We start from the raw sequence: 72,089 nt of genomic DNA on the forward strand, positions 1-72,089 counted from the left end.
TATGATTTATCCTCCTGAATGGGAGATTACAGAAACTACTGAATCACCTTCTCCTGCTTCGTATTTAGATCTTTTTCTCCAATTTTATTTTAATGTCACCTCTCAACAAGACTCTAAGAAATGAGATTATTTCATCTTTACTAGCATCAATTTCCCTGACCGAGACAGCAATATTGCACTCTCACTAACCTATGGAGTACACATGTCTCAGTTTATTCGTTTTGCAAGGGCATGTAGTTCATACGTTAATTTTGCAAAGAGACATGGCTTCCTCTCTTGCAAACTTATATTGATCAAGGTTACATTAGACAAAGGATTCGCTCTACATTCAAACACTTTTTATGGTAGCCTAGGTGTCACTGGCTTGTTGACAAGTATGATCGGTCTCTGAAACAATTGATCACTGATCGCATCAGTGACATCAGTCTGCAGATTGTCGCCACTTCCGATTTTGACTCGCACATCGTATGGCTGGTGCACATGTCTTGCAAGATGCACTTGCCCTCTAGAAACCCCTGACATCACTTCTTGGTTGTTTTACTGGAAGTCCATATATCTTTCTTTCACGACTTTGACTGTATTATGTGTAATAGTGCTTTGTTCAGTCTGTGCTGTGCTGTGCTGTGCTGTATTTGTCATATACAATAATTATGCAATGTGACCTTTGACCTATGATTTTCAGATTATGGATGTGTACGATTGCTATTAAGTTTCGAACACTCAATATGCTGCACAATTGAAAAATAAAACAGGCAAAGTCTGTGTTACTGTTACTTTAATAGATCACTGTCCAATTTTTAATCAGTTATGATTTAATGTACAGAAGAATTTTCAACCTTGGGTCTATATGTAGACTGAAGTATTGTATGAGACTTAGAAACACACAGAGATGAACACATAGTGACAGAGAGTGAGGGAAGAAAAGATAAAAAAGCAAAATGAGGGAGAGGTGGGGGGGAGAGGAGATTCGGGCAGTGGAAATATTTGATAGAGGTGAGACAAGGGAAAAATTGTAGGAGCACATAAAAAGATGTAGACATCGCCTGACATTGAAAGTGAATTTGCATGAAGTTCAGAAATAAAAAAAATTGATTTACATTTTCAATGAGATCTCTGAGATGTAACAGACAGTTCTGAAATGCCCAGACAGGTTACTGAAGAAAATTTACAATTGATCACCAACTTACAGAATAAGTTGACTTTTGTGTTTTCTTATTGTGATGTAAAATCAATAAATATGAAAACAAAGTCGAAGATTTGCTTCAAATATCACACACATACCGAACACAACTGTTGTATCAAATCGGTCTAGTTTTGTTTATATGGTTCAATTTGCACATAAAATTACAATACCATATGATGACTTTTTTGGATGAACTACTTGTAGTTTGTCTACCACCAAATAAGCATTTTTTCACTACTTCTCCTAAAATTTGGCTAATTTAAAAAAATCTGACATAAAATGGTTTCGTTCATATTGGTCCTTGGATGACTGGCCAGCTACCAGAAAATTGAAACAAACTGTACGTACTATTGACCTACCTATCTATCATTTTGTGTAAAGTATGTTAAATTTTGTTATAAATAGGGAGAAAATCACTTTGGTCATTTATTTTCGCCAAAAAAACCCTGCTTGCATTATTTCAAGAAGGTACAACAAGGTACTGTGAAGAAAGTGATATTTCTGCATACGAACAATTTTTCATTACCTTATGTTGGGAAGTTTTCTGCTCTTTCGTGTCACTTTTTAAAATTTAAGTCAGAGACGAACATGTCAGCTCCCCTATACAAACCATAGACTACTTGAAATATGTTTACAATGAAACTCTGCTTAAGAGAGGCTAGTTTTACACATCTCTTGTGTATGTAAGTGAACAAAAACTTGAAACGTCCTTTCACAAGAAAAACCGTCAAAACCAAGCCACAACAAAACATAAAAACTGACGCCCATGTTTGTTTCTGAAAACAATTTAAACATGCTTTGGACCTGAAAACCAAGTTGTGTTTCCTAATGCATCGACAATGCCCTACTGTCTGAAGAGAAAACCCTTCTCTTGATCCATTCACCTCTACAGTACACAATAATGAAATCTTCCATAATGGAATCTGGTACACTTCACTACAATATCAGGGGATGATGAGTTACATACACTCAAGCTCTGTGGCCATAATCTCGGTAGCCTTCATACCGACAACATATGCTGGAGATTAAGATAATGTAATACAAAAATATACATTACGTGAATAATAACAACTAATCACAATACCTTTTCATAACAAAACAGGTTTGAGAATTCAAAAAAGTCACAATTGCACAGTTTCCCTGATTACTGCATTACTTGGAAAATAATATTTTTTGATCACCGTAATTTGGGCCAAAGGGCACTGATGAAAAAGAAAGTGGTTGTTCCATTGTAACTGAATCTGCCTTCATATCAGGTTGATTAAGTAACTTTGATTTTATTATTGGTGATATAGGTCATGTACCACTCCTGGACATGTTGCCCATTATTATAAAGTGCTGACCTCGTAGGGTCAGTATAACTTGCTTTGTTTTCAACAGTGCCCTCTGCAGATGATACCGACTGTCGCCGTTGGTACCAGCATTGACATCATTGCATAAATTTGCATGTTAAATGCAGGAAAAGCTTGGTAACAACAGCGATCTGATGATCAACAGGTTCAACTCAAGTTGCTTCAGATAATGACGACTGCATACTATCAAGTGAAAAACTGCCATAAGAGATTGTAAAAGCTATTTTTTGTAAAACTCCAATTTAAGAAGGAACACTGACCAGGAATCCCTCTATTGCAAAACCATATTTCAGAGAAACTTACACCATACTCGACAAAGACATTTTGGATAGGGAGAAAGAAAGTTGACTGACCCTGCTTTGTGAATATTGGGAGAAGCCCAGTGACACTGAAATCAGTCTGCAGGTCACTTCAGATCTGAAGGTGAGAAATTAGATGTACTGAAAATTTTGCTGAAACTTTCCTTGAGGAATCTTTCAACCATTCTCTTTCAAAATCAAGAATAAAAATCGGGGGTTGCCATGCAAATTTTGGTACTATGGAAACAAATAATTCAAGATTTATCAATATTTAAAGTTCAAAATGGCCGTGATCCCTGTGTTAAATCTATGGAGAAAAATAAAATTTTCGAATTTCGAAAAACTAAGCCGTTGAATATTTTTGTTACACCAAGAGTTTTAAAATGAACCCCCACGGGTGGTATATCAGAAAAGAATTGTAAAAGTTTGAGAGTCCAAATTTATGTCCCCGAGGCGTGTTCTGCCTTAAATAGTAACCTCAAGACATTTATAAGTCATTCTCTGTGTTGCCTTGAACACCATAATCCGTACATGTTTAAACTCCAAGCAGACACTCCCTGGTAAAACTACTGTTGTAAAATGTGAATGCATACAAAGAAAATACACGGGAAATGGAAAACTTACTCAAACATCACCTGCATAGTCAAAACATCAATTAAATTTTGAAATTTCGTACAGTAACTTAACAAAGGCACGAAAAAAGGAAAAGGTAGAGTTATTTCTACATGTAGTAGACAACACATGCATGATGAGCTTTTATCCTTTCACAAGAGAAAAGTGGTACAACCCCATTGTATTGTATGGGCATAGTTGGACCTCTTCAAAGGTAGATGGGGGTGAAAGGATTAAACCCCCGCATCCTCAGCTATTACACAGTTAGGGTACACTGTTACGTAAAATGAACATTTCAAATATTTCCTCCTCTCACTTACGTGATATATTCGTAGACGACACTCTATATATTTGAAAATACTACAAATAATCAGAAATTTTGGTTTCAAAAAACAGAACCTGATTTTGAGTGCTAAATGTTTGTGATCTACTCTACAATCGGTTTGGAAAATGTACAATGTAAATAAACTACTTTCTTGATAGTTGTACAGAGATGTTCAACGTCTGTATAAGTTATGACTGTGCTCAGAATACTTTAAATGATGTTGAACAAACTCGTGTGGTGGAACTGTAAACTTCCATAATGCTATGGTCCACCAAACAGAGATGAAAGTTGAAAGGTCAAGTGTCAAAAGTCATTACTAGGGAAACTTAAAAGAAATGCATTCAACTGGATGTCAATCTTCCCAGAACTGATACTTTTTACAACTTGAAAATTGCACATCAGTGAAAAATAAGTTAAACTAGTTCAAGCCTTGAAAACGTTCTCAGGTGCGTTCAAGATATTTGCCTGGCATACTTTCACAAGAACAGTCAAAATATAGTTCATGATCAAACAACCGGTAATGTTCAGAGGATCACATGATAGCTCTGTAGATATCAATCTTGACAAACAAATGCAACATTCTGGAAGGTGGTACTTGCATAATCTAGATTTACACCATAAATGGTCACCGTTTTGCTTTTCTCTTGATACGCAAATTATCTGCTGATTAACTTGCAAATTAGCCACCTCCTTATATTTTTTCAAATCCATGTAGAACCCGGAGTCACAGCATGCTCCTTGTTTTGAACTCTTTTTACCACCATACTATGGAGCATTCCAATTGTTTTTTGTGGTAAATTTGGACCGCTACACCGCAAAATGGGGGTGCAAGTGTTTGATTAATGCCAGGAGAACTTTAGAAGCTGATTATAAACTTTCTATTGTGCATAAATACAGGAAGTATTCATTGCAAATATTTCATTGTGAAGCAAAAAAACATATTTTGCAACAAAATTTCAGTGGAAAGGTTGAAAAAAACTGTTTCACTGCTGTTGTTTGGAAAAAATACTTGCTTCCCTGTTCTTGCGAGTACAAAAATCTTGTTTGGGACAAAAAACAGGCGAGAACTTTAGATATAATGGCACTAAGAAGATTAAACAGAACTTTAATCCACTGTTTAACTTACAGTTTGTAAAACGAACGTCAACTATGTTGAAAAGAAAAAGTTGAGTGCCCTGTTAACGTCATAGTCGGCCGCCAGTGAAACTCTGACAAGTTCTTCTCGGGGCACTTCGTCACCGACGATGTCCCGTAATTGCATGATACAGGTGTCCAGTTCCTCGCTGTTTTCCGTCATGGCGAGGTCAATCTCTGAGGAGTTGGAGTCTTCATCAAAGTTTCCACCTTGTGTTTCCCCTGCTGATGTCTGCGTATGTAAGGAAGTTACACAGGAGAAATTGATTACACTCACTGTACTGAATGTGAAATTTTTTGGAAAACTACGCATATTTTCCCAAAATGATACAAGTATGATGAAGACATAGATATGCCTGTACTCATCTTTTTCTTTCTGTATATAATCATTTCAGAAATAACTGGCAACTCTAATCTAAATATGCCCATATATGGTCAAAGGGACGTTCCTTGGTATTCAAAATGCCAATGTGAGGACACTGTTTTTAAAAAGCTGCCACCCGCTTAAAATCTGTGATTGGTTAGATTTTCTTTCCATGGTAACTGTGGCAAAATCGGAACACGTGACAGTATATCTTTACGCACCTCGGGGACAGATATTCAGACTCTCAAAAGTTTTACAATTCTTTTCTAATCTACCCACTTTTGTTGAGGGCTCATTTTAAAGCTCTTCAAGTAAGACAAATTTTAACCATCTCATTTTTTCAAAAATAACAAAATTTATTCTTAGTCATGGACTTAACACAGGGATGATGGCCAATTTGATTTCAAATATCTGTAAATATTAAATTGTTTTTCTAGTACCAAAATTTGCATGGTGGCCCCTGATTTTTATTCTTGATTCGGTAAGGGAATGGCTGAAAGTTACATTGAGGAAAATTTGAGCAAAAATTTTAGTCTGCCACTTTTGAGGCGCATACTACCTTAAACTGCCTGATTTCTGTCTTAGTAGCTTAGAGCAAAATAAGTGATTTTGAGCAAGGAATATGAAACCAAAAGAATTCAGTTGTGGAAATGACAGAAAATCTATGACTGTTTCTTACCTCTCTCTGAGATATTTCCAAAGCACAGGTCAGTTCTTTCAGTTCTAAATCAGTCATCTCATTACTGTTTGATAGTCTCTCATAAGTAGCGTACTTGCTGACCCGTGGCGGTGAGGTTTCATTGCTGCGGAAAGAACAAGCAATAAGATTTTTGCTTGATGACTCCCAAGCCCAAAGGATAAATCAGAACACAAATATCAGACATTAAAATGACTGCCCTTTACTACCAGATCGGTGACCTTTCATTGCTGTGTTCATAAAGTATATAAAACATGCTTTGTTGCCATGGTAGCAAAGGCAACATCACCGTTTTTGTCCCATGGTAACAAAGGCCATAGCAATGAGAGTTTGTAAGTATCAGACAGCAGTTTGGAATATCACTTTGCACATATTTTTAACAAAACTCATGAAATATTCATCATCGACATTCTGAGATTGGTCCTGGGATGTTTACAGTCATGTCTGCAGTGACCTCTCGTCTCTTAGTCAACTTTTCCTAATTAAGCACCAACTTACATTCCCCATAAACTACCCACTCAGAGAAAGTGGCTGGGAAAGTTGATGTTCACTGTTCTCATAAACATAAATTTGAGGTGGAAAAAACATCACCATAACATCTGGTTATCTGGTCTCATTGAACACATCCTTGACATAAGAGTTCAAAGGTCTCTGATAATGACCTAATCTTTGACTTAATGACCCATACACCCCTCCTGTGAATTTTTCCTGGAAATTGTCCAGCTTGGGATGGCACATATGTTAAATGGAAGGGAAGAGATAGGTCTAATTCTTCTACTTGTTTATCATACATTGGCAAAACTATACAATTGAAAATAAAAAGGTCATTAAAATGAATTTTAGCTGTCATAGACACATTGTGCGTGAAATATCACCCACCCTTTCCATGCAACTAAATCCTCCACTTCAGTTTGTAAATGATCTGGCAGATCGTCAAACACTTCCGACTGTACCAATGATGGCGTTTCCATGACGAAGTTCATGGCTGCACCCTGCAAAATGGAAAAAATAAATCTGTGCTGTCAGAGAAGACATGCAACAAACACATGATTTATAGTGACATTTATCACTGTCATGCCATTGAGATGACCGTCGCAAATTTTAATGTGATATGAGACGTTTGACTGGGGAAAACACTGTACTCCTGACAGCCAAGGACCAATTAATGATATATGTCATGCAGTCATGCAACTTTGTTGTGAAAAATGGATTTTACAGCAGGTCAGGACCATCATAAATATGAGTTATTACAATCCTTGTCAGCAAAGTATTTGACGTTTCAAGAAATAGTGTACAGTTTCTTTTGTTGATTCATTTATGTAACAATAGTCTGATTAACAAATGGTACAAAATATATCATGTCAGCCACAACCTTGACTTTCTTAATACTTAAAATATTTGGAAGTTCATGATTTCGGAGTCATCTTTTTTATGCAAACTGTCTCTTGTGTTTTAGTAACTGAACCTGTAACCATGGAGATTATGACAATAGATTATCACATATCCAAGTTATTTCTGTCAGTAGATTTTGATGTGTACTTAAAGTTTATAAGACATCAAAATTCTATCCTGAAATAAACTTGACAAATGGCATAAAGCATAAAAGTCAGAAAGTGACTTACTCGTAACGTCCTTGCATTGAACTGATCAGCTAGGGTAAGCATGTAGAAAGCTGTGTCCTCATCCAGCTGTGACTTTAGAGCGCCCTCGCACAGCTGTTTTAACGTATCCACCTGTTGTGAAGGGAAGAGGGTGTGAAAGAACAGAAAATATGTAGACAGAAAACAATGTGAATTTGCCAGATTTTGATGAAGTGTCTTGCACATTGATTATAAATTGTAGTTGTTGAAAGTGATAAACCCTACTCGATTCAAAAATAAATTGTCCCAGAAGATCTAAACACAAAGTCATAGGTTACCCTGGGGGTCAAAGTTTAAGGGTGAACAGCAGTTCAAAAAAATTGTGGCATCAAAGAATTTTGTGTTACTGTCAAGAATTTTGAATGTCAGAGGATGTGGTCATACATGGAAAGTTAGTTTACCTCATATCTGTCGCTTAGTGACATCATGTCAGCTAGCTGCTCCACTGAGAAATTGGAAGTGTCTAGATGTCCACTGTACAGAAACTGAAGGAATAACTTGAAGAGTTCCGGGTTTGTGTCGTGTACCGTGATTTTTCTGCAGAAGAGAAAACGCAAAAACTGTAAGGTTTCGCTGCAATCAACCTTGGTTGTCCAAGTGACCAGGAATGAAGTGAATGAAGAGTTGTCAAATGATTTGGGTTTTAAGCATTGGTATCAGTTTAATTCTTCAGCTTCCTCTGATAATTTTGAGATGGCTTAACTGATAATTATGCAAAATGGCACCACCCAAAATAATGATCAAGATGAGAAACAATTTCTGAACAAATGCCTTAAAGTTCTGATTTTTATTTTAACTAACCCACTGATACACAATCTTTGGCCAATGTGAAACAGAACACAGAAGGTTGTAGCTTAGTGACTTTTGCGATTATTCACTAATGTCAATGATATTCTGCCAACAAATTTGCCACTAACCCTGATCTTTCACTCAACTTGGTATGTGCCATTTTCACTGTCATTAAAATAACCTGAGCTGGTAAAATTGTTACCTTTTGATGTCATCAAGTGTCATCTTGCATATCTGAGTGAAAAGTTTCATACTCCTATTCAGTGTCTTGTATGTAATTATTTTTGCTGAATACAATTTGATTTGAAACCTTCACCTACAATATCCCTTTCCATAGAATAGTCTGGCCCAACTCCATTGTTTTCAATGGCCAGGCGACACATATTTCTAGCATAAATGGGGATCACAGGGTTGGCACAGTTACATATTCACACTGACATATAATGTCACTCACTTGTCAATTGCTTCTCTCATACCACTGTTGAGAGCCCTCCTGAACCAGTCACACCTGGCAGCCACAATCACCCTATGAGCCCTGATCTCTTTTATTTCAGTCTCAGCGGCCTCGTGCATATGTGATGCTGCCCCCAGTGGTGACAGTTGGAGAGGTGGGGGCGCTGCTGCTCCCGCCGCTGCCGCTGCTTGCACCAGAAGACCGGTGGTGTGATCGATGACCACATCAGCCTCATCAGCTGCAGTCGTAAAGATGCAAAGGATTCATTTATGAGGTAGATATTGGATGGGGAATTAAAACTCAGTCACATAAACTGTAATGGAGTGATGTTTCTTGTCTTAAAAGATCAATTAGTGGTTTTTGAAAATTGTGGATAGATAATCAATTTTCGGGGACTTTCCAAAAGGCTTAAAATTCAAGGACTTTCATGGAGTGTAATGATGCTGGTTAACTATTTATGTATTTTCATGTAATTTGGCCTTGTCCATGAAAGATAGTTTCTTGTTCTACTTACTATATCAAGTTGAATTCCTTACTTTCAATAGACCCTGTATGTATGCACTGTTAAGTGTTATAGTCAACAAATGAATGTTAGTAAATTTTGTCAACAATAAGATTGCACATATTACATGATGCTCTGTGTTTGTGATACTAACATTTTAATTGACATTTTTCTCTTTACCTTGCACTTGATGAATAATTTCAAAGGTCATGTCTGCAAGGTGACCCGATCTGAGAAATTCAGTCGCTGACTTGGCAAGTTGACTGTCGTTGGGAGGCGGCGGCACACAAAGGGATTCCACTGCATTTGTCTGGAAGCGAATGAAAGAAATTGTAGCTGAGAAACAAATCAATCTCAACAAATGTTCCTTTGAAATATACACATGTGTGGAACACTGATAGCAGAGCTGAATATTTGAACACCAAAGATTATCAGAAACCTTGACTATCAAAGCCTTAAGCCGGCTGTACATGGACTTGTGTTTTGATTGCTGATCTGATAGATTGGTAGTTCAAGCAAAGGAGGCATTTACGCAAAAAAGAAGTTTAGGAGGATAACCCTTGTTCCCTCTGCCAAATGAGAGGATTTCACTGCATGAATATTTCAATACTACACGTACTTGCACTTCATAACATTGACAGGGAAGCAATTAATATCGCTACAATATCCTACAAAAATTCAAATCATTATTGTTCAACCAGTGTTATGTTATGTTTTAACATATTACAAATAATAAGCAGTGCTACTTCCAATCTCATTCAAAAAATCTCTCTGGTGGTTCCACTGTGTACAGCCCCATCCTCATCAGGTCAAAGGTCAACAAAGTGGAAGTGCCTGGTCATGCAGTCTCACCTGATATGTTGGCTTGGCTGGTTTGCTTTGCTTGCTGCTACTGGAGCTTGGACTCGTACTCTCATCCGACTCTGCCGACCCTGCATCACACGGAGAATTCGTCGTCTTCTTCTTGGACAATGGATCCATGATGCCAAGTTGCACTATTGCTGTGGTAAATGTCTCCCTATGCACCAAGTCACAGACCGGCGTCAGCACCGGCTTCAGGGTTGCTTTGTGGGCCGTCATCTTATTCAGCACCCATGCCTGTAGGTAGAAATGCAGAGTAGAGACATACATAATTTCTACTTTATTCCTTTTGATTATGTTTTGATGAACATTAGCCAAATGGCTTGACCATGGAGCTAGAACGGATCAGGTAGCTTGATCAGAAAAGATATACCGGTACATGTATGTTAGAAAGCCCAGGTTTTGATATATAAATAGCGCCCTCATACAGCAGCTTATGACACTTTGCTTGTCACAGAAAGGATTTTGAAACTTTTACCAAACAGGTTGTACACTGTCATTCCTACAAGGTAGCCAGAAAAGTGTGGATTGAACAAAAAATGCATCCCCTTTGTGAACAACACAATTTTTCAAGTGAAATAGCCAGTCTACAACAGAGTGGCTACGCAGTAACTGTACATGTACATGTATGCTCAGTGCCAAACTAAAAATTGACAATGCGGGAGAATTCCAGATTCTATGTGGTTGAAAAATGGGCCATATGCATCAGAACTTTGATGAATGCACTTCAAACAGACTCAATCAAGCTGATCATTCCCTTTAAGATAATTATTCCATTCTCTCATTTCCTTACCACTCTTGATGAGCCAAACTTGAAGAGATACTTCCATTCTTTCCACGTCAACTTCTCATCGATCGCTGATCCAAGCTGGTCTATTCTCCTCAGGTACTGAGGAAACTGTAGGGCAGACACACATACATTATGATCATTCATCGGTGTAAAATAATCTAAAACACGGATGCTATGCACCATCTTATTAGTTACATGTAACATTTTAATGTTATAAGAATCCGAACATCTGTGACTCGGCCAATAGAGCGTTCTGTCAAATAGCAGCATTACCATTTATTAAATATAACGGTGAAACTACCATATCGGCAAACTTTCAATTGCACAATTTCTTTCGATGAGCTGAAAATATAGAATCAAGTAAATTTTCTTGATCCATATTAAAACATGAAAACCATGGCCAAATATTGTGTGATCCCATTGTTTTCAAATGCTGAGGTGGCTTGCTCTAAGATGTGAATAGAAACAACATATCTGAAGAAGCATCAGGACATCTACTCGCTAGAAGTTCAAGGCATGATTAGAGAGTGCACGTACATCAGTGTTGATGTAACTGTACACGTGTAATTCCTTGTACTTATTTCAAAAATTTTGTTTTGTTCGCAAAAACTCCCAAAAAGGAAACAAACTTATGAAAGCTTTCAATACATCTGAGCAACAAGATCAAGTGAAATCTACCGACAGCTTTTTGCCTCGACTGAATTTGAAGACCGCGCTGCATATAGAGAGATAAGGATCTGGCATGTTTTGGAAACATGTTTTGGAAAGTGCTGCCTTTAAGGCAGCTCAAGGTGGCATATGGTTGTGTACAGTAGCATGATAAAGTCACACGCATGATATTGAGAATTCAAAGGACCAACCTCTTCCATTATCTGCTCCATGTTTCGAACAACTGAAACAACTTTCTCGTTTTGTGTCATGACCTCAAAATTTTCTCTCTTGTGCAGCAGATTCATGAACTCTCTGGTCGTCCTCTCGTGGAACTTTCTGAGTTTGACCAGTTCTTTCATGTGAAGTGCCTGCGAAAAGACTAGATCTGTAAAATTATCCAGTTACGGTTTTCTGAATTTTGTTTTGCAGATGTAATCACAGCAGTGAGAGTACTTGAGTTACATTGAACATACACATACAGCTGTGTGCACCAACCACACAGTAAGTGGGTACTGTGTGTACGAGCACAGGTCAACAGGTCACAGACAGGGCAAGGTCAAGCCTGAAGATCAGGGGCAGGTCAAGCCAATAAGACACACTACTTATGAGATTTCTCACTAATTTGAGAAACCTTTGAGAAAATTTTACAAAGTATATGTAGGTCTGGTGTAGGACTGACAAAAAGAAATTTCAAGACATTCTTTAATAGACTTAAAAAGATTTCAAAATTTTCATAGTTACACGGCACACTGGTAGACAACGTAATGATTGTGTATTCATTATTGGTAATCTGACACAAATGTGACTGAAGCAGCAAATATCACAGTGTAATGTACAAATATTGGCAAGACTGCAGAATACTGGGTCCATAAAAGCTAAGTTACAATTAAGCATTATTCTAAGGTGTATGTTGCTATCTCTATACAATGAAAGGGTAAGATCTTTTACCTCAACCATGTATGAGCGCATGACAAGTATTTGACACTTTTTTGACTTTTAAAAATTAGACGATAGTCCATGCAGGGTTTGTAAATGTTACCAGAAATGAAATACATGTACACCCTAGTAACACTTAAGAAACTGCTCCCTGTGCAATAACACTTGACCCTCCTAATACTCACATTTCTAATCGTTCTTCCCAGTACATCTCCTTTGTGTTTCTTCTGTTTCTCTACAGTATTGGACGCTGTAATCACTTGCTCTATGGCTGTCCTGGCATCAATGACAATCTTGGATAACATATCTAGACTTGTCTCAATCTGTTTCAAAATAATGAAATAATGGCAAGAAAAAAATTTGAATTGCTGGCAAAGTGAGATAGATTGATGATAGAAGGACTTTTTTACAATAGACAAGATAATTTTGGACGAGGAAGAAGCCATTTAAACTTACTAAACAGTTGGTTATTTTGTCTGCTGTACAGCTAAGACTAAAAATGAATACAGTGTATGGAGTGCAACAGCCTGCTGATATCTGGTTGATATTCAGATTGAGTACAGAAAATGTAATCTTTTAACCCTACGTTAAGAATATACGTACAAACTGACAGTATTCACTATCAGTTGAGGAACAGGATTTGTTTATAGACACTCACTCTGTGTGCACTCAAATAAGGACTTCTAGTACATGTGGTACGATTACGATTTTTTGTGCTCTTTCACCTTATTCACTCTTATCAAATCTTTATTTGCTATAGATTTTGTGTGATTCAATGAAACAATGTTTACATAATTAATCTTGTTAGGAATAGGCCAGCTTGAGGTAGCTTGAACCTCAACTACAGATATTCAGACTTTAAAAAATTGTTGAAATACTCTGCTAGTGTGCTGGTCGTGTGACTCATTTAGAAGCCTGAGGAAGAAATGAAGATTTCACCAACTTGTTTTTACGAAAATTGACAATTGATATATTCTGCCTGGAATGAAGAGGGATAGTGGCCATTTTGAATTTCTAAGATGGGTAAAATTTCAGTTAATTTGTTTCTCTTAGATTAAAATTGGTAAATGACCTCCTAATTTTTATTCTTGATTGTGACTAAGAATGGCTTATATCTTCCTTACAGAAACTTTGAACAAAAATTTAAATCTTTTCACTTTTTAAGGCACCTACCTACGTCCTTGAGTATGTGTAAACTCACCTCTGGTATGAGGTAAATGGCTATCTCTTGTCTCTGATTCAGAGTTAGATTCTGTGAAAACTGTTGCCTGCACACTTCTACAAATCTGCTGAGTTGACCAAGAAACACCGGCAACCTGAAAATTGAAAGGAAGTAGGATGTTGAGAAATGCAATGCAGCAAATTCATCATGAAAACTATAAATTGTGACTTTTCTCTTACCAATTTTACTTCTCCCAGATCAAAAATTTCATTTTGAATTGCAGTCAAGGCGAAGTAAAAAGTACATGTACTAAAGTGGAAAACAGCTTGATTTATCTGTTGTGGACATCTACTGTGCTCAGTTTTGTAATTTTTTTGTACAATTTGAACCAGAATTCACATATTGAGAAATAAGTTGGGATGCTATAGAAGACATTTCTATATATAAATAAATACAGTTGCTTTACACATTTTTATTGAGGGTTGTTTATCTTCCATGGTGAAACAGCCAGTTCTGAGTTCAGTAAGCATCCGTTTTGTTTATGTTTGTATAAGTGGATGTATGATTGTATGTCAGTCAAGAGATATGTTGAAACTAATGATGACTACACTAAGATTTGTTCAAATTAGATTAATTTGCATATGTAAATTTTTCAGGCTTTTCCCCTTCACTTTCCTCAACAAACTTCACGAACGTTTTCTCGAGTGCTATGGAAAAAGTGGCATGAAGCTACAAGGAGATAATAGTGACTCAAATACATGAAAGAAAGAAGTTGAAGTGAAGTGATATGCAGATCTTTTACTTACCTTGTCCTTGCGTGTTTGATAATTTCATGTCTCTCTTCTCTACTCAGCTCACCTTTCCTTCTTGAGAACAGATCACACAGAGTGAGAAATTTGGCACCAGCTGCAGACATGGAAAAGAAAATATTTAACACCATTATCACTCGTAAGTAGCCAGGTTTAGCATGTGACCACACAGTGCAACATCAAAGTCATAAATGTCATGTACAACAAAAATTAGATACTTTTCATTTTACAATCAAAGTAACCAAAGCCTGAGGTTATTTCATTGTATGGCAAATTATCAAAAGTAACATGGTAAACAACAGAAGGGCTATTACTATAGTTGCAGAAAATTTTCTTTGATGGTATCGTCATACAAAAAACAGCAGTTCCTAATCCTCACATAATTTATGCTGATTTCCATGCAAACTGTATTAGTGGAAAGAATTTTCTTGACATGATTTCTGATATAAACCACCGCATTATTATAAAACTTGTTGCATTGTGGGTTCTGTACTTTATTTTCACATAGCTGACATCAGTGATATTTTTCAAAAATAAAAGTGATAATTTATTACTGCTGTAGACCATCTTTCTGTGAAGTACTGAAAACTGCCACATGTAAAGCTGAAAAATTGTTCCAGGTGAAAATGTGAAGACACATGACCTTTGGCTTTTTTGTATTCACTTTGACTTTACATGTGCTCAGAACAGTATCACCACCACAATGTTGGCTAACTTGGTACTTACCAACAGCGCCCTCACGCAGGGCTTGTTTGAAAGAGTAACATAACTTAGCAGGGTCGGCAAATGAGTTGGTAGAACCACCACACAATGAGGTGTCATCGCTACCGCTACCCTGACCGTCAAAGATGTCTATCACACGATCTGCACACGCATGGATGTCGCTGATCAAACTGAAAATTTCTACAAACAAAGAAACATTCATGAAGTGGATTGATTATGCACCTTCACATTTTCTACATACAGCAAAGTACAATATTCCTCTCTTAATACATGAAATGCTTTGGTAATCCTTTCATCACTACATTTTGGTACTCTCCAATGTTTTCAAAGGGATGTGGTGGGTACATCTACATACATTAACATTGGGTAAAAGTATTTTAAATTTGCTTCTTAGAGAATAGAGCAGCTGGCAAATAATGATGTGTTATAAAGTGTTTTCTGGAAAGTCAAACGGCTTATCAAACTTTCAAAATATTTCTATGCAGTTTCACATGTATATTAGTCTAAATGCACAAAAATCAAGTATTCATTCTTGAAAATACCTTTCATGGGATGAACAAATCAACAGGTTTTGAGATCAGAGCCATCACCTTTGTTCAGAGAGTTTACAATTCCACTGGTCCAATGGACCAGTAAGCATAGACAGTGTTGTACAATGTCATGTAGGAATAAGAAATGCATACAAAATGTACAAAAGATTACTTTAAAAGACCTAAAGAACTATTCGCTTCAGCTTCATATCGACACTAAAGACATTCACAATAAAAGAATAGATTTTCTAATTCCAGGTTTCATTACCATGCAACTACTTCCAAAAGATTGATATACATACGTTGTTTCAAGGCTGTGTTTTTCAGGAATGTTTGGCAGAGTTCAGCAAGCCTTTCCAGGCCTGGAAGCTTGGCGGCTGTCTTGTGACACAACTTGGCTGTGTCCTCCGCCAGACCCTTTGGCAGGCACTCGGCATACAGGTAATAGAGTATGGTTTCCAGAACATCTGCCTGTAGACTGGACAGCGGTGGAGGGCTTCTCTGCCAGTCCATGCTAGGACAGCTTACTTGCAAGATGGTCTTGTGAACTTTGAACTGTTAAGATATTCAAAGGAGTAAATGGTAGACATTTGACAATAACAGGCAGTTTACATTTCTGACCTGAGTTGCATTTTTCAATTCTGTAGAATGAGACTTGGGGACAAACATTTGGACACTCAAATTTTCCAATACTTCTCTGGTCTACCATTTGTGGGGGCTTATTTCAACTAAAGCTCTCCAAGTAAACAAACTTTTCACTGTCTTAGTATTTTGAAAATCAAAAATTGTATTTTTCTCCATAGAGTTAGTTAACAGAGGGATGTTTATTTTATAAATCATATTTTATGATTGAAGCAAGACACAATTGTATTCATTCATTCATTCAAGCAAAATCAATCGTTGCAATATGCAAATCAAATGATAATAACTGATTATAACATGTGAATATTCATAGATTATGCATTGTTCTCTGTTTGGGGACCACTCAGTCAGCCATATTGGCTCAGATTGTAAAACAACACTGCATGCATCAAAAAAATGTTATGGGTGCTGTTCTGTCTGAGTAATATATTTTATTTAAATCTACACTTGATGGAATCTCATGAAAAATATGGTAGTCACTCTCTTGCACATCTGAAATGTGGACTTTGAGGAAAATTTTCAGTGACTGAGCTTTGAAATGGGGGAAATTACAAATCAAAGAAAGCACATTGGCTACTGCAATTACCTACTGATACTAACTTTTTTTAAATTTTCATTTATGATTAATCAGACTGGAATTGGAAGAGAAAAGGTTGCTGCTCTCATAACACTAAGAAAGCTGAAATAGAAAACTATGTGCACTGAGTGCAACAATCTGAAGTGCTGTTTCATATAAAACGGACAGACCAAATGGTATTCTCATCAAATTGCCTGTTAGCACTATTCCTCCTGGACCAATGTTTATCAATGAATGATGTGACAAAATTTGCATGTACCTACCTCTTTGCCATTGTCGGCTTTGATGACAAGGTCAGCAAAGTAACCATGTTCAAGTGCATTGAGGAATGAAAATGGCAGATCAGCTATCTGATCACTGGCAGAAAGCTGGCAAGAGAAAGCAGGATACAATGATAAAGAAATCGTCAATTCTCATTACTGCCAGCACACAGCACTGCCAAGCTGATCAGACATAGCTGTTAACAGTCAGGAATTTAAACGTTATGGGGTCTAGTGAGGGTCAACAGTCAGAGCTTGTAACCCCTACAAAAGATGATTAAGCTCACTAACTCTACAATGTAAACAGTTCCTATTATGTGTTGATAACAAACCCTTTTACAAATTCTGACCAACTCTTTTCCAACTCTAGGCCAGGTATTTTAGAGATTTATTCTCAACCACTTGATTTATCTCACTGGTAGTTGTACCACCACTGTTGCTGATATATATCATAGAATGATCTTGAAATTTATTATATTATTGAAATGACATTCAAATGGAAAACTCATTATCTTTGGACGCTGTTTCTGTTACGCCAATTTATTGATCTGTATGTGAAAGCAGGCTAAAAATGTTTGACAAAAGACATCTTTAACCTTGCTAAGGGCAAGAATGGACAGAGGAAACGATGACATAATTTTTATATTGGGCATCTACAAGAAAGAAATAGTAATGACCTGAGAGCAGGCCTGGCAACCTACGAACTTTGGCATCCCATAAAACATGCCTATATTTTACCATAATAACCTACAGTTTTGGTCCATTTTGAGGTGGTATTTTCACAGGGTACTTTTTTCATTAGAGAAAAACAAGGAAGTGTAGATGAGTTTGTGTTAAACACGTCTATTATCAGCGTTGTCTCTGACATAACCTATGTGCATTTTGAACAATGACAAACTTTTGTAAATACCAGAGTGTTCCTCCTCTTCAATGACTCAGAACATCTGTGTTTATCATTGTGGTGCAAGCTCTTTGTCAGTCTGCCATTTTTTAAATTGTTTTTACATATTTGCTTATCTGAGTGCTGAAATATAGCTACATTGTACTTGCTTCTTTTTATCACCAGAAATTGTAAAGATATCTTACCTTTTCACAGGAAAGAATAAAACAGTTTTCATAATTAAGTACCAGCATTTCATCTGGTCTGGTGGACACCTGGAAACAAGACAGTTTGACACAGACCAATCAGTATGGTATGCAAATCACCACTGTTTCGTCTCAAGAAGAGTGGGCATGTATGTCTCCAATCTCCGTACAGAGATTGGAGCGCCTTGGAAAATTATAACCTAGCTGGGGAGTCTCAGCAGTAGCCACACTAATCTCTGCCACAGGCGACGATTTTCACCAACTTTTTGGGTATTGCGCGTTTTCCATGATATATATTTTCTGTCTTTTTTATATATAATACTTCGAACCAAAAAAAATTAGATAAATGAATAGTACACTAGTTTCAATATCGATCCTCGATTCCGTGAACACTTGCAAAACATAGACCTTGCTCCAGGTTACAGGGATGTGAATTGATGATTCAAAATGTATGCCCCAACGGCTGTCAGCTTTGCAGACGTGATTGCCAAAGTGTTAGCAGATTATTTATTATTTTTATTAGTGTATTAATGTATTATTTTTACCAGTGTGCGGAAAGTGCGATCTCTAGCTGGATTGCTCCTATCCGTTTACTATTTCTGCCACGTTTATTTAGCCAGTTGGGCGCACGCAGGACTGAAAGAAGTCCGATTTTGGAATATTTAAATTTGCCTGCAGCAGAGATTGTTGGGGGCATGCGGTCAACGACTCGGAGACCCTCTAGCTTGATTTGAAATATCCACGCAGCGATGCTGCCCCCACTGCGCTTCAATCTCTGTGTGGAGATTGGTATGTCTCCTGTATACACATGTAAAATGTGCAAAAATGTGTAAAATGTTCAGCAGTTTTTTACTTTTTGTCGTTTATGGAAAATTTTCACGGTCCGACGTCAACTCAACCAGACCCAACCACACTAACAGAATGACATACAGTCATTATGTTAAAAATTGTAAAGTGGCAAATCAAAAAATTGTATTATGCAAAAATGATGGTGTTGCATTACCTTGAATTCTATGACGTCTCCTGTTGTTGTCCCTACAAGCTTCAGAAGAGGTGGATCACCTGTAATGTACTATTTGGGGAGGGGGAATAAAAGGTGCGAGGGTGGTCAGACTAGACACTCTCAAGATTTTTTGCAGCTGACAAACATTCATTCTTGCACACATACAGGTCTGTTACTACACACATGTATACGTTTGTCTTCAGCAAAATGAGAGCAATCATTGATTGCTATAGTATATGTACTGTTCAAAATTTTTTCAGAAAGGTGGCATACTGTCATTTGACAGACATCATGGAAAAGGAGAGTTCACAGGCGTTTAACCCTCCATGAGTGTGAAATTTTTATGTATAGTTATATATATATATATATATATATATATATATATATATTATATATATATATATATATATATATATATATATAATATTTTATATATTTTTATGTATATATTATATTATATATTTTTATGGGGGGGAGAGTGAAATTTCTGCTGCATAGCTGACCATCATGATACATAATTGTTTTCTCTCTAAATTGCAGACATTTACAAGTTTTGATGGCTAAATTCACAAATACTCTATTTATACTCCCAGTACCAGTGAGGAAGACCGGTATTATATTTTGAAAACTTGCGAGAACTGACAATTGAGCCCCCCAAGACTATCAAAATGAGAACTGTCCAATTCTGTAAAGACAAATCAAACCAATAGATGGATGACTAAAAAAGGCTACCTCATAAATCTCACAATTGGTAACAAAAGATGGAATGGTTTCAGCATTTGGTGGTACTTTCCAGGTCACTTCTCCAGAGTCATCAAAGGTCAACTCAGTCCTTGAAGAGATCAAAAGAAAAAAGCATTTAGAATTCAATGAGACTACACAAGAACTATGAGTGTTTTTCCAGCGATTTATAGTGTGTATTGGTAGCAATGAGTTTGTTTTCATGATTCAAAAGGATGAAGGTATTTGCCTTGATCCTTACATGTACTGTGTACATTGAAACCACAGGGTTGAGCAAATCTAGAGGTCATTGACAAAACGGCCTATAACCTCTGAATTGTGCAGAGTGTGCAGCCAATTCAGGGGTTATAGGCCGTTTTGTCAATGACCTCTGGATACTTTATAAATGCTAATGATCAATCCACATTCACAAATGTTGTGAAAGTGAGACGCGCCGTCGTGAAAGCGAGATGCGCCAATTTTGAATCTATGCAAATTAGATACATTGCCGGTTGAATGGGAATACTTTGAAAATGGCCTGACCTCTCAACGATACATAATTTCTCAATGGCCAAGGCTTTACATGTCACAGGGCCGAGGGTCTAAACCCAGGCCAGTTCGATGCCTGACCTATAGACTTGCCCCAGTACAGTAGAAATTTTGGAAATCAGCAATCAGCACGGAAGAAATCATGAGTTATTTGAAGGCCTGTGCACTGCTTGGACGGTCAGAATCAGTGCCCTTCCTATTATTTACTGCTCAGAGAGTCTGCCGAGGCAGTACAGTGACCGCGCACATCAAGTTACCGTGCAATGCTACTGCTGCAACTATATTGACCATATTTCTGAGGGTCTGTGCTACAACTGCGTGAGTTTGGCATTAATACTGATCATCATTCAGGATTCGAGTGCTGTAGGGTACTTTTGTAACTGTACAATAGTGACAGAAACATTTTTTTTTAAGAATATTCGTAATCATAAATATATTATAATAGGGTCTATAATACAACTGCATGAATTTTACATGAAAACTAATCATCATTCAGGATTCGAGAGCAGTAGGGTTCTTTTGGAAGTATACAATAATGACAGAAATATGTAATTTTTAAGGAACAGTAGTCATAATGATAATTTTTTAAATTTTTTTACACTCTTGCTATGACTGATAAAGCCTTATCACCCTATGGCTTTGGTAGGATTTTCGTAGTGATACAAAACACTGGTTATATGTGGGCAGGTTTTGATGATATGTTCATCTCTGTGGAATGCTATGGACAAGTTGAGGTATGGGCAAGTTGAACATCTGGAAAGGGTTGCTACTTGTCACACATAATTACATATACCCATACACTGTGACATGAGGTACCCACATGTACTAGTATACGCCCACACACATACATGCACACAGTTCCATGATACTGTAACTGCAATAACAACGCTACCTGCAGAACTTCAATGTAATATTCATCATCATGAATCATTTACTGGTATATTGAGTACTGTATGATAACGCTCTCTTTAAGATAGAGTGTGTCTCTAGGACAGCTTTTCTGATACTACAAATTTTTATAGTTTTTTCTGTTCTACTGCTTTCGAACACTCATTTTGAAGCCAATGCAGTTAACAAAGTCTGTACACCGTCTAGTTTTTGTGATAATCGAAAATCTAATTTTCCAAATACTGACTATGCAGGGTATATCAGCCATTTTGAATTTACACTGTCAGTAAATTTTAGGGTGATTTGTCCTTGGTGCCAAAATTTGCTTGGTGACCCGTGATTTTTATTCCTGATTATGAAACTGAGGAGCTTACACTGGAGTTTCCTCCAGTAAAACTTGAGCAAAGCTTCAACACTTTCTGTTTCAAGGCATTCACATGTATGGTGCCCTCTGTGGTGGGGATGCAAACAGGATAAAAGAAACAGTTTTGGTACAACCACAGACACTTAGGGTCTAAGGTACTACATACTACATCCTTGTCAGTTGTACCATAGAACCAAAAAAAGAGGGTCTATGGTAGTACTGGTATATCAGCAAGCCTTGTGATGTATTGTCTACAAAGATTTGTGTTTACACTTGTTTCAGGGTTTAGCCCATTGCATTTGAATATTACAAGGTCATGGGCCACAAACAATGAGAGATTTATACCCCTTCAACACACAATATTAGATCTATGAGATATTTACTGGGCAGACACAATGGTCTTATTACATACCAACCACGTGACTGGGATGACAAATTGGATGGAGTCACGTGGACAACGCACATGTTGTGGCAAATGACACCTTCCTATGTTGATATTATAGGATTAAATTTGTAATGTTAAGCGGTTTGCATCTCTATGCCTTTCATCTCATTTTCAAGTGTTTAGGTCCAACTCTGTTGTGGAGAGCAATTAGGTTGTACCATTTCTCCAAACACAAGTGGAGTTAAAAGATTATTTGGGAATTCTGTCATTGGGATAAGCAAATTCTGAGTGTTAATTGTGGTCTTAAATCACCGTAGCTTTTGCTTTGACAAGCATCTTTGCCTTTGAAGTGGTACAACTGTAACTCTGAAGTGCTTGTACGGAAATAAGTTTATGCAGGATTACTATGCAAGCTTGCAAGTTGCATGACCATTATGTCCTAGGTCCTGAAGGTAAACATGTACTACTAATAAGCTCAACTCAACTTACAGAAAAATTGCTATAATATAAGCAGACGCAACCTTTATTCGTCTGTGGATGAGCAATAACATGCTTGCTCTCAATGAAGGTAAAACTGAGGTTATCAGATTTTCCTCTAAGTTTGTGAAGGGGAATCAACCACTGGAGTGCGACATTCAAGTTGGTGATGTCGTCGTCCATTCTTCACCTACAGTCCGTGATCTTGGCGTATTATTTGATTCATGTACGTCTATGAAACCACACATTTCCAATTTATGTAAATCAGCGTCATTTGCTTTGTGGAGAATAAGTAAAATCCGACATCTTTTAGATCAAGACTCGACAGAAAAATTAGTCCATGCCTTTGTAACATCTAGGCTTGACTATTGTAATAGTCTTCTTTATGGTCTGCCTTGCAATCTACTCAATAAGATTCAGTTAATCCAGAACTCGGCAGCACGTGTAGTTTCCAGAACAAAGAAATCAGATCACATTACCCCTGTGTTGAGTAGATTACATTGGTTACCCCTACAGAAACGTATTGAATTTAAGATTCTCTGTATTGTATACAAGATTTTACATGACATGGCCCCTGTATATCTTCAGGAACTATTAACCATTTGCTCTTCTGGTCGTGCCTTACGTTCTTCCGTTCATGGTGCAAATATGCTCTATCAACCCATTTGTACTACAGCTTTTTACGGTGACAGGGCTTTTTCCGTTTGTGCTCCACGTTTGTGGAATAGGCTGCCATTTTTATTGCGTTCATGTTGCTCTTTTAGCAGTTTTAAAGCTAATCTTAAAACTCATCTTTTTAAACAGTATTTTTAGATCTTTTTAGAACAGTTTTGTACTGCGCTTTGAGATGTTTTTACATGTAAAGCGTTTTTTTAAAGTAATAAATATTATTATTATTATTATTATTATTAACCATAATACAGCAGGCTGGACGAAGAGAAGCTACATTCAGATTTACAGGACAGCCTTAGTGACTTGAATAATTAAACCCTCCATTGCAGAGTGAGGTGGAAGAATTAACTGTGACTGAGAACTTTCAATCCAAGGATAGCACTCTCCTACATTTGTTTACAATTCTCTACACACTTTGTATACATTTCTTGATAACCCAACAGCACACTTTATCAAGTGTACATGGAAAGACATGCTTTAAATATGATGGAATATTTGCTGCCTGGGTAATATTTTTGGTAAGGTGCATGTCAGTGTTGAATACACATTCAGTCTTTTTGGCCACATTGTTGTAATGATTTTGAGTGTTATTATAAAAATCTATTCTCGAAATGTCAATATGGCATATTTTTTAATTGGCATCAAAGCCTTCTCCAAGGCCTCAATCATAACAAATTAGGGTTACGTAATGTTAAAATTCAATGAATGATACATGTATGTTATGTACGCGCATAGGTACACAAACACATTCTCCTGCAAGAAGTATTTCAAAAGTTGTATCTCTCAGCTTATGGAAAGAAAAGAAACACAAAAAACCGGTGCATACAAACCCTCTCAGTGCAATGGTTGTTTCATTCCCTTTTCTCCAGCGCAAAACAAATTAAAATTTTGAGGAAGGGGAAATCAGTAATAACATGTTATATTATTGATTTGGTCTCTCTATATTTCGAGCACAACACTGTGCGATTTTTTCATTGTTCGAATTTTATTTTGATGGCCTCAAAAACTTTGAATACAGACTTAAATACAACGTTTAGATGATACAGACGCTAGGTTCAATTGTTGGCTTCGACAATGTCAAAATATTGTACGCTAAGATCCAAGGTCGAATTCATCGACAGGTATTTGAAGATACTGGCTCCGCCCGGTGTTAAAATAAGTGTCCTGTTTTTGTCGCACTGGGGTGTTGAAAATATTCACGGTAAAAATGAGTCCGTAGTCATGATTCAAGGGGTTGTGCATCTGCTCGCTATTCACTATGGCAGTATGTGTATTCACTTACCCTTGTAAGCCACTGGACTCCAGTTCATCGGACGTCGCCGACAGGGTTTTCACCTCTGCCACCTGAAATTTCGCAGAGAGGTCACGCAATTAATAAATTAACAAGTGCCTAATGCTGTTCGACTTAAAAAATACAACACGCGATAAATAGTGAAATTACCTTCCAGGAGCCGTGGATATTTCCTATCTCGTCCGCCATTTTGGAAAGTGTTTTCGTTCAATTGCGCATGTGCAGATGTATTTAACACTAAAATATGACGTCATCTTCTAATTATAGCCATGAAGGCTCTGCCGTCTGATCCCTGACAAGTGTTACTGGACACGCATCAAATATGACATCATTGTAAGGCTACAGGTAGAATCCAATTATCTAACGAGGGGGAGGTGCGAAGATTGCTAATTTTTCACTTTCTGTGTTTGAAACTCGTTATGCCACTCCGAAACATGCCGTAAGTGTCCTCCATAATGTTGCCAGTAGTAATCTCAACAAGCTAGTCATGAGAAAAATGTAAGCGGTTTCTGGGTAGGCAAACTTAAACGGTCAATTTTGCTTCCGTATCATCGGGTCGATGGGTTTTCACGTATCAATTGGCAGGAATCATGGGGATAGAGAGGTTTTTCTCGTTGGCGGGAGGTGACATTTCATTCTGCTGCTAGGAGAGCAACTTGAAAACGGCTCTCGGTAGGAAGTATACGATTCGATCGTTTTCAAGAGTTTGCGTATGGCATTACAAGGGGAAAAGTACAAAGAGATGGCAGTGGGAACTTTCATTGTAGGGAGAGTGCGGTTTGGAGTTTGTTTGTTAATTAGCATTTTTGGTGGGGAGAGAGAGGGGAAACGGGGAGATTTCCTAGCGGACTGACGGGAGCGGTGAAAACTTATGGGTGGGAGGGGTAATTTTCAAATCGCAAGCATAGTTACGTACAACTGTTATCTTCCTCTTTAATTGCTATTTTGTACAAAATAGGTTAGAATAACCTCTTTACGTGTAAAACTACCTCTTCCTCCAAAGCAGCCGGTTTTCGGACCAGCAGGTGTAACAGTCAAGGTGGTTACCTGCATAGTCAAAGATCGCTATGTTAAATTTGATTTGATTTGATCTTATTTATATAGCATAATATATCGAAATCATAGGCAAATACTACCACAATAAAAAGATAAGAATTATTATGATTTTATAACACAGAAGAGTTAAAAACTCGTGTCCGGAATTCCGCTGGAAATGGGTTACGGTATTGATAGTTCCCCCTTCAAAAATTAGACCTGTGATGTGGCACGGTTGGAAGAACTGGCTGTTCAAAGCTACTGGAATGTCAAGTTGGACTCGATGTAATGAAATACTCTAGAAAGTCTCTATGTACATAAATGTATCATATAATTTTTTGAAACCATGAGAGGTTCAAACAAGAACAAGTAAAAAAATATTTACTAAAGCTCTGACTCAGTCGACCACAAATGTACACCATTTGTACACCTGATAAAAACTCGACAGACCACCAGAGTATTACCGTGACAATCCTAAAGCACAGAAATGAAGTAAATATAACTCTTACCGATTTGTTGCTGTAATCAGTTAATGGCAATACATTTGCAAATTGACTACGCCTGATTTTGGCAATATAATGATGGCCGTAGAAGACGTCCTGTCAATATTGACTCTTCCCAATAAATTGTATTTCCATCATAAATCATAAATTTTTCAGTGCAATATCTGCAAGCATTCGATTTCCATCATCTTACAAATTCTTAAAACAGTCATAGACTTTTAGCTTTTTTCATAAGTTCACAATAATCAGGACCTTTCTGAGGGCTACTGTTATCTTTCAATAATCAAATGAAAGCATCACGTGATCTCGAATGTTCCCAGACGTGGCGATTCCTGTTGCTAAGGCCTACACCTTCGAATGGATTCAATCATGAGTTTTTGTTGACGTACATTTTCTAGGGTTTATAAATTATTGATAACATGACCTACATTTGTGCGACAAATTTTATCACGAATTGTGCCACAGACATTACAGCAACCCCATCCCCCACCTTCTTCGATCTGTTGGCCCTCCCTTGAGTTTCTTTGAAATGACACTCCTAGGAGCCAAGTTGGAACAAAACACGTGGCACTATTTACCGCACTTCGCGATGTTGGTATTGTATGTTTAGCCTTCGACGTTGACGTAGGCAGGATCTTAACCGGATGGGTGGGAGGGGTCATCTTCCCTCCCCGGAATTTTCCATTCTGTGCGATATTTCTGTGTTTTAGCAGCAAAGCATTCATTTATTGACGATTTGTCTTCAATCCAACAGATGTGTGTATAAACTGTGTAACTTTTCGATTTACAAAGGAGCAAATCATAAGCAATTATGCACAAACAGTGGTGGCAGTTCCGCTGCATTCCCATATTCCCACGTGTGATAGTACGAATGTTTAAGGCCCAGGTGTAAAGGCATGCGGGCTTCAGGCTGCAGCTGAACATAGGTGTTCCACAGTATAAGTAAACTTCATTTCAATCGAAGATATCATGTCGCGAGTATGTCTGAAATCAACATTCCCAAGAAACGACGTTGTATCCAGCAATCTATTTTGACTTTTGTCAACAAGCCGACAGGGTAAGCTGTCAGCTTAGCTCTGAAGCGAAAATGGCCTCCCAGTGAAGACAGAAAAGTTCAGTACAGATTCTTCCCTGACTCGTAATTTGGCGTAGGAATATTGAAATATATGAAGTACGAAATATATCTCAAGCCCCGACGGGGTAGTTTACTCATAAAAAAGTCAACTTGAGAAAATTATCAAGCTAAGTAGGTATATTTAGAAATTCGACCCAAAAGTCGTGCTTGTACATTGATATTCATAATCTTTTGTTGTCAATTTCGATGACGGGTTATCCTTTGAACCGTTTCATGAAAAACATGCTAAAACAACTCAGAGAATTAAAATGGCGAGGGGCACCAATATATCGGAATCAATCAGTTTAATCTGAGATCATACAACCACTATTGTTTTATACTTTGGTTTGAAATTCATTTATCTCAAGTCCTAATTAGACTTGGAGAAAAGGAAACAAAAATCATAATGAACATGTTTATGATCATGATAGCCGTATTATACCCAGTAACGTATGCTAATTAAATTAGCCAAATATGCAAAATATGTATTTTTTTGTAAATTATACGAATCCTAGCTCGGCTAGGTTCTGCCCCCCCCCCCACAATTTGGTCAGGCTGCGACCTGGTAGGCGTGCGTGACGTCACAGTTTTATTCGCTCATTCCCATTGGCCGATTTTCACAAACATAAAGAGTGAATTTTGTTTTTGCGCGTATCAACACTGCCGTCATATAAGAGCTGATACAAGCTGGCGAGGTCTTCCTCGAACTCGAAGGCGATGTATAAGTTTTTTCAATTATCCAAACTGATGCTGCTCCTCTTTGCATCAGTATCATTGACTTTCAAATAAATCAAATCAAATCAAATCATGTCAAATCATGACGATTTTGATTAGAAGTTTCACAATTGCTTTACTGGACATATTTGTCATGTATTTTTTTCAATCTGTATATTTTTTTGTTTGTTTATTTGTTTGTTTATTGTTCTTTGAATTTACACATATCTTTTCCTTTTCGTCATATTTTTGGCATATTTTTTTATGTTTGTTTGTTTGTTCGTTCAATTGTTATCCACTCTGTCGCTTTGTTTGATTATTCATCGATTATTGAGGTCTTTGATTTTGATGTGTTAGATTCCTAACTTCAAAAATTTAGAACAGTTGGACTTTGTAAGAAGATTTTCGCAAAACAATGTGTTCGTCATTATTAAGAGTGACGAGCCGTGTCACTATATTTTAAAGCTCCGTAGCTCGTGCTTGTAAATCTTTGCAATGAACATCTGTCGTAACCTAAATGCTACCGCGTATTTTGACGTTTTGAATTCACCCGGTTCGGCCATGGTTCTACCGTCATTTTATGCAGCAACAGCTCAACAGTTTGAAAGGTGACAATGTAGTACTTATTTATCCACGTTCACTGTACGTTCTTTATTTGAAAGTGTTGATTTTAGTACCTACCTGACCGATAGAGGGTGCCCTATACAGGTATTATGCAAATACAGTTACGTAAGTAACTAAACAACTTTCGGGGCGGCGTAAAATATCGGCTCGATCGATACAACAACGACTCTTCCGTAAAGACTCCGTCAGTCTAACTGATATAATTTCTAAGACACATCTTCGTCCTTTCGTCCTTTAAACAAAAGTCAAATTGTGTCAATCCCCACATAAAAAATATTGTCCGGAAAATGAATATGCATTGCAAAACCATGGAGAAAGTTTTGCTCTTACTTTTGTATGATAAAGTACACTCCTCACCTTTTGCGTTGCTGATGGTCCGGAGACTATGGGTTATCATGTGACTATGAATTAATCTTCCCATGTCAGTATTTGACCTCACAAGCTTTTTACCCCCATCCATGTCTTCTTCGTTTTAGCCCTGGACGATCTTTACACATAATGATAATCCATTGGACGGGAGAGGTAGATATGGGCAATATCGTTAATCTTTTACAGAACATTAACGTAAGCCTACCAAATGCTCTTTCTTACTGCATCCAACAAAGGAACAGAAGTTGAGTAATTCATTGATGGTTCTTGACTTGAAGAAGGCATGTGGTTATAATAATCTGCCTGCAAAATTACTAGCTACTGCTGCTGAACAAATAGGGCCGTTCACAGTTTACGTCACTGTTCTCTCATTAATATGCAAAAATAAACAGAAATTTTGATAATTTCCAATTACTATATGAAGATTTGTTGCAAAATAAATTTAAAATTATAGGTATCACAGAAACCTGGAAAATTGATAACAGTAATTTGTTCAGTTTGGACTCTTACTATTTGGAATCTCAATGTCGTGAAACCGGAAGGGGAGGTGGTGTTGCCACTTATATCCATAAATCTGTCAATTATAAAGTACTGTCTTACAATGTTGACCACGGTGAGTCAATCTGGCTAGAGGTTGTCGATAAGAAGCAAATATTTATCATTGGAATTATATATAGAAAACCAAATACAAATATTTCAGAATTTCAAGATAGTTTATTAAGAGTCCTTAACCATGTAAAAGTAGATAAAAAACACTGTATTAATGCTGATCTCTTGAAATGTAACAAGGATGTGGAGGAATTTTATAACACGATGAAATGTTTAAATTTAGAACAAATTATTTCTACTCCAACAAGAATTACAAATGCCACTCAAACTATTATTGATCACATCTATACAAATGTAAACAAATGTACAATTTTCACAGGTACGATTGCAGGAGACATTTCTGACCATTTACCAGTTTTTGTTATTTTTAAGGATTTATTTTTAAATGAAAATGTCAAAGGAAAGGTCTTTTACAGAAATTATAGACATTTTCTACCAGAAGATTTCAGAAGTGATCTTTCTCGGCAAACTTGGGACGGAGTATTTGCCAGTTCAAATGTTAATGAAGCATATAACAATTTTTTCAAAATTTTTGATAATTGCTGTAATAAGCATGCACCAGTTGCTGTTAAGTCATTGAAAAATGTAATCAAACGAAAGCCCTGGATTACCAGATCAATCAAAAAGTCAGTTCATAAAAAGCATGCTTTATTTGCCAACTTGAAACTTTGAACCAACTACAGTGACACAGTACAAAAGATACAGAAATGTACTTACATCTGTTTTAAGGTCTGCAAAAAAGAAACTACTACACATCACTTTGTATGCAAAATAATCAAAATTCAGCAATGACATGGAATATCATTTATGAACTACTAGGTAAGACAAAAAAAAGTCATTGTTTGCCAGATCATCTTATAAATACAGATGTTCAGATGTCACAAAGTTACAGAACACCCGAAGAGATTGTAAATTATTTTAATGAGTATTTTACAAATATTGGTCCAACCCTGGCGAGTAAAATACAAACATCTCGTTCGTCATTTACAGAATTTTTACAGGAGCCTTCAAACCACTCTTTCTGTGTGGTGGAATGGCCTTTTCACAAAGTTATATGTTAATGTAGGAATTAACTCGAAACTTTGGAGGATATTACGTACTATGTTTCATGGTCAACATTGCAAAATTGTCGTGGGTAAATGTACTTCAGAAAAATTCCCAATACTGCAGGGAATTCGACAGGGTAGTGTACTCTCTACTGCATTATTCCTTATTTTCATCATCAATGATTTATTTACTGAGCTTGAGTCCAGTAAAGTCGGTTGTTTCATCGGTTCATCGTTTGTAGGCGCACCTGCACTTGCTGATGATATTTCAATTTTGACACCCACTCGTTCCAGTTGCCAAAAACATGTTAATATTGTTAGTAATTTTTGTTCCCTTTGGAGACTGAAACTCTCAACAAGTAAGAGCCGTCTTATTATTTTCGGAGAAAAGAAATCTGAACACAAAAGTAGACCTATGCATTGTGCCGTGTTTCTAAATAACGAGGCAATACAAGAAACTGACTTCATTACCACTGTTGGCATGCAATTCAATAGTACTTTGTCATCTTTAGATAGGACAGTTTCTGCATGTAAAAAAGCCAGATCCATTATTAATTCTCTGCGTAGCTCTGGTGTTGGACCAAATGGGATTAACCCTATCATTGGTGCAGAGGTTTGGAAAAAAATGTGTATGCCTGCAGCTTTCCACACATGTGAACTTTGGACAGTCTCTGATACTGAAATGTTAATGTTAGAACGGTGCCAGCGATATGCTGCAAAAATAATACAAGGTTTACCGACAAGAACTTCGTCGGACGTTGCTATAAGTACGATTGGCCTGTACTCAATGGAAGCACACTTAGATTTATGTAAATTAAGATTTTTTGGAACATTGTGTCGTCTTAGTAACTCTGCTTTGTGCAAAAAGGTCTTCCTAAATCGTCTTTTTGAATTCAAACTATCAGTCATTGAAAGTCAAGAGGCTTTATTCCTGATGTGTTACGTATTTTAGCAAAGTATGACCTGTTATGTTTTCTGGAAGAATTCTATTTGTCAGGATTCTTTCCTAACAAAGCAACTTGGAAATTAATAGTTAAAGACACTGTGTATGAAAGAGAAAATGTCTTGCGGAAGGGTAGACTTGAAAGTAAAAGGGAATTTGATTTCTTTCATACTGTGCATCCAAAAATTGAACCACTTTTCTTATTGCGCTTTGCAAAATTGTTTCCTTTCTTCAAAGATACTGCGATGTATATTTTACAGATTCTTGCAAATTTCGAAATAATACATTGTCCAAAATGTGAGGAAGACACGAATAATTTGCTTATCCATTCTGCTGTAGCCTGCACAGAAACAGAACAAAAAAGGATCGATCTTTGGTCTAAGTTGATTAACAACACAAGTGTGCACTTTACAGTTTTCCTTAATGACCTCAGTGATGATTAATTTGTTTCAGCAATGCTTGGAAACGAATATATCATTAACGATTTCAGCTCTGAGGAAAGTACGTTTCTCGTAAAAACTTTCCTGGAATTTTTTCAGACAATATTTTTGCGTTAATTAGTTTCATTTTTCTCTCTGATATAACTGTTATGACTCTTAAAATGTAAATTTTATGTTGCTGTAACTCTTCTTTTTAAAGGAGGAAATAAAGAAACAACAACAACAACAACAGCAACTTGGCCCTGGTGTTTTGCATTAAGGTTTGGAGGAACACACATAGCTGACAGTCATTTGTGTTATCAATATACTCGTTGAAAGGACCAAACCCAAACCCATACACCGAATTATTTCCAATAGTATTATTGAATGTCAGCATTTTAACGAAGTAGATCAATGAAATCTCTTGCAAATACGGTACTTAGTGCAGTTCGACTGTGGTAAGGAAACGGCGAGAGAGACTGAGGTCACTTGGGGACAACCATTCTATTTGTAAATTCTAGTTATAGACACATATGCTTGTTCCACTTCTGCGCATGACGAGCACGTGTAACAAAAGTTCGATATTGAAGTGTAGACCGAGGTAAAGGGCAGCTAAATTCTGTTGTGTACAAACAAGTCGAAACAACGTATTAAGGGGGTCGCTGATCATAAAAGCTGACACACCAGAAACCCAATTCATTAGTCTTGGTCTTAACCCCCCCCCCCCCACCTCCCACCCTCAAAACAAATTCCTTAATGTGTAATTGGTGTCAGGAAAACTTTGCGTTTTTCTATTTATTGAGAATCCCCAACTGTCTTCAATGCACACTTTCTTCGAAATCTATACATGATTATAGACAAACAAACTTTATGTTTACACTACTTCGACCTTCCAAGAAGTCGATACTCTTCTGTGTCAGAGTTTGAATAACGTTATGAGGTTTTCGTAATTTGTGTCCCATTGCTTTTCTCAAGGAACGCGGAGATGGCAGTGTGTCCAAAATTCAAATTTTGTACCTAAATATTGTTATTCCTTGCCATCCTTTTCCATCTTCACATAGTGAGAAATACGTCAGAATACGATGGTTTCAAGCGGGCTCGAACCCATAACGCACGGCACCCAATCACCTAGCGCAGAGGCCAACAGACAAAACCGCTCGGCGGCTAACTCCCCAATCTCAAAAAGATTGGTTCAATGACTAGAGCATGCAAGCACGAATTTGAGCTCATTATTCAGTCACCAGGTGTAACGTTTGAGGGCGCTGTTTGATTACCTGAGTGCACGTCATGCTCAGGTGTGGCAATATGCAGATCCTCTGTCGTTCAGGAAATGGTTTTCTTATCCCGGGAAACTGCTTCTTGTAGCACTGTTCCTATATGTAATGGAAAACAACTTCTTCGTTCTCTCGTCTTTGATGTAAATTGATATCTGAAATAGAAGAAATGACGAATAAATGTCAGATAACACCTTTAAACAGATCAAATCTGTAGGAATGACTTTTGGACCGCGACAACAGTCAAAACCGTAGTGAAAATGTTTGTCACTTCTGTTGTACATATAACCAACAGGCAACCACTACAAAGTTAGTAGTAACAGAGGCGGTCTACGGTTATTGAGGGTGAGGTCTACGCTTGAAGGTGTGGCACCCTTATAATAGCTGTAGGAGACCTCGTCCCTCTTTTGTCAAACATTGAGACCGCAATCGAGCTTCCTTTTTGCATATTTACTTTGGTATATGTTCGATTTAATACAATGTTGTCCTAATGATAAAATGATGGTTAACTGCGGGTAGGAGTTTCAGCATTTTCATGTCTCACTTATCATGATATTGTCTAACATTTCTTTCCCACGTTCACCTGTAAAGGATTTAAGGGATATTAACACCCGCTCACGTATTTACGTTTTGCTGAGTCATCACAATCAAAATTCGATAATTAAAGGAAAATAATACAAATATACCGCAGCAAGGGTACACCAAACAACAAGTCAAGCAATTATACAGTTATAACGTTATTTCACATCATGTTTTTCTTTTTTTAACCAAACTTTAACGTTAAATGACTTAGCAAACACTACATGAGCAAAACCCAAAGTACATGAGCAGGCGTATTTTGTATTCTTGATCGTTAGTATAGAAAAATAGTGTATGATATGTCAAAAACTCGAAGTCAGAAAATACGTGTTATGAATAGAGCCACCGCTTCCTGATCTCCTGGCTTTCATGAAGTAGTTCGACAAGTATATATACAGATTACCGTTTTATGAAACTCCGCAAAGGATACTGACCCTGTTTGCCAATACATCGAACCAGATAGCTTATTTGTATTCCCGGTGTAGCTATATCATTTAGTGCAGGTTATGCAAAATTAATCGTGGTGAGACGGCCACTTCGAATTCCTCCGCAATTAAAACAGTTTTTTACCAAATAATTCAATGTTAAAATATCCAAATATTTCGCGGATAGAAATTAGGGCAATCCCCTAAATTCTATACATTTGCTAGGCTGATAACAAGGGCAATACCCCAAATTCTATGCTTTACTTGGCCCTGGTGTTTTGCATTAAGGTTTGGAGGCACACACATAGCTGACAGTCATTTGTGTTATCAATATACTCGTTGAAAGGACCAAACCCAAACCCATACACCGAATTATTTCCAATAGTATTATTGAATGTCAGCATTTTAACGAAGTAGATCAATGAAATCTCTTGCAAATACGGTACTTAGTGCAGTTCGACTGTGGTAAGGAAACGGCGAGAGAGACTGAGGTCACTTGGGGACAACCATTCTATTTGTAAATTCTAGTTATAGACACATATGCTTGTTCCACTTCTGCACATGACGAGCAGGTTTAACAAAAGTTCGATATTGAAGTGTAGACCGAGGTAAAGGGCAGCTAAATTCTGTTGTGTACAAACAAGTCGAAACAACGTATTAAGGGGTCGCTGATCATAAAAGCTGACACACCAGAAACCCAATTCATTAGTCTTGGTCTTAACCCCCCCCCTACCTCCCACCCTCAAAACAAATTCCTTAATGTGTAATTGGTGTCAGGAAAACTTTGCGTTTTTCTATTTATTGAGAATCCCCAACTGTCTTCAATGCACACTTTCTTCGAAATCTATACATGATTATAGACAAACAAACTTTATGTTTACACTACTTCGACCTTCCAAGAAGTCGATACTCTTCTGTGTCAGAGTTTGAATAACGTTATGAGGTTTTCGTAATTTGTGTCCCATTGTTTTTCTCAAGGAACGCGGAGATGGCAGTGTGTCCAAAATTCAAATTTTGTACCCAAATATTGTTATTCCTTGCCATCCTTTTCCATCTTCACATAGTGAGAAATACGTCAGAATACGATGGTTTCAAGCGGGCTCGAACCCATAACGCACGGCACCCAATCACCTAGCGCAGAGGCCAACAGACAAAACCGCTCGGCGGCTAACTCCCCAATCTCAAAAGATTGGTTCAATGACTAGAGCATGCAAGCACGAATTTGAGATCATTATTCAGTCACCAGGTGTAACGTTTGAGGGCGCTGTTTGATTACCTGAGTGCACGTCATGCTCAGGTGTGGCAATATGCAGATCCTCTGTCGTTCAGGAAATGGTTTTCTTATCCCGGGAAACTGCTTCTTGTAGCACTGTTCCTATATGTAATGGAAAACAACTTCTTCGTTCTCTCGTCTTTGATGTAAATTGATATCTGAAATAGAAGAAATGACGAATAAATGTCAGATAACACCTTTAAACAGATCAAATCTGTAGGAATGACTTTTGGACCGCGACAACAGTCAAAACCGTAGTGAAAATGTTTGTCACTTCTGTTGTACATATAACCAACAGGCAACCACTACAAAGTTAGTAGTAACAGAGGCGGTCTACAGTTATTGAGGGTGAGGTCTACGCTTGAAGGTGTGGCACCCGTACAATAGCTGTAGGAGACCTCGTCCCTCTTTTGTCAAACGTAACATTGAATCTTTCTTTTTGCACATATGTTCAATTGTTGTCCTGATGGTGAAATGATAGTTAACTGCGGGTAGGATTTTTTAGCGTCGCTGACTATACTTTACTGTTTGTATTTGAACTTGGCTGCTGAAATCACTCTTTGGAATTTACGATTGACAGATACATTGATCGCTAACGAACGTAATTTGGGTTTTTCGTTCATTTAGTTTTTGTGTAGTCATCACAATCAAAATTCGATTATGAGAGGAAAAGAATACAAATATACCGCAGCAAGGGCACACCCACAAATAAGTCAAGCAATTATACAGGTAGTAAGTTATTTCACATCATGTTTTTCTTTTTTTTTAATGAAATTTTAAACTTTTAGCAAACACTAAATGAGCGAAACCCAAAATACATGAGCAGGTGTTTTTTTTTGTATTCTTGATCGTTATTATGGAAAAATAGTGTAAAACATGACAAAAAATGTAAGTCAGAAAATACGCCTTATGAAAAGAGCCACCGCTTCCTGATCTCTTAGCTTTCAAAGTAGTTTGACAAGTATTATACAGATTACCGTTTTATGAAACTCCGCAAAGGATACTAACCCTGTTTGCCAATACATCGAACCAGAGCGCTTATTTGTATTCCGGATGAAGCTAGTTCTGGAACAACTGCTATGGTGTTTTACGTTGTTTTATTTTATTTTATTTTATTTTTTGCTCACGTGTTGACACACGTGAGAATATGTCGCAGCGATGTCTGTCTGTCTCTGTGTGTGTCTGTCTGTGTGTGTGTCTGTCTGTCTGTGTGCTCAATATCTCAAAACCGGCTCATCAGATCAGAATCAAATATGGTACATAGATTTAGTTTGCAAATGGCAAGAATTGATTAGTTTTTGGTGGATGTGGCTTGCTTACTTTTTGCTCATTTGCATAATTAATGATTTTAGAAAAATTGGATATATATTGAGAACGACTGCACACAATTTAATGAGATTTGCTACAAATGTTGATCACACAAAGATATATTAGCTGTGAAAGTTATTAAAGGGGTGACGTGAAAGATAATTACTAATTTGCATGTTTAATGAAATTTCCTAATTAGGGGTATATATCTGACTCGGAATTTACTCAATCAAAATTGACGAAACTTGGTATCCATATTGTAGATACCATGATCTAACATTATTGAAAGTCATTAAGTATTTTTACTTTATCCAAACCGTAATTTGCATATTTAATGACCTTTCGAAATTAAAGGGGAAGTTCACCAAGGATGATTTTTACATGTGTGGTAGCTCTGTGGTTATTTACCCAGGAAAAACTATTTTCACCATTTATAACTCGCTGGTATTTTTTTACAAAAAAAGCGATAAAATAGTACAGGAAGTTGCCCATGTAATTTGAATCATTGGTAAAAAGCTCCAAACTTGGAGTTTGCATAATGTGATATGGAAAGGACCATCTTTGGACGGGTTTGGCCCCCACATTGTCCACTCACAGTAACACAGTAGTAAACAGCAACACAAAATCTGACAGTGGAAAGTTTATTATAAGTGATTCATTGTTTGTGCAAGGATACTCAGTATAAACAAAAATTATGTAAATACGCACAGCCTGGTTTAAGCATGGGTGAGTGGACAGTGCGATACCCATGGGAAAATGGTCCCTTCCATATCACATTATGCAAGCTCTAAGCTTGGCGCTTTTTCCTATGATTTAAACTACATGGGCAACTTCCTGTGCTATTTCTATCGTTTTTTGTAAAAATATCTTGCAAGTTATAAATGGCGAAAATAGCTTTTCGGGGGTAAGTGACCACAAAGCTAGCACATATGTAAAAATCATCCTTGGTGAACTTCCCCTTTAAGGATATATATATGAATTTACATAACCAAAATTGATGAAACTTGCTATGTACATTAAAGATACTATGATAGAACATTATTAAATGTCATTAAGCATTTTTACTTCAGCCAATTCTTAATTTGCATATTTTATGAACGTTCCTAATTAAGGGTATTTATCTGAATTGACGAGACCAAAGTTGATGAAACTGGCTATGTACATTAAAGATACTATGAAAGAACATTATTGAAAGTCATTAAGCATTTGAACTTTAGCCAATTCCTTATTTGCATATTTAATGAACTTTCATAATCAGGGATATTTATCTGTATTGACTAGACCAAAGTTGACGAAACTTGCTATGTACATTAAAGACACTATGATACGACATTATTGAAAGTCATTAAGTATTTTTACTTCATGCAGCTCCTAATTGGCATATTTAATGAATTTTTGAAATTAGGGATGTATATTTGAATTTACATGACCAAAATTGATGAAACTTGCTGTGTACATTAAAGATACTATTATGTAGGCTAACATTATTGAAAGGGATTAAGCATTTTTGCTTCAGCCAATTCATAATTTCTGTATTTAATGAGCTTTCCTAATCAGGGATATATACTTGGATTTATTTGATCAAAGTTGGCATAACATGCTATGTACATTGATGATTATACCAGGTTATACCAATATTGGAAGTCATTTCGCACTTAAGTTTTCATGTCAGCTAATTTATAGTTTGCATATCAATGAGCCTATCTAATGAGCTTTCAAAGTTTGGAATATATAGTTTGAAGGACTTGACAAGAGGCAATTACACTTGCTATATAAAGAGGTGATACAGTGACAGCAGTCAAAGAAATTAATTATTTCTATTTCAGCTAATTGCGTATTTGAATACTTAATGACCTATAGAGTTAATCTGTGGTGAATATTGTTCATTATGTAGATCATAATACTTTCAATGAAGTTGCAAACATGTGGCAAAGGTTAAAATTTACACATAATTGCAATATATAATGAAACACGTGAGCATTTACAGTTCATATCTGGTTATTTTATTTTATTTGATACACAGATCAACGGGCAAACCCACTAACAGATCTGCGAAACAAAAAAGTCACACCATCACAAGACAAATGTACAAGACAACCATAAAAGTAACACGTTACATTAAATTGAATAAAACATACACGAATCAAAAAGGAGAACCGTTAAAATGACTGGATAAAATAGTTTTAAAATTACACAGCGTAGAAAAAATATCTATATTACATTTAAAAGCGATATCATTAAAAACAGACATGCATCTGGGCACTGTCGAGAATTTTCTGCAATTAACAGAACACAAGTCTGGTTTAAAATGGGGTTTCTTGCGTAAATTTCTACTGGGGGCATAAAAGCAGATTTGATTTAGAATATTTGGAGCATCATAATGTGAATGAATTATTTTGTATAAAAAGCACATGTCAAGGGTTAGTCTTCTTTTGTGTAACTTAGGAATGTTCAGAATTCTGCAATAAAATGGGTAGCTGGATTTATTGCAGTTAACATTGAGTTTGAGACAAATGTATTTCACAAACTTAATTTGTACTCTCTCGATTTTTTCTGACCGGACCTGCTGGTGAGGTGACCACACAACAGAGCCATACTCTAGAATAGATCTTACATAAACAAAATACAGAGAAATGATTGCTTAAATGTCATTAAATGGCTGGCAGAGACGCTTAATAAAAGCAAGAGATTTGAAGGCTCTAGAAACAATGTTATTGATGTGATAAGAATAATTAAGGTTGGAAGTAAGGTAAATGCCCAAATCCTTGACAACAGAGACCCGTTGAAGAGGGGTACCATTGATGAAGTAATCAAGAGAGGAAATGATTCTTTGCTTAAGTGTAAAACTGATAAATTTACATTTAATGATATTAGGTGACAGCTTCCAGTTGTTACACCATTGAGCAAAAAATTTGTCAAGATCTTGCTCTAACATGACACAGTCAGCGAGGGATGTGATGGTGCGATAGATCTTGGCATCGTCGGCATACAAGCTGAGCTTTGCAGAAATGTCTAACAGTGAAATATCGTTAATAAACATAACAAAAAGCAGTGGCCCCAAGAGTGAATCCTGGGGCACACCTGACGAAGCAGTGTACCATTTTGACGAGCAACTACCAAACACTACCCTCTGTCGTCTAAGATGAAGATAAGAAGCCAGCCAACTGTGCAGATTACCACATATACCGAATTTGGCGGCTTTGTACAGGAGAAGTGTGTGACAGACACTGTCAAAAGCCTTGCTAAAGTCCGTGTAAATTGAATCTACCTGTTGTTTATTGTTCAGTGAAACAGAGATGAAATCTGTATAATCCACTAAGTTAGTTGTAGTGGATCTGTTTTTAACAAATCCATGCTGGTCGATGGAAATATTTGGTTTAATATAGTGATAGATATGAGGAACAATAACTGCCTCGAAGATCTTAGCAAAAAGAGGCAACAAGGAGATTGGGCGGTAATTTTCAACAGCTGATTGACGACCAGATTTAAACACGGGGACAACATTGGCCTGTTAAAACTGATCATGAGAAGGAAACTGACCAAGACAAATGGATTTTTGGAATAAAATTTGGAGGGGAACAACAAGAACATCGGTACAGTGTTTAATGATGCAGGCGGAGTTAGTTAGCTATATCATTTGGTGCAGGTTATGCAAATCGTGGTGAGACACCACGCTTCGAATTCCTACGCAATTAAAACAGTTTGTTACCAAATAATTCAATGTTAAAATATTCTAATATTTCACGGATGGAAATTAGGGCAATCCCCTAAATTCTATACTTTTGCTTAGCCCTGATGTTTTGCTGGAGATTTGGAGGAACACACATAGCTGACAGTCATTGGTGTTATCAATAAACTGTTTGAAAGGACCACACCCGACCACCGAAACATTTCCAATAGTATTATTGAGTGTTAGCATTTTAACGAAGTAGATCAATGAAGTCTCTTGCAAATACGCTACTCGGTGCAGTTGGACTATTGTAACGAAACGGCGAGAGAGACTGAGGTCACTCGGGGACAACGATTCTATTCATAGATTCTATTTATAGATACACATCCTTGTTCCACTACTGCGCATGACGAGGTGAGGCCAGCTAAATTCTGTGGTGTTCAAACAAGTTGAAACAACGTATTAAGGGGTTGTTGATTATATAAAACCGTTCGCACCAGATAACGCAATTCCTTAATTTTGGTCTTAACTCCCACCCTCAAAACAAACTCCTTAATGCGAAATTGGTTTCTGGGAAACTATGCGTTTTTCTATTTATTGAGAATCCCCTACTGTCTTCAACGCACACTTTCTTCAAAATCTCCACATGAATATACATAAATAAACTTTATGTTTACACTATTTCGACCTTCCAAGAAGTCGATACTCTTATGTTAGAGTTCAAATAACGATATGGGTTTCTTAGGTTTTCGTAATTTGTGTCCCATTGTTTTCTCAAGGAACGCGGAGTTAGCAGTGTGTCGGAGCCTTATATTCAAATTTAGTACACAAATGTTGTTATTCCTTATAATCCTTTTCCATCTTAACATAGTGAGAAATACTTCCGAGAAATACAATGACTGGAGGATGCAAGTACGAATTTGAGATGATTATACCGGCACCAGGTGTAACGTTTGAGGGCGCTCTAGATTACCTGAGTGCTACGTCATGCTCAGGTGTGTCATATATGCAGATCCTCTGTCGTCCAGGAAATGGTTTTCTTATCCCGGGAAACTGCTTCTTGTAGCAGTGTTCCTTCATGTAAGGGAAAATAACTTCTTCGTTCTCACGTCTTTGATGTAAATTGATATCTGAAACAGAAGAAATGAGGAATAAATGTCAGATATAACCTTTAAACAGATCAGATCTGTACGAATGACTTTCAAACCGCGACAACAGTTAAAACCGCAGTGAAAATGTTTGTCAATTATGTTGTACATATAACCAATAGACAACCTCTTCAGACTTAGTAGTAACAGAGGCAGGCTACGGTTATTGAGGGTGAGGTCTACGCTTGAAGGTGTGGCACCCTTATAATAGCTGTAGGAGACCTCGTCCCTCTTTTGTCAAATATTGAGACCAAAAATCGAGCTTTCCTTTTTGTATATTTACTTACGTATATGTTCAATTACGATGTTGTCCTAATGATAAAATTATGGTTAAACGCGGGTAGGAATTTCAACATCGCTATAGTACTTTACTGTTTGCATTTGAAGAGTATTTTCATGTCTAACTTACCATCATGACATTGTCTTACATTCTTTCCCACGTTCATTTGGCAAGGATTTAAATGATATTAACACCCGCTCACGTATTTAGTTTTTGCTGAGTCATCACAATTAAAATTCGATTATTAGAGAAAAAAAAACAAATATGTCACAGCACGAGTACACTCACTAATAAGTCAAGCAATTATACAGTTATAACGTTATTTTACATTGTACTGTCATTTTGTAACCATGACTCAGTAAGAACTACATGAGCGAAACCCAAAATATACGAGCGGGTGTTTATTGTATTCTTGATCGTTAGTATGGAAAAATAGTGTAAAATATCACAAAAACTCGAAGTCAGAAAATACGCATGATGAAAAGAGCCACCGTTTCCTGATCTCCTAGCATTCATGAGGGAGTTTGACACACATATATTCAATTTACCGTTTTATAAAACTCTTGTTGAGGTTTGTCATTGCAAAGGACACTATCCCCGTTTTTCGATGCATCAAACCAGAGCGCTTACCGGCATTCCCGGGTAGCTAGCTTTGAAACAATGGCCATGATGTTTCACTTGGTGCAGGTTATTCAAATCGTGGTGAGACGGTACACTTCGAATTCCTCCGCAAATAAAACAGTATGCCACCAAATAATTGAATGTTAAAATATGCTAATATTTCATGGTTGGTAATAAGGGCATTCCCCTAAATTCTACGCTTTTGCTAGGCCGATGACAAGGGTAATCCCCCGACACCATATGGTTTTTGCTGGGTTTTTGTTTTGCTTGAAGATCTGGAGGAACACACATAGGTGACAGTCATTGGCATAATCTATATGCTTCTTGAAAGGACCACTCCCAAACACCGAAACGTTTCAAATAGTATTAGTGAATGTTAGCATCTGTTCAGTAGATCAGTGAGATCTCTTGCAAATACACAACTGTGCGTCCTCGACTGCTGTAATCAAACGGCGAGAGACTGAGGTCACTTCAGGACAACGATTCTATTTATAGATTCTATTTATAGACACACATGCTTGTTCCACTTCTGCGCATGACTAGCACGTTTAACAACTTCGATGTCGAAGAGTAGACTGGGGTGAAAATTCCTTTGTGAACAAATAAGGTGAAACAACGTATTATTAATTAATTCCTTAATTTTGGTGTCACCCCTCCCTCAACAAAAAAATCAAAACTTCTCGATTTGTTTCAAGAAAACTGTGTTTACATTCTAAATGCAGAATCCCAACCTGTCTTCAACGCACACCCTCTGCAAAATCTGCACATGAATATAGATAAACAAACTTTATGTTTACACTTTTACAACGTATCAAGAAGTCTATACTCTACTGTCACAGTTCAAATGACATTATATATATATATATATATATATATATATATATATATATATATACATATATACAAATGACATTTTATATATATATATATATATATATATATATATATATATATATATATATATATATATATATACACACACACACACACACCACACAAGTACGTGTCCCTTGTATGTATTGTATTTCTGTATTTCTTTCTCTTCTGTCGACTTTCTTCCATTCTGTTTTCATGTGTGTCAGGTACGAATTGTTACATTTAATATTTTTGCTAGAGTAGGATCCTTATTGCGATTTGACGCACGCAGAACACATCGGTATCTGATCCCTTCCCGTAAACTAAGGAATTACGTTTCTATACTATAGTGCGTCAGCCTTTCATGATCGACGGCCCGGCCCTAACAGCACTCGGGAACCCGATGTATGCTGTGCTTTGTTGCAGTGTATTTGTTGAAACCTAAAGTTTGTGACAACTGTTTTCAACGCGCGCATAAGTACAAAGCCAGAACCAACATAGGTCGCATCACAGTGGAGAGACGGTTATATTTACTCGACGTAGTAATTTCCTTTAATTGATCGACTGATTTTGCTGAAAATCAGCAGAAAAATAAACTATGCTATGGAGAAGAATAATTTTTCGAATTTCTAAAAACTAACACGTGCACGCGTCCGGTGCAAATTTTGCTTACACCAAGAGCTTTAAAATGAACCTCCAAAGTGATGAGAAAAGATAGATCAGATAGATCAGGAAGAGTTGTAAAAGTTTGAGAGCCTAAATATGTGTGCCCGAGGTGCGTTCTGTCTTAAATCAAAATGCAGACTGTCGTGAACGATGGCTGCAGCATTCTGTGGTAATACAAGGAGTTATATGGCCCATGGAAATCATAGCAATGAGCATGAATTTCTGCAAAAACACCACTGAGGGCGCTATTTTCATTACCGACCAAAAACTTCAGTAGACTAGCCCACAATTCATCAATAGTCATACTTGATATTGGCACCTGTCAGGGAACAGGATTTGTGTCGCTGAATGTTTTAAAATAGGAAAATTTAGCTCAACGCTACTGTGATGGCCTATGGGAAATTATTAAGTGGTCTTGTACCTTTTTACTAACATACTGATTTTGCGTAAATTGCAGTACAACGGATTGTTATACAAGAATGACACAAATTTGCAATGTCAAAAAAGCCTCATGTTTTTTGTATCCACTGATGACGGAAATATGTTATGGTGTAACCTGCCATGTGTTCTATGACATGGGTAACATAGTTAGTAAAGGGAAAGAAACTCCACAAATCGTTTCATATATTGGTGATTTGCGTTTAAAGTCAACTTCTCCACCAATACTATGCTTTTGAATGTTGTAATATTTAATTTTTCATGTCCTTTTATCAATAGAGTTAGTAAGTATTCACTCCAAAAGACTATTGTTCACATAAATTGCAGTAATAGTGTAATAGTGTAAGTGAATGATCATGAAATATTCATCTACATGATCTGGAATCTAACAGGATCTGTCATGCGCACGGGGGGGGGGGGACTATGGGACTAACAGAAGAATTTGACATTTTTTCTAACCATGTCAAATCCCCCACTCTCGGACTATAAAATGATCATGTCAAACACCCAGGGGCCGGGGAATACAGGCTCATGCACTGGCTACATGTGGCTGATGAAAGCGAGAAAGTTTGTCTCTCTTGACTTTCTATGGGGAATAGTGTTCTCTACATTGCTGTGTACAACTGTACATTACACCAGGGCATGTGATATTGTGATTTGAAAATGGTTGGCGAGCTGAAAATCACTTCTGAAATTAGCCAACGCGAGTGGTAGAATAGTGGTAGAGTGAGTGAATAACTTGGTACCTTGAAAACAATCATGAGTAAGGGGAGTGTATGAATAAATTTTTATGCAAACATTGATCAGTACGACTTTTTTATTGTAATGTAAAACAGAAGGGAGAAAATACCTGGTATGTATTTTGATATGACGTATGGATTGCTTTCAAAATTTTTCAAAAAATAAATATGCTTAAATATGACCTCTGTTGCATTCATGAAGAAACAGATGAAGTTATACTTTTAATTAAATGGACAAGTATCGTAACTTTTTTCTCGATTATAGAAATTGCAGACAACATGATTGGCACACGTCGCCACGCGCGGAAATGAATGTATATTTTCTGATCGAAAAGTTTTGCCTGAGCGATTGCTGGGTCTCATCGCCCTTTGAAAGCTTAAAGTTATTAAAATGACTCTGAAAAGTTTGACAGACACTCGACACTGCTGAAAACCATCGACACGATCAGATAATGATACCGTAAAATCTTAAAAGACGTAATTTTTTTTGCGACATTTAGGCCTATACAGTCAAGGATGACGGTGAGTTTTGCCTGCCTGTCGTAAAACGGTGTACATCGAAACAGTTTGAAGCCCTACTCTCGGCCTCTGAGAGTATACACGACGGATCGTGCAACTCGACAAAACTGTTAATGATAAGGCCGCTTTGTTTTGTAAAGTGTACACTTGTTATCACGTCGATATATAGTGGTAACAGTCGGCCTTGTGAACTTTGGTTGAAGACCAACGAGCAAGCAAGATGTTCTAGCGGTCCACAAACAAGCGCAGCGAAACGTGAACTTGCCTGTCGACTGCAGGTAGCACACTCAGGCCGTCGTGTAACATCTTATCCTTGTATTGGGCGTAGTTCAAAACCATAGAGGTAAAAAAATACCTCCATGTTCAAAACCAAATATGTTTATTTTAGTCGACAGCACTGTTCTCGTAGTAGGTTTTTGTCTTAAACTCTTCTATGAACCGTTTATGTTTTGAACGCTTCGATGGAAAATCAAAGCAAAGAAAATGGAGTCAGTTTGATAAAATGAAGGGCTGTATTATGTACATTTGTGTACATGTAAATTCCAAACACTTAAAGTGTGGAACTTGTGAAGTGATACTGGGTGTTGTTATCATATGACACAGATATGTTAACATTACTAGGGTTACAGTCACTAGACGAGTATTATTATAATATTGTGTCACATTTTTGCACCAAAATCAATCCATTCCATTGCTAGAATCTGCATGCACGGACGTAATTCATAACGATCTGAATGTAAGGGAGCGTTCAGTTATTATGGCCGGGGGTAGGCCGGCAAATTCTTCCTGCGCATCAGTCAAAATAAGTGAACCCCCCCCTACCCATTGTACCAAAAAATTGATGACCCCCTTTCAAGATGACAAAAATTTCATGACCCCCCCCCCCCATTGCTTGAGTAAATTAGCTGCACACACAAACACCTCAGGGGTATGGAGCGATATCTTCCCCAAAAAAAGCTTAGATTTTTTCAAATGACCTTCCTTACAGACTCAAAAGGTGTTAATGCTCAGATTTCCCATTCTGACTTGTTATAATTTTGAAATTACCCCTCAAAGGGGTTAGACAGAAATTACTGGTGGATCGCAATATTTTTGCGCAAGCGTGTGTGTACATATTTTGATATTTGGATTTAATTAAAAATCAGCTGTTGATAATGTTGATTCACTATACATGGTACACATATATTTTCTCATACATGTATGAGGAATCTATGTAATACTTTTTCAATGCAAAACTATATCTATGCATTTATAGATATTTGATAATTTACATAAAATGTACTAAATGAAATAGGGTTGTTACAACTGGCATGTGGACAAAAAGTTTGACCTTAGAATTTCACCAAAAATGTTCATCCATTATACATGGGAGTCAATGATAAAATTGTGAATAATTTTTTTTCCAATGAAAAACTTGGTATACTTGTGCATATTCAGACGTTCAACAATTAACATAATTGTACTTGATTAGAATACATGTATGATGGTTAAAGGTGCATATTATGTGTACAAGAAATCTGATTATGGAATTTCACTGAAAATGTTCATCCACTATACATGAGAGTCTATGAGGAAAGTATGAATAATTTTTTTCCAATACAAAAATAGGTAAATCCATGTATTTATGTACTCTCGATTATTGATATCAATGTACTTGATTAGATTAGGGTGGTAACAAATATGGCTGTGTTCGCCAGAAATTGGATTTTGGAATTATACCAAAATGTAGATTCACTGTACATGGGAGTCTCAGAGGAAAATATGAATAATTTTTTTCCAATACAAAACTATCAAAATCTGTGTATTTATAGACATTTGATAATTCATTTAAAGTACTTAGTTAGCCTAGAATGGTTAAAGGTTGATATGTGCAAGAAATGAGATTTTGGAATTTCACCGAAATGCTGATTCACTATACACTGGAGTCTATGAGAAAACTAAGACTAATTTTTTACAATGCTAAACTAAATTAATTTGTGCTTTTATAGGTGTTTGATAATTGATACAAATGTACTTGATTCAAATAGGTTATTTAAAAGTTCAGATGTGGACAACAGTTATGATATTGGTCATTGGAATTTCACCTAAAAGTATTATTTAACTTTTCATGGTACTAGTAGTCTCAGTACAGGTAACTGTTAAATAATTTTCCTGACAAAACTTGCTATATCTCTGATATGTAAGTAATAGGAATTGTTCATTGCCCTCAGTGCAGTGAGCTTGATTTACAATAAGACAAGCCTCAGAGTTGTCAAGTCAAGATGTTCATGTGACAGATAATTACACTTTTGTTCAGATTTACAGGTGAATAACTTCAGAGAATGAAATCATGCAACAAATCATTTTTATCTCCCAGAATATTTCTGAACACTGAAACTGCTTTTTGACGGGACGGATACTTATGAAAATTAAGTGACCCCCCCTGAGCTGTTTGAAAAATACATGACACCCCCTTTGCAGTTTTCAAATTTGAGGTGCCCACCCCCCAACCCCGGCCATAATAACTGAACGCCCCCTAATCAGCTGCACCGTGATATGCGCGTCGATCGGAGGGATTAGACTCTTTGTAAATGTAAAAAGTCGCAATATGTTGCGACATTGTCATCCCCCCCGGTCTGGCGTACCATAGAGATCGAATTCCCCACTACCAGAACACGAAGTGTTATAAATATCCCCGTTGCCCCGCACTTCCACGGTTGAAAACATTGATAGGTGCATAACATTCAAGTCTGAATCACATGATTCAGAGTCAGTCATCATCTGCATCTGCTACAGGTCTTAACGGAGAAATTTTCATCATTTATTCCGAATTCCAGTCGGTCATAAGGACCGACATGTTGCTAAAAACTTTGGCCCGACGAGAAATCTGTTGGTCTCGGACCGTCGGACCGACGTTAATTTCGCACACTGTTTGGAATTTGTTCAAACACCTGAAACACGTCGATCGTGTTCCGAAAACATTTCTGGGAGCCGCCATTACCAACTTCCGGTAGTGGCGGCTCCCTGCAACACAGATGCCCCACGCTCAATGTTTATGGAACGCGATCGACGTGATTGAACAATTTCCAAACCCCATAAACGATAAGGTTAGTGTACTATAGTTTTTAGTCTTCAGTAGTGATAAATCGGTACGACCAAATGCAGTAAATATGTAGCATTTCACATCAACACGCCTAGTCCAGTGGGATGCGCTTATTTTATACTCCAGGGCCATCGGCTTTGTGTAGCGCTACTGGTGGGCGAAGTCGCAAAAACCAAACATCACCGACCGTCGACTCACCGTAGCGCTACAATTTTGCAGCTACCATGACGCATGTACATGACCTTTGTAAATTACTTCTGTGATCTTGTCTAAACTGGTTCTGGAGTCCAGCGCCGGGGGTCCAGCGACTGCTAGTCGTACTCTCTGGTTGTACACTGAGGGAATCAGGTAATTGTTGTAGTATCATGTTTGTTAGTCTCCAGTATGACTTCCATTTCGCATGTGTTGACCGTGAGGTTGCTGCGAATCCGTAGCCTTTGCCACTCGGGTAGCCACTCCCAAAAGAACATGTCAAGGAGGGGCAGGGCTCGTTTTCGCAGCTAACCGTGAGGAATACAATGGTAGGCTGATAATGGCCACCCAATACTATAAACTGTTGTCAACATGCATCACAATATTGACACGCCATCGCACGTACAGAACGTCCCATTCTCGCGAAACAGATCGTTATTTCCGCTTCGTGCACGAACCTACACAATCCAACTAGGCTTCTTCAATGTAACACTTTGAGCTGTTGCCGTAAAGAGGCTAGGTCTGTGGTTTCGGCTGCGTTCACGAAAAAAGGTGAGAGCGAAGGGGGCTTGAGGAATTCAGGGGGATTCGAAAATCTTGGGAGTAGTAGAGGGGGACCTGTTAGTTTTTCTCTACCCATAGGGGGACCTGAAAAGTTTTTGGTTCCCTTTTACTTTTTACATTTTCCGATTTCAAAGTTTGGTAGGTAATCAATGAAAAATTAATAATTAATTAATTAATAAAATTAAATAATTAAATAATTAAATAATTAATTGTTCCAATTAAACGAAATCTAGAGCAATTTTGTCACATTGCATGATTTTTATCTCGAAAAAATCTAAAAATGTATGATTTTTCGTAAAAAATACCAAACATTTTGGCCAAGTAACGGACAGAAGCTGTTGCTGTTGCTAATTTTTTTCAATAGTTCTTTGCAATATGTGTCAAATACAGTTTCTTGCTGTTTTCCTATAGCATGCTAATACGTAGAATATTCAGTTTGTAGTCATGTCCGTGTGTGCGTCCATCCGTGCGTGCGTGCGTGCGGCGTCCGTCCGTCCGTCCGTTCACGCAGATATCTCAGAGATGCCTGGAGCGATTTCATTCAAACTTGGTCGATTTGTTTTTTGATACGATCCAATATGGCCGCCATGCGGCCATTTTATTTCGATTTTTTCATGAACAGAGCCATAACTCAGACATGTTTCAACCGATTTTATTCAAAATTCGTACAAGGACATTAATCTGTGTCATTCATATGCACGTCAATTTGTTTCATGATATGATCCAATATGGCTGCATGGCAGCCATTTTATTACAATTTTTTCATGTCCTTAGCCAAAACTCGGGCACGTCTCGACTGATTTTATTCAAACTTGGTACAAGGACGTTGACAGTGGCAGTGACAGAGATAGCTCTGACTCTGATGTAGTTGAAGAAAAGTTTCAGTCAAATGACGCTCATGACAGTGAAATACACTTGTACACAAGGTCGGGCCAGAGAGCAACACGTGATATGGAAGACCACCAGGAAACTTGAAAGCCTCAGGAATTTTTGAATTCTTGCATATGAGGATGGTCAAATATTAAAGAAAAAAGATTGGGTCACCATGCTTGATTTTCTAAATTTTCACTCGCTCATCATATTTAACACAAAAGTAAAAAAAAATTGACCATATAGATTGGGGGGGGGGTGGACGTGAAATTTTCTGAGGATATCACGGGGGATCGGAAAAAATAAGATTTCAATCGATTCCTCCAGCATACGGAGGATCGTGTGGAAGCCTGAAAAGCAGTGCAATTCCAGCATAATTTCAAGATATATACACCTCTGTTGCGTTTCAATTGAACGTCTGTCTCACGTTAAAAGTATGGGCCTATGGCAAACACTGAGTGCACGAAACCCTCATGCCGAGCAAATGGCTGCTCGACAACGTCTCTATTGTTGTTGTCTATAGTGCATCCGGGATAGTGCACGACCCGAGGTATACGTAAATATTCTCGTTTGATAATAACTCCTTATCTCTGGATATGTGACGAAAAAACACCCATTAACACACTTTCCATAAATAATATTACCCAGCCATACTTCGATCATCAGATACAGAGATGGATACATACAGGTACAATATTGCTCCCACGGAAAAGGCCGGGAACACTCGGAAGGGGATGGGGTGGACTGTCAGTCCTGCATTGACCTTGTGAACAGCTCAAAGTACAAAGAACAAAGTCTGCAGTTTTCCGGTCAGTGGGTGGACAAAAGCCTGTGATGTTCGGCCATACGCTGACATCAACAATCTACATTATCTATCAAATGATGGGTAGTGCCAGAGTGGAATCAAAGAGAAGTCGGAGTTTATAGATTTTATCGACATTCTCGGTTGAAAGTATAAATGCAGAAAATAAGGGGGGGGGGTGTCAAAATTACATTACTCAAAGTAAGACTGTCATGGCCCATGTCATATGGTTGTGATGATAAAAACAATACAATATAATCGAAACAGATTTTTTTCTGCAACTTCACCAGTCCATTGCACCTCAGATATCAAATATGGAAATGACTGAAATAGGTATATCGTTACTTTGTTCACAAAAAAAAACAAAAACAAAAGACACTATTGTGCAAATTTCATCATCATTTGCACAAAACACAAAGCCGACAGGCCTAGAAACCTGTAAACTAAATTTGAAAAGCTGTTGGACCAGAATATTAAAAATCTATGATGTTCTGACAAAAGAAAGACTAAACTGTTCTAAAACTTTGCATGTGCAAATGACATATATCAATACCTTTGAAAGCTATTACTTCAGCAGTTCTGAAAAATATGATGTTTTGACAAAAAAATTAAATAATCCGCCCAATGTTTACATATTTGAATTTCTTCATCATCCGTGTTAATACATGTTAATCACGTCATCTTTTTAAAAACCCTGAAATCCAAATCAAGACCTGTCGGACAAGTCATTCCCGACGAAAAGACTTTTGACAAAAACTACAAAAATTCTCAGAAATAAAATTACGCAAATTTATGCTACTTTGAAGAAATATTAAATGAATTGTACCTACCGGCATACATACCAATTATGATAGAAATTACTCTGCCATAAATGGACATTTTTGAAATTTATGAGAAAACATTATTTAATCTTTTCATAATTCTGAAAGCCACATCTATAAGTGTCCACTCATTTCAAGATAATCACCAAAACTTTCGTCATACTTAAGCTTGTCACATTTAGTGCAGTTGTGATTTAGTTATGAGCTTCACAATTTTGGTCTTCCGACAGATGGACGCATGGACAGATAGACTGACACGCACAGACAGCGTCATGATATTGGTCCCCTTAGTGTGTGCAGTGTCCGGCACAGGGGATGTGTATGTCGTTCTTGTGGCAATACTCCGGGTAGGAAAACTGCGCCTCGGTTTCACTTACTTCCGACATGTGACACGACACTGACCAGGGAAAATTAAGCCAGAACCATATTGTTCCTCGGATTTTCTGGTGAAGCAACAAAGACGCGAGTATTTATGTTTCGAATTATAACCTCTAAGGTAGCCTTCAGTAACTACAATGACTACAGGGGGTAGGCCCAAGGGAATTGGGGGAGGGTCACTTTTTAGAAAACAGTTCAAGGGGGAATGTCACTTTTTATAACTTATCTTGGGGGAGGGTCACTTTTGACAGAAGCTAATTTTATGGCCAAAACTTTGATTGTCCGTGTGATATTTCCTGAATAGGAAATCACCAACAAAACACGTACACATTATCCACAAGTTTCACAAGCAAAGAAGATGCAGTGGTATACTACATTAAACACCTTGAACAGTTAAAACTTATGAAAGACAAGCGACAAAAACATATGCAACAAGTGGAAAAGTGTATATCAATTATCAAATGTACATAAATGCAAAGATATTGTCAGTTTTATATTGGAAAAAATTGTGCATAGTTCTCTCATAGACTACCATGTACAGTAAATGAACTTTTCAGTGAAATTCCAAAATCAAATTTCTTGCACAACCATGGACTTATAACAACTCTAGTTTAATCAAAAACATTAATATAAATAATCAAGCGCACATACTCGCACAGATTTACCTAGTTTTGTATTGGAAAAAAATTTTTCATAGTTTCATCATTGACTGCCATGCATAGTGAATCAACATTTCGATGAAATTCCAAAATCAAATTTCTTGCACAACCATGGACTTATAACCACTCTAGTCTAATCAAAAACAATAATGTAAATAGTCCAGCATACAGAAATGCACAGATTTATCTAATCTTGTACTCAAAAAATTTTTTTCACAGTTTCATCATAGACCACCATGCATAGTGAATCGACATTTCGGTGAAATTCCAAAATCAAATTTCTTGCACAACCATGGACTTGTAACCACTCTAGTCTAATCAAGAACAATAATGTAAATAATCAAGCATACATAAATGCACAGATTTATCAAATTTTGAACTGAAAAAAAATTATTCATAGTTTCATCATAGACCGCCATGCATAGTGAATCAACATTTTGGTGAAATTCTAAAATCAAATGTCTTACACAACCATAGACTTGTAACCACTCTTGTCTAATCAAGAACAATAATGTAAATAATCAAGCATACATAAATGCACAGATCTATCTAATTTTGAACTGAAAAAAAATTATTCATAGTTTCATCATAGACCGCCATGCATAGTGAATCGACATTTTGGTAAAATTCTAAAATCAAATTTCTTACACAACCATAGACTTGTGACCACTCTAGTCTAATCAAGAACATTAATATCAATTATCAAGAGTACACAAATGCAAAGATTTACCTATTTTTGTATTGGAAAAAACTATTCATAGTTTCATCATAGGCACCATGGATAGTGAACCAACTTTTTAGATGAAGTTTAGAAATCAATTTCTTGTACACAAATGCACCATTGTACATATCAATTTCCTAAATTAATTATGCTTCCCAATTCAAGCAAAGTACATTTAAATACATTATCAAACATATATAATGTACAGATATAGCATGTTTTGTGGGAGAAAATTGTCAATAATTTGCCTGATAGACTCCATTGTATTATGATTTAGTCCAGTCAATCTATGAGATTTTGGCACCTAACCCACCACAAATAGCAACAGAATTGTTTTCTTCAGAATGCATTTTAGAGAGGTACCCAAAACAACATATTAAAAGTTTACTCGAATCCACCTTGTGGAAATATGTCCAATTTGCATAAATCAAATATGGCTGCCAGCCATCCGACAAAATAACATAATTTGCCATATATCACATGTTAAACAAGCTATTTCAGTGATTTCAAAGTCTGACACTAGTTATTTGATTCTGGGAATCATTTTGGAGGTATAAGGTTTTATATAGGCACTTCATTAATTTGCATAATTCCAATATGGCGGCCAACATTCCTACAAAAGACATTTTCGGCCATAAACCACGTATTAAACAAGCTATTTCAGTGATTTTAAAGTAAAAAGTATATTTCTTTGGCATGAACAAATGATTTATGAGATACAATGATTTGCATAGGTACTTCGTGAATTTGCATAAATCCAATATGGTGGCCAACATACCTACAATAGACATTTTCTGTCATATACCACCTATTAACGCTTTGAGCGTAAAAGTCTATTTTTGTCAACGTTTATAATATGTACCACAGTCAATTTTTCTGCTTTTTGCCAAAATTTTGATAAAATCTGTAGCTGATGAAATATGATATCCGTTTGGTCCAAAATTATGAAAAAAACGTACAGGAAAATTCACTTTGATTTGTATAATAAGCTTATTGCATTAAAATTTTGGTGGGAAAAATTACAGCAGTCAAAGGGTAAAACAAGCCATTTATGTGATTTCAAAGTTAAAATTATATTTCTTTGGCATGGACAAACGATTTTCGAGGTGCAATGATTTGCGTTGGTACTTTGTTAATTTACATAAATCAAATATGGCGGCCGATATACCTACAAAAGATATATTCTGTCATATATCACGTATTAAACAATCTATTTCCGCGATTTTAAAATTAAAAGTATATTTCTTTGGCATGGACAAACGATTTTGGAAGCGCAATGATTAGCGTAGGCTCTTTGTTAATTTGCATAAATCCAATAGGGCGGCCAACATACCTATAAAAGACATTTTCTATCATATACCACGTATTAAACAATCTATTTCAGCCAGTTTGAAGTTTAAAATATTTCTTGAGCATGAAAAAACACCTTTGATGGTTCGATGATTTTAAAAGACACTTGATAATTTTCATAAATTAAATATGGCTGCTAAATTAATGCCCAAATAGTTTCTAATATATATAAGAATGTGGTAGAGTTTTTAGCACTAGGAATATCAATAAGAAACTGTTAAGGAAGGTCTGCACCCAACACAGCGTATTTTGTTCAAAATATATTTTTTGCAAATATTTCTTCAATTTTGATTGATTTGTTAACCCAAGATTGAACATTGGTTAGGTTCACCTTTTAGCTTGGCAAGTCGCAAGTAGTAAGTTTAACATTTGCGTACATAAACTAGTGTTTTTGTATGCAAATGTATGCAAATTACCCGATTTCCTGCTTCCCTTTTATCCCAATTTCAAGATTTCCAAAGAATTTAACTCCAGTCTGGCTGGGTCAAATTTTCTGAAATTTTCACATTGTGTTCTTTAAATGTTATATATAACAAAAAAAACTATTTTGTTTTGCAATAAAATTCTTATATTTTGAATAAGAAGCATTTTTGTTTAATTTGTTAATCATGATTTTAAGCACTTTTTGAGTGTCAGTCTTTCATCCCATGCCATTTCAGAATGAGGATAGATAATGCAAAATACAATTATCGATTTTTTCTATATAAACTCTTGTTTCACTCAAGTGAAATATTATATTTCACTCAAGTGAAATATTATATTTCAGAAAATAGTTTCAATGGGTTTCCTTGTCATCTAAGATGAGAAATATTCCGTTGAAAAAACTGTGTTGGCAACGTGAAGAAAAATGACTCAAGATGTACTTGTTTGTATTGTATAATAGTTGGATTCTGTGTTTGGATTAATTGTAAGCCTTTGCTAAAGCATGCAGTTTTCAGTTTTTTTGTTAGTTTGTGTGTTCATAAAGTTTTTATGAATCTGACATTGTTTGCAATAGTGCAAAGTTTTAATTTGAGTCTATTATGGCATTTTTTACTTTGGTCATATCATTTTTTCGTTTTTTTAAAGCTTTGTTGTGTCTATTGTATTTTTGCTGTTACGTGTGATGACTTCTTGCCTATCATCTAGGGACATCTTATAAAGATGCACTCATCCGTACGAAGGGGGGTTCAGTCTAAATAAAAAACTAAAGATTTTGTACACTAAAGATTTTGTATGTGGCAAATTATGTTATTTTGTCGGATGGCTGGCAGCCATATTTGATTTATGCAAATTAGACATATTTCCCCATGGTGGATTCGAGTAAACTTTTAATATGTTGTTCTGGGTACCTCTCTAAAATGCTTTCTGAAGAAAAAAATTCTGTTGCAATTTGTGGTGGGTGTAACCCTATTTTGACTGGACTAATTTGATATTTTTGGATGAAGCACTAAATCAGCCACATCTTACCTTCTTGTAGTTGCACAAAATATGGTGACCCTCCCTCAAATGTATGAAATAGCATATCTCTTCAAACATTCTTGCGTGATAAATTGCGACTCCCTCCAAAAACACCAGCCCTCCCCTCTGTAATTTGTCCCTAACATAACAATTGAACTAATTGTTATGTAAATTAGCTGATACTGTTTCAGTTATTCCTGGTGAAAATACCGCAGTTGTGGGGGGGGGGGGAGGGTTAAGTTTTAGAATGTCGGACAAGGGGGAGGGTCACATTTTAGACAGGAGGATAGGGGGGAGGGTAACATTTTACGGTACAAGTGTGCGCAAAATTCCCCCGGCCCATCCCCCTGTAATTACTGAAGGCTCCCTAACTAGATGGCAATGAATGCTGAGTATATGCTGAGTGTTTTTTATATATATATAAGATATGTATATATATATATATATATATATATATATATATATATATATATATATATATAATATAATATAATATATATGTAAGCTTTTTTTAGCATTTTTGTTCTTTATCTGGTTTCATGGTCTGTTCCATTATTCCACATTCACAAACATAGTCTGGATCAAGCTTCATTTATTACGTATCTAACTTTACGATCCCTATGTTGAGGCAACGGTCTGGTATCGTAATGCTTTCAGTAACTGAAGCTGACACACAATCCATCAAGTTGTCGGGTGTAAGATCCCCTTTAGATATCTTTAAACAACAACGGCGTGGACTCAACTTCCCTAACTCCAACTCTTGCCGCTGCTCCACTCTTTGTATAGTAGAGAGTGTAAATAGTTTCCAAATCTATTAAAAGATTCACTCAGCATACAGCTTTGATTCAACACACATTATATAGGTAACGTTGGAAAATATTAAAGGACAGGAAATATTGTCTAAACAGGATGAGGTGATCTTTCAACTGGAAGCGTTCGTCAACGTCAACCTCCGGTCATTTCTAACACAGACAGGGAAATCTACTGTCTATGTATAGTTAATTGCACTAGTAGGTGTTCCGGCCGAGTGATGTTTACAAGTTCCTTACCATAAGTGTGGTGATTACAACTGTAACAGCTCACTTGCGAGGTGCGATTAACGACTTATACCACGAAAAACAGGCCAATCTTCTCTAAAATTTGAAAATTACTGTCAATAAATCGTCTACTTTTGATTTGAATACCCACAATGGAATGGAGTGACGCATTGTACGTCGAAAGGTTCACAGAGGTCATTATGCACCTGGCATGCGAGTTTGGGAGAATGACCTATCCCAGACAAGTGGGACAAGGCCTCTGGTCAACTGCAAATCTGTATTTGAATAAGGGCTACACAGTGGTATAATGCACCTGTGTAGAAGGAAACTATTTTAGTCTTATTGGTTAAATAAATGGCTTGCCTTCTCTATCTTGTTGGCTATTGGCTAGCGAGAAGGAATTCAATCTGTACATGCATGTGATTGCCTCGTGGATGCACCAGGCTTTCAATACCATTTTCGTGTTTTCGACTTGTCAAGATGGACCTTGTCAACTTGTCTGATCTGATGACCCAAGTTTCCTAGGGTTCCATGGACGCCCATGTAAAACAACCAAAGTGGATTTTATACGGGCAAACTGCCCTATAAGAGCAGCCGCTACTACGGAGCGCATAAAATCCACGATGTGTACTTCAACTTATAAAAAAGTACTTGGCGATGATTACACCGGACGGGATTGTACTATCGATGACCCTTGCCAAGGGATAATCAAGTTCTCCTGCCAGAAAATATACGTCTTTACACAAAGCAAATGTGCAAGATGGCTTGGCCAGACTGCCAGCACACTGGATATTCTGGCAAGGTAATTTATTCTTTTACTAAAATATTTATACACAAACGAATTCTGTAAAGTTATAAAATTAAATTCATTGACCAAAACACTTTGTTGTGTGTGCGGCAGTATCACAGAATTTCTTTCGACTATTCCACAAACGTTACAAAAAGGCTGTACTTATTTCCATTATATTTGTCACATATGTCTTGTGTTTGATAATTCCAGGTGAATGCGGCAACATCTCTGTACCATCACGGATTCGATGAGCAGCTTATCAAAGAACAAACAGGTCACAGATCAGATGACGGTTTACGCGCCTCAAATGTATGTCTACTGCACAACAAAAGCATGTGTCGAATATATTACTACCACCTCCATCTAGTGTTAAATCAGAGGAATCTGTAAGTAAACCAGTTTCTCAAGTTACGACAAAACAATGTAACAAAACAGACAAGATTGGTCCAACCCAAGAAGACGCCGAATCTAAAGATGGACAGTCTTCATCAACAAATCATGTTGCTTACATTGAGCATGGTCCAAAGAAAGTTAAAATTGAATTATAAAATGTGATGCTATAACATATCAGTTGAACAAATTGTCTTCATTTTGTTATTGAATGTGTGTGAATGCTTTAGACATCTCGACTTGACCTATTGTTCTCTTGCAAATTAGTAATCAGTCATACTTTTTTTCATATTTAAATAAGTAATCACTACACTTTTATTGATATGATAATGATTTTCTTTCATTAAAGTGTGGTGATTACTTATTTACATATGAATAAAAGTATGACTGATTATTTATTTTGCATAAGAACAATAGGTGTCAGTCGTGTTTTCAGGGATAAATGGATGGCAAGAACAATAGGTCACATGACCTGGAGTGGTATAAGTATCTAGTAACTTTAGGGAGCCGTCATTATTTACAGCCTTGGGGGGTAGGAGGAATTTCATCGGAAACTCTAAATTGTCGAGTAACACCCACCCCCTGCCAACCCTGATGTATTTGAGTAACCCCCTCTCTAACACAGAAATTTTGACGACCCCCCCCCAGTTGGAAAAGTTAAATATCGAGACATGTAACTGTAAACTTTACAAAAATACAGCAATATTAAAGCCATTTCATATCCTGGTGTGTCCTGCTAGATAATCATCGGTTATCTCATGACGGTTGAAAAAGGTGAACCAACAAAATGACAACAAAATACAGACATAAAGCTCACGCTATGACCAGTATCCAACCATGCAGTATTGTTTGCTTTGGATGGGTATCATGACAGGGCTTTCACTAAGATATCTGACAGGGCAGAATATGAAAGTACCGGGGGAGAGAACTTGCGGGAGGCTGAAGGAGAAACTGTCAGAGGAGGTTGTACCCTCTTCAGCCTCTCTTGCGTGGAATTTTTTAGGAAATTGATGTGTACAATGGTGCAATATAACAGGTGTTTTCAATTTGTATTTTTACTAAGTAAAACTGTTAGAACACCCCAAGGGGGAGAGCGCGAGAGGGGGTAATCTCTCTGTCACATCGGAACAGGTTTTGTGAATCACATGAAGCTACGTTTGCTGGCAATTGTTAATATTGGTCAAGTAAATTACTATTAAACACCCGAAATCACCGGAGAGGGGATGGAGAAGGCGTTACACACTGTTTTCTGTGGTACACTTTACCTATACACACGAAAATGGCGATGGAGGATGTAGCGTTTTTAGACTAGCATTCACCTTGCGGCGCTGTAATGACAACGTGCATATATGGCCATGTTGATAATAAGTATTTTGATAAACCTTGACCTTGATTGAATTTTTAACACTAGGAATAATAAACTGTGCTATTAAGTGAAGTCCTATTCAAATACATTGTGATTTCTGTTCCTAGAAAACTCCAAAAACCTAAGCGCACGTGGACTCAAAGCAAAAGAAATGATTATTCAATTACTTCGGAAAAATGTCTCAAAGGCATATATATCGATATTCTTATTTTCTCCTCTCCCATCTTTGTTTACTTTCAGAGGGTAGTCTGCTTTCAAGAAAGTTGATGCTAGTGGAACGATGAGTTTTAGACCTCCATCAGAAAAAGTTGTCAACTTTGAAGTTCGTCCAGATGACGTATACCTTATCACATTCCCCAAGTCTGGTAAGAGATTGGTTTTCCTGGCTTTTTACTTAACTTTACGATTAATTGGTGCTACGCTAGAGTATGAGGTCATTGGAATGAATCTAATGCACTTTATTTCTTTTTTCAGAAATCAGACAGCTATAGTAGCAGTTACCTTGTTTACTCTTTCTTGTTGTTGATAGATTTTACACTTCCAAAGCTATAGCGTCCAAAGCTATCTAACATGCCCCTAAAACATGATCGTTTGCCGAAAACAAACTGCATATATTTTTCATTACAACCGACAACTTGAAAGCGCATTAAAGGTATACTGTCACCTGTTCCAATTTTGCCACAGTTACCATGGAAAGAGAAAATCTAACCAATCACAGATTTTAAGCGGGTGGCCGCTTTTTAAAAACAGCGCCCTCACATGGGCATTTTGAATACCAAGGAATGCCCCTTTGACCATATATGGACATTTTTAGATTACAGGTGACTGTATACCTTTAACATACCGAAGTGATCTCACCTGCCAGGCCCAAAATCAAAAGACAATCCTCAAAAGAGTTTCACAGTTCAATTTTTCTCTTTGGTCAATGAAAGTGTTCATGTCTAACCACTTTTTGGTTGGAAAAAATACTGAATGGATATGTAATCCAGACGTGACCTCCTGAGCGATGTATCTATGCTTAGTGATGACGTATTCTTATTGACAACAAATTCAATTCGACAGGAACCACATGGATGAAAGAGATTCTCTCCCTTATTCGAAATGGTGGTGATGTTGACGCTTTGAAGGGAACATCCATAGATGTGTCTATCCCTCAGCTGGAGTTCGTAGTCACCGACTTCCCCCGGAGAGATAAATTCTTCGAGGGGCTGGATATAACCCCTGATATCAGTTTGACAGGCATGGAATCACCGAGATTGCTTTGCACACATCTCGACTACACATCACTACCGACGCAACTCCAGGGCAATAAGAAAGCCAAGGTGCCATTAGAAGTGTTTTATCTTTGCATGTTACATTTTGAATTTATATTTGAGAATACATAACGACTGGCAAAGTCGTTCTTTTGCAGCTTTCGATAGTCAACTTTTAAAGATGCGGTTTTTTTTCTCGTCAGAAGATCAAGTAGGTAGAGTAGGCTCTGTAATCCTGGGGTTGCGGACTCTTGAAACATGATATTAATTGCGCCAAAGGTCAGATGAATTGCACCGACCCCATCACCCCCACCCCGACACGTTGGTCAGACTTACCTGGCAGGGAATTAACTATGGCTAGCCAACAATATTCGTGTGTCACACATTTTCATGTGTCATACATTTCAGTCTATTATACGTCTATTTAAGCCAAGTTCTGTCAATAAGTGAAATTGTAAAGTGCGTATACTTGGATAGACCGACGTTTCTCAGCGCAAGTACACGGAATTGACGAGTTATATTATCAGTTGTGATGAATTTCTTCCTTCCAACTCATCTTCTGTAGTTTCTTTTCACTTTACAGATAATCTACCTTGCTCGAAACCCAAAAGATGTGGCGGTGTCTAATTATTACTTCGAAAAGCTTCTCGCCCAACAGAAGATAATAAAATCCGGGAAGGTCTACGACTGTTTCAGCGATTATGTTGTAGACTTTGTCAATGATTTAGAATATTCATTCGGATCATGTATGTAGAATCAACACCCGCTCTTTTTTTTTGAGTTTCGCTTATTTAATTTTTGCTGAGTCATCACACTCAAAGTTCGATTTAGAATAAAAATATATTGCAGCACGGATACTCCTACAAATAAGTCAAGAAAATATACCGTTAAAGCGTTATTTACATTATTTTTCTTTTTTTATCAAACTTCAACATTAAGGTAGCTACATACCTTTTAGACACTTTCAGATTTTTATTTTTTTCTCAATTGAACACGTCCCAAACCCCAATAAAGTATACATTTTCTGAAAGCCCTGATATAGAGCTATCCGACCAAGTACAGTACACGGTCATTATTTGCATAAGAGTCACGTGACAAGCGTTTTGCTGAACCTTCCAAAAACCGGTTTTTCCCGCCTTATGCGAACACGCTGTAAGATTTCCGGTTGGAATTTCTTCATTGACAAGCCTTGACAATATCCTTCAAAACCGTGTCTGGGATTTTCTTTATATGCCTTTGTTTTTTTTTAATGCGCTCTTAAAGGTGTTAGATGAAGGTGCTTTTCAAGGAATTTTAATTATCACGCCATATAATTTGAATGGAGCCTCCGGGAAAAAATCGCAGACACGGTTTTGAAGGATATTGTCAAGGCTTGTCAATGAAGAAATTCTAACCGGAAATCTTGCAGCGTGTTTGCATAAGGCGGGAAAAACCGGTTTTTGGAAGGTTCAGCAAAACGCTTGTCACGTGACTCTTATGCAAATAATGACCGTGTACTGTACTTGGTCGGATAGCTCTATATCAGGGCTTTCAGAAAATGTATACTTTATTGGGGTTTGGGATGTGTTCAATTGAGAAAAAAATAAAAATCTGAAAGTGTCTAAAAGGTATGTAGCTACCTTAAATGACTCCGCAAAAAGTAAATTAGCGGAACCCAAAATACATGAGCGAGTTTTAATCATATACTTCAATTACTTGATAATCCCAAAGTGGCGTGAGCTTGCAGGACTTTTTTGTCAATTCTAGAATCGCCTCAATTAGACTGCGTAGTTGCCTGGCGCTCGTTGCGACACATTCCGTTCCCGGTTCATCTCTAATCATAATTTTCGATGTCGTAATTCGCAATTTAGGCATCCCTCGTTATGAGGCTGTCCACAGATTAAAGAGTGTGATGGAACTACAGAATGTAAGCAAAAGCTATAAACGGCCAATTACCACCAAGCTACCATCTACAGAACCAAGTTAAATGGCTCCGAAAATACAAGATGATGTCAAGAATTGTCAACTCTCAGAGAGTTCACCACCTCCGATGAAATACGATCAATTTTGACATTCTGATTGATATTACCCGGAGTTGTCATATTGAAACTAATCTTTTTGTCATCTCACGGAGCAAAAGAGAAAATAATTCATGTTTCCTGAGAAAAATTAGTATGAGAGTGCTATTAACCTCATTTCTTTATTTATTTGTTTGCTTGTTTTTTTGTTTACTATTATTCATTCACATTTATACTGGCTTGCTACCTCAGTCAAATGGACTGATTTCCAGGGGAAGACCAGTGTAAAATGAAATAAATAAAATATAATACTAGATAAAAACTCAAAATACATTAAATGGAATAAAGAGCAAAATACAAAACATGATTGAAAAATGAAAGTCGCGAGGCAAACAAAAGGTGAGACATATACAATAACACTGCAAAAATCCAAAACAAAAAATAAAGCTGCTCGATTTCTGTTTCTTACCAGACAGCGGAATGCATTGGCACGACCATGTACCGGAGTTTTGGAGAAGACGCCATGACGAGAATGTACTTTTTCTGAAATATGAAGATATGCACAAGGTAAAGTTCATGCCTTTGTGTGTCGTACATTTTATGCTTTGGTGTTACTCTTGAATCACCATTTGACTAAATGAAGCATTGTCATTGTAATGACCTCTCATCAAATATACAATGTTCTACGATCAATTGCAATTCAAGCTATTTTGCTTTTCAGAAGATATAAAAAATTCTCACCTTCATTTTCCTTATTTGCTATATGAGGTTCAAATGTAACGTGCTCTATCATAGGCTGAAATTGTCGTTTGTAAAAGTAGAATGCCCCTCGGCCTGAGGGACGTATATTCTGACCCCCAAAACTTACAGAATATGTATTTTGGTCTATCACGTGTTAGGGCTCATTTAGAAGCTCTTGAAGTAAGTTATAGTTTCACAGCGTTGCAATTATCAAGATAGAAAAAAATCCCCCATAGATTTAATGCAGGGATTGCGGCCATTTTGAATTTCAAGTGTCGGTAAATATTAGGTAATTTGTTTTTCTTGTGCCAAATCTTGCAGGGTGACCCCGGGAAACGATAACTAAATCTTCTGATCATTAACTCATCAGATGATCTAATTCATGTGTCGGTCAGATAACTAAATAAAAAGCAAAGCAATTTCTAGAGCCCTTTTGAAATATTTTTTGTGGAACTTGAATCATGTGTAAACATCAATGTTTCTATAGGACATACGTTCCACCATAAGTGCCATCGCAACATTCTTGGACGTGATTCTGGAGGAAAAATCGCTGGACGCCATCGTTGCAAACACCAGTTTTGAGGCTTCGAAAAAGAATCCTAGGATGCTGCGGGCAAAGTATTGCAAAACTCGCCTCGGAGTGGACCCAGAAACACAGTCACCATTTGTGAGAAAAGGTATTTACATGGTTATCTGAAGAAAGGGTAAAAATCTCTCACAATTGAAAATGGGCTTTGAAATCTTTGCTTAATCACGTGGGGTTTTGTGCGAGTGAATTTTGGGGTCAGCAGGTCAAGATAAAGCCGATGGGCCAAAATGTAGACAATGTCAGTTCGGAGAGGTCTTTTTGGTCTGGACGTGTTTTCTATTAAACCTTGTACTGATTTCCTCAATCCGTAATAATGCCATAGATACTTCTGACAATACATTGTTCTTAGTGAGCGGTACTCGCACGTACGCAGTCGAAGTGGTTCCATCGGGCCTAATGTCGATACATCTTTTCTTTTAGACTGAAAGATTCTGTTATGCATGGGTCTCCTCCATCTTGGGGATGGAGTTGGCGAAGACGCATACACGATTGATTCTTTCAGTATCTCTTGTCTGTTTGCTTTCTTCGTTTAGAGCCGAACTTTGTAAGTTTGAGCACAAACACTTTATATCAGTGCGTCTGACGTCTGACATTCAATGTGAGAAAAGTCCTACAGAGAAAGATACGAGACCAACATATCGCCATTCTGTTACTGATAGTACCCTTTTAGAATTTAACCTTCTCTGAAGATATGTTAATATTAAAGGGAGAACGACTGTAGCAGTTAGAAAAAAGGCTGAAGTATAACTGTTTTCATTTCTTGAGTTTTACTAAATTACCCTGTTAAAACGTCTGAAAATTTGAATTGTATTTATAACCACAACTTATTGAATCGCCCAGAATATAGTTGGCACACTGCCTGTATCTTTTTTTTATTTTGGAGGGGGATATAGTTTGAGACAGGTCACACATTTTCCCTGAAATGACAAATTGCAACACTTTTGATTCCAGGCAAGGTCGGCGGCTGGAAAGAATACTTCACAGTTGCAGACAACGAGATGTTTGATGCAAAATACCAGGAATGGATGAAAGACAGCGAACTTGAATTTGACTTTGAACTTTGATGGAATTGGTAGTATTCTGTACTACTGCTCTTTGCTTCAGTCAGCCAAACAAAAGGCACCACCTGTCTATAATATTGAACAGGTTCCTATGGAACACTGAAAACTCAAAGTAACAATGCTAAGCCGTTTTTTGTTGATTTCTTAGTACAAATAGTTCACATGCATAGAACACCCAACCAGCGACTGTAATGTCATGTTGATCAATATGATGCCATATTTTCTACAGGAAATTAAAACTGCATTGAAATACAAATGTCTGTTCCTTTAAATTAATGGTGTGTTCCCTGTAAGTGAGAAAACTTTCAAAAAAATGTAAAACAGAAATTATTTTCTAGTGATTCTCAGAATCTGTGAACGTTATTTTAGAGGCGAGACTTTTACTCCGCACAAAGAAAAATCAAGGAACGTTTGTTGCAGTCCATCATGAGTTTTTCGAAACACGAAGAGTGGCAAGCAGTACTCGTTGGGGTTTCTTTTAGTTGCACTGTAATTTACCGAGGTTGATAAATATCGTGTCCTTACACTTCAAAACTACAGTTACGTGAAATGATGGGAACTAAAGTGTCAAAACAACAAATATGGATAGAAAGTTATACATAGCTAACAAAGTTCTTAGTCATAAAGCAAATAACAAACACCAAGTACATCAAGTCTCCCGGGTTACCCAGAGCCGATGGACCTTGGTTCGTCTACTTTTTGAAATAAAATTGACAATTTAAGATATGGACTCTGTTATGAGCAGCCAATGTAGTCATATATTATGTCGGGATGAAATCCTCTACTGAGGTGAATAACTACAATATATCCTTATCAACACTCCCCTTCTCCCCAATTCATAAAAATTGTCCGAGAACTGGGCATAAACGATATATTACCCTCTTATAGAGCCACGTATAATTATTGTTTTATAAAATTCATTACATTGATTACATTTCGAGAGGATGTGAAAACTTTATAAACAGAGCTATTTCTTTTCAAAGTTTCTTGTCTGTAATTATGTAAGACAGTTGCTCGAATGAGAGCTGTGGTAAATCGTGGCTCAGCATAAGTTTCAAATTTTCGTGAAAGTTAGCATTCAAAGCCATATACAATTCAAATTTGCAGAAATACACAATATTGTTGGAGTCGTTGAAATCAGTAAATCTTTAAGACTTAAGTGTTATCATAAAGAAATGTTGTTCAATCTTCAGGGGAAACAAGTTGTCCACTTCATAGAGTTAACACAGAGAAGGCGGCCATTTGAATTACAAATATCGATAAATGTTGGGCAATTTGTTTTTCTAATACCACAAATTACGGTGACCCCGAGGTTTAATCTTGACTTGGCAAGAGAATGGTGGAAATTGTCCAGATGGAATGTTTGAAAAAAATTTTAGTCTTTCATTTGCGAGACGCAGCGGTGATACATTCAACATTGAGGTAATTGAAGGGTAGAGCGACAGATAAAATTTGATAAAATAATGACTTTTTGCATTTTAAATTAATAAAATCTAAATTCATGAAAAGGTTACTAAACATTAAGAATATATGAAAACTGCACAGACATCGATACCTTGTTTTCGCTTTTGCCTGGGAATCTAAGTGTGCACTCTGTAAGCCACTAAAAGTCATAGTAGCCCACTATATATATCAAGAACAAAATCAGTCGCTCAATTCACTTCTCTGTATGAACTATTTTTTAGAATGTTGTGTTACTCCCTAAGCTCAATCGCTTTGATCGTTGCTCCAAATACTCAGATATCGACAAAGGCTCGTGATCTACTGCGTTCACTCTACTGACATTTCGAAACCAAGAATGATTTGGTGGATATTTCTTCGTTCTACTTTTTCCTTTTAATATATGTCCACTGACTTGGGTAAGGTGAAACCGTTTAATGTAATGTACATGCCACTTTCTAAACCTCGGATCATTTTGAGCTCATCATCAAATCCACCTATCCGACATGAAAACAACAAAACAAGAAATCAAGAAGCCGCATTTCTTAAAGCCAGCAAGACGACGATGGAGTATTCCATTCACAAATATATAGATGGCGTGCTTGACTCGAGTGTGTAGGTTCATGGGTCAAGAGGTCTTACAACCTTTGAGCTCCATGACCCAATGAAGAATCACGCTCGAGGTTAGAGGGGCAAGCATACACCCGATGGGAGGCCATGCATCGCTGACAAAGACGTTCCGATAGCACTTTTAGTCAGACTGACTGAGCTCATCACATAGCTGCTGAGGGAATTTCTTCGCAAGAAACAAGGAGCTGGTAATAAGTTTCCGACCATAGGAAAGTTTTGACGAGGTAGGAAGGACCCTTTGTATAGCAACATTCTGAACATGGTTGGTCGAGGGGTTAAGTGTTCCATTCTTACAGTGATTAAATGGATTCTGACTTGGTGCATTTATAAGAAGGTCAGATGTTCATGAGCATGGCTTGTTCACAGGTTATCGTAATGTTGCTTGGATAGTCGTTCGAGGCGGGCGGCCGCAGGTCGCCGTTTACTTGGAATTTTTTCCAAGTAAACGGCGACCTGCGGCCGCCCGCCTCGAACGACTATCCAAGCAACATTACGATAACCTGTGGGCTTGTTTACAACGTTTTTCATACCAGGTTCAACTAACTGTATAGTCAATAGATCAAGATCTAGACAGTCCCACTATGGATTTTTTTTTTTTATAGCAGTTGCTGACAGGCACGGCAAACGCGTTCACCCCACGATCTAAGCATTACGTCAAAGCATATGAGCGTGCTAGGGTAGCATTAAAAGAAAGCGCTGTGCGACAGAAACGGAATTGTGATAGGAGGTTACTATGGAAACCACTAAAGCGAGGGGATTTCGTTTGGGTGTTGAATAATAAACGAAAGAAAGGTGTGTCAGTCAAGCTAAGACCAGTATGGGAAGGTCCATACATAGTACTCAACAAACTTTCAGATGTGTTGTACAGAATTCAGAAAGGTCCACGAGCAATGCCAAAAGTAGTTCATTATGATAGGCTGAAGTTGTACACAGGTGATAGAATGAGAAACTGGCTTGCAGTAGAAAATAATGTAGAGGTAACAGTAGACCTTAATGATGATGAAATGTCAATGACCGGGGAAGTGAATGATGAAGTAGTGAACGAGGGCTGTGTAGAGACAGAAGCTGGTGTAGAAGGTAGGTTAAATGAAACATTGAGCAATGGACAGAATAGCGCTGTTCACGGTTACAGGTTTGTTACTAAATATAGCTGAACGCGCGCGACATCGGACACGCAGCTTGAAATGCGGACAAATTTTATCAATGTTGCATGCCGTGGCTGTTTTTGCAGCTTGTACTCTGAGTCGTGAATATGTTTTTTAGTATTCACTCTTACACTAGCAGTCAGCCCACTGAGATGTATTTTCGTCGTTCTTGCATGCGTAATTTTCAAAAGCGTAATCTAAAAATGCGGACAAATATTTATTTTTGCATATTAATGAGAGAACAGTGACGTAAACTGTGAACGGCCCTATAGGAGACAGCAACACTGTGATGAGCCAGAGGCAGTAGAAACTAGGGTAGAAGAAGACATGGGGACACATCCAGTTAATGGCAAACCAAATGATAACACAGAACCAGTTAGGAGACGGTCAAAACGTACTATAAAGAGACCACAAAGATTCAGATTGAATGAGTTTGGATATTAAAACAAATGAATTGCATGCAGTGACTAATATTGCATGTGCATGTCGATGGAATGTAAATTCAGCAATGGTTGGAATGTACTTAGTGAAGAGGTCTGTGAGCATAGAAAAGTACAGAGAAAGTTAAGGTGGAAGAATAAATTATGTAAAGTGTGTAGTTGCCATGGTATGCGAATGAATGCAGAAAATTATGCAGAGTGAGAGTTTGCAAATAGTATGAGAGTAGTATAGAGATAAGTTATGTAGTGTTAGTTAATAGTTTTATTGTTGTTTTTTCAAAGATAAACAGTAGATTTAATTTCATTTAATTTTCAATAGCTTTAAGTTTTATTTTAATGTCAATGTTTTATATGTCTGTATCTGACCTGTGCGAATCCCCCAGTACTTATCTGCCCTGTGCATTCCGAACCCCCCCCCCCCCAATTGACTGTGAACTGTACCGACCTTGTGCTGTATTATCTTTCACTTTAAGTAATACCCAGGAGGGCAATGACAATGTTCTTAGAAGGAGCTGTGTGAAACTTATCAAAATTACCTTGAAATGTCGGCACCTTGGCCGCATTTCCACAAAGACATTTTATACATTTTAACCAGACAAGAGCATGGCTACATCCTGGATCAGATTCTAGGAGGAGGTCGCCAAAATATACACTTGGGGAATAGTTCCCCCTTCTCACAATTAAACCCTACTCAGTGCCTAAATATGATGGATTACAGACCATCTGTAGGTACATATGATCTGTACTTGCCGGACCATGACGCTGAGACCAGACTTTGCGTCCACTCCTTGACAATTTATCAAGGATCAAACCTTGAATGTCAAATGCAATACATAGTGGATATAACTGTATGACTGAGCTTGGGTAGCTCACTCACGTCTCTGCACGCCTCCCTGCGGAGCCTGCTGTGTGTGCTGAAAGCCGAGACTCTACGGTGTCAAGACTGTGGTCCCTCCATGGAGCAGAGTGACTGAACTACGAGAGAAGCACTTGGTGTGCATACACTTGGCCAGTTGTACCTGAACAGAGACAATCTCGACATCCTACGGAACCGCCGTACAGAACTTGAATTGCGGGACCTCTGATGCTAGGACAAACAACTGTGCACATGTGCTACGGGAAAGGACTTGAACGGGATCTGTGTTGAAGTACCGGATCAAGGGATTGTATGCTCGACTGGACAGTGAACACTGCAGACGGACGCTTTATTAACCCGGGCAACTGTAGAGCTCATAGACTGTACTACACGTTACTCCTCTACCCCCTCTCTTACGCACAGGAGTCAGATAAGTTTTTCTTATTATTGTAAAATAATATTTCTTTTATATTTAATTAGAATAAATAGGAGAATTACTAAATTTTGTGTGTGTGTCTGGATTACTGTTGCATGGACAACAGCTGGTAACATTGATCACATGAAGAGTTCTGTCTCCCCACGTACCCACGGCCAGTAGAAACCAAGGCCTTCCAAATTAATTAACTCGTCCCGAAAACAAATAAAATAAGTGTCACGGTTCCGCCCTTACATGGATACACAGCACTCCATCAATGGCATTGAAACAGCCAACTTTTATTATGCTGAAATATACAGAAACGCAGTTTTACATGTTGCCGTTCTGGCTACAGGCTTGAACTGAAACAATACAAAACACTTTCATTAGAAAATACACTGTTTGCTGAAGAAAATACACGTACATACATATATAATCCCGACAGAAGAACTATTTTGACAAAAGACTAATTACAACGCTTTCACATCAAACATTAAACAGAAACTAACTGAATTATTCCAGTACTGAGTTACAAAAGTACATTAAAATTGTGAAAATATAACTGGCTGTGAAGAATATAACTAACCTGAAATATACAGAAACACAGTTTTACATGTTGCCGTTCTGGCTACAGGCTTGAACTGAAGCACGTTTCCTCGCACTTTTGCTTTTAACGGACTGAAACGTGGCAAAAGGTGCGAGTACTGCTATGTCTGTATTACTATTGGTGGATAAAAATGCAAATGAGACATACAGATGTCATTGAACCAACATATAAAAAACAAAACGACCAATCACGATAAGACAATTATCCTTGTATCCAATCAAATTAAAGTATATTGCGCACTTGTAAAACCACACACTGCGACATAAGATCATTACAAATTGTAATATTTGTTCACTTCACCTGTAAGGCAACCTGTCTGATGAAAACTAGTGTGATGAAATGTGTAACCGTACAGTGACTTTGCTTGATAGACTAGAAAGGGTCTATAAAACCAATTATTAATAGTTGTGCCCTAGAGCTGCATATACCCTATGTTATGTGAAATTTTCGCTGCGTTAACTGCGTTAACTTGTTCCTCACTTGCTTGCGACATGTAATGAAAGACAAGACCAGTGACAACTTAAGCCAGATCCAGAACCATATTGTTCCTCGGA

General features: G+C 37.2%; 3 protein-coding genes across 4 annotated transcripts in view; 2 read left to right on the forward strand and 1 right to left on the reverse strand.

Moving 5' to 3' along the window:
- Positions 1 to 764: 764 nt before the first annotated feature.
- On the reverse strand, positions 765 to 24,926 carry LOC139151138 (uncharacterized). Its single transcript, XM_070723695.1, has 21 exons — positions 24,878 to 24,926; positions 24,719 to 24,780; positions 20,114 to 20,213; positions 19,382 to 19,450; positions 18,379 to 18,447; positions 17,296 to 17,400; positions 16,116 to 16,368; positions 15,287 to 15,463; positions 14,558 to 14,657; positions 13,791 to 13,905; positions 12,775 to 12,912; positions 11,863 to 12,021; positions 11,006 to 11,110; positions 10,204 to 10,449; positions 9,532 to 9,661; positions 8,850 to 9,087; positions 8,008 to 8,143; positions 7,589 to 7,699; positions 6,846 to 6,958; positions 5,949 to 6,072; positions 765 to 5,137 (listed from the first exon to the last, which is right to left on the reverse strand). Exons 1-21 carry the CDS (start codon positions 24,914 to 24,916, stop codon positions 4,919 to 4,921), a joined length of 2,808 nt encoding a protein of 935 aa, XP_070579796.1. The 5' UTR covers positions 24,917 to 24,926; the 3' UTR covers positions 765 to 4,918.
- A 23,950-nt stretch (positions 24,927 to 48,876) lies between these two features.
- LOC139151140 (sulfotransferase 4A1-like) lies at positions 48,877 to 66,258 on the forward strand. Of its 2 annotated transcripts, none has more exons than XM_070723699.1 (7): positions 48,877 to 48,985; positions 60,602 to 60,726; positions 61,424 to 61,683; positions 62,198 to 62,360; positions 64,084 to 64,178; positions 64,840 to 65,029; positions 65,893 to 66,258. In XM_070723699.1, the coding sequence occupies exons 2-7, from the start codon at positions 60,642 to 60,644 to the stop codon at positions 66,003 to 66,005; spliced, it is 906 nt and encodes a 301-aa protein (XP_070579800.1). In that variant the 5' UTR covers positions 48,877 to 48,985; positions 60,602 to 60,641; the 3' UTR covers positions 66,006 to 66,258. The 2 variants fall into 2 exon arrangements, with proteins under 2 accessions (XP_070579800.1, XP_070579801.1); XM_070723700.1 differs by lacking the exon at positions 48,877 to 48,985 and adding an exon at positions 49,038 to 49,329.
- Positions 66,259 to 68,091: 1,833 nt separating this feature from the next.
- LOC139151139 (sulfotransferase 1C4-like) overlaps positions 68,092 to 72,089 on the forward strand; it is a 12,891-nt gene continuing 8,893 nt past the window's right edge. The window contains exon 1 of the mRNA XM_070723696.1: positions 68,092 to 68,296. The gene's annotated coding sequence lies outside the window, so the exon portion shown is untranslated. The remainder of the gene's footprint in view (positions 68,297 to 72,089) is intronic.

The sequence above is a fragment of the Ptychodera flava genome, chromosome 15, assembly GCF_041260155.1.
Source record: "Ptychodera flava strain L36383 chromosome 15, AS_Pfla_20210202, whole genome shotgun sequence".
Classification (NCBI taxonomy): Eukaryota; Metazoa; Hemichordata; class Enteropneusta; family Ptychoderidae; genus Ptychodera; species Ptychodera flava.

Bases quoted from the DNA above. Each gene is read 5' to 3' on its own strand.
- LOC139151138 (XM_070723695.1), bottom strand. From the start codon at position 24,916: ATGGCGGACGAGATAGGAAATATCCACGGCTCCTGGAAG. The intron at 6,959-7,588 runs GTAAGTCACTTT...TCCATTTTGCAG, and splicing joins TCAATGCAAGGACGTTACGA to GGTGCAGCCATGAACTTCGT. The intron at 6,073-6,845 runs GTGGGTGATATT...TTCTTTCCGCAG, and splicing joins GATTTAGTTGCATGGAAAGG to CAATGAAACCTCACCGCCAC.
- LOC139151140 (XM_070723699.1), top strand. From the start codon at position 60,642: ATGAGTTTTAGACCTCCATCAGAAAAAGTTGTCAACTTTGAAGTTCGT. The intron at 62,361-64,083 runs GTATGTAGAATC...GTTTCTTACCAG, and splicing joins AGAATATTCATTCGGATCAT to ACAGCGGAATGCATTGGCAC. The intron at 64,179-64,839 runs GTAAAGTTCATG...ATGTTTCTATAG, and splicing joins AATATGAAGATATGCACAAG to GACATACGTTCCACCATAAG.